A 72,089-nucleotide genomic window follows, 5' to 3' on the forward strand; every position below is an offset into this window, starting at 1 on the left:
ATATATATGGAAATAAACAGCCAAATATTTGTGACAAGCAAGAACATAATGTCACTGCTGCTCATTTCACTAACATCAATTTATAATTTGGCCATGATAAGTTGTTGACTTTGCTGGTGCTGTCAGAAGTGGGGAAAATTGGCAATAGCTGAAAGACATTTATTTGTCCCAGAGTCAAATGTTTGTGAAAAGCAAGATTACAAATGTCAAACAACTCAATCTGGAGAGAGAATGCTCTAATATGTAAACACATCAAATACTACAGAACATACTTCCATTACATTAATAAGAAAGTCCCAGAATCTTCTACAAATGTGAAGGTATATAAAAAATGTTTGAATATAACAGGATGCAAACCTACTTCTTAAGACTCTGTATAAGAATTAAATGGGTAGATCATGTAACTACTGAGGAGATACTGAATAGAATTGGGGAGGAGAGAAATTTGTGGCACAACCTGATTAGAAGGCAGGATTGGTTGATAGGACACATTCTGAGAATCGAGGGATCAGCATCTAAGTACTGGAGGGAAGTATGTGTGTGTGTGTGTGTGTGTGTGTGTGTGGCGGGGGGGGGGGGGGGGTAAAAATCATAGAGAGACAAAGAGATGAGTACAGTAAGCAGATTCAGAAGGATGTAGCTTGCATTAGTTATTCGGAGATGATGAGTCTTGCACAGGATAGAGTAGCATGGAGAGGTGTACCAAACCCGTCTTCAGACTGAAGAGCACAACAACAAACAACTCCATGTCTCTCCACTACACCATTATGACAGCACATAACTTTCAACAGCAGATGGCTTTCATCTTAGGATCTCATGAAGGGTTTTGCTGCTGATGTCACTAACTGGCATTGAACTATAACAAGTATTTCGCAGAGTGATGTGTTGTCATAAATCTTCAATGTGTTGTTGCCTTGAAATGGCATACTGACATAACACAAAAACAATTAAATCCACTGTGGTGTCTCTGAAGGTCTTCATTTGTCAATTGCTATCAAGTTCTGAGATTACATTAAGTTTTATGGAAGACACGTCATTTTGGTTGGTTGGTTTGTGGGGGTTGAAGGGACCAGACTACAAAGGCCATCGGTCCCCACGTCATTTTGACATCACTTCGAGTGACACTAGCTGCTCCCTAAGGCAACACATTAGATTATCACTGGTGAACCAGAGAGCTACTGTAATTTGGGGAGAAATTGGAGTTGGGCTTGCATATTTCTTTTCGAGTGCAGAAGGAAGTCTTTTCAGTCAAAGATTCATATCTTAATGGAGTGTCTCAATGTGCAGAATATTTAAAAAATAAACATTCTTTTGATGTGAGTCTGAGAGCTTCGAACCTAAGACCAGAAGACACTTTTGAATTATTGAATGGATACTGAAAAGAGGTTTATGCAGGAGAATGTGGAGGAGGCTTGCAAAGTGCTTAAGCTGGCCATATGACACTATTAATTCTTCTAATTAAAAGCTTGCATTTATGAGACTCTGATTACAATGTACACGTGAAAACTCCTATGAACCCAAGAGCAACAATTCAATTCAGTAAAATTCGACGGTCACAGCAGCTCACAAAAGTAAAAGCAAAGAATACATCAAGGCCACAAAGCAGAAGACAATTTTGAACCTTATCTTTCAAAATAACATCTGTTGTACTCACACTATTATCAGATGTACAGAATCCAGCTTGGAAACATACTAATGTTATCACTGTACAAGTAGCAGAGAAACTGCAACCTGTTCAAACACATCAGACACTAAACAGGGTCTTTGAAGGCACCTAAATGGACCATTTCGTGTCCAAGTCTATGTCAAAATAGGAGGGATTTGGAGCAATTGGAAGATGAATTCTCACTTCACATTCAGAACACATATTAACAAATGAGAATGTGAGTTTATACTTATTTACTACAAAAAACAAAACAAAATTATTTCATTACATGAGAAGACTTATACTGACAGGTTAACTACTACAAATGAGTGTCATTATTCACAGCCCATAAGAACAAATTACTGTTATTCTCTATACACATGACTAAAATGATGACAGAATAGTAGAAATAATGGAGAACAATAACTTTCCCCAGTTTTTAAATGCCAACAAAATCAAAAAGACTGTCTTTGGTACTATAAATTCCTCACAAAATGCAAGTAACATTGCCTCCCTAAAACTGCAGCAAGATAAGTTGGCTCATCATACATGAAGCTGATGATGTGATCCGCAAACAAGAATAAAATATCTACAGACTTGCCTGTGTTAAATTATTTTACTTGAACATGGAAAAAATTATGCTGACAAATTATGTTATGCATGTGGACCAACTGTATGTTACAGTACCTTTTCTGATTTTGCTTCAGTCATACCATATAGAGGTAGAAAGTGTAATCTATTGTCTCCAATAACATGGGCTGAATAGGGTTAGTGCAGTAATCTCCCACTGCACAGCACTGCGATCATTTTGCGTGCTGAGTTGTCTATGTTTATAAATGCTATATCGTGTGCTTTGTTGCTGATTTACAGATATTTTGAGTTATGTATGTGCAATTCTGCAATGGTACAGATTATTGGTGGAGCTTGACTATAAATTAAACTGAAATACGTGGTTGCCAAGCGAATATTTCGATCAAAATTAACAGTTGGCTCTGCCGTCTCCGAAACCGTAGTGACACCTTCCTATTTTGTGCTGGGTTGTAAATCAGATGCTTTTTCAAGCTCCTGAAAGGTATAGAAAATTTTAACAAATGGAAGAAAGTTATCCTACGAGAAGACAAGGAGCTAACAAGAAACTCATACATCTGAGACACTCACTCTGCTGAAAATTTGATATTAAGAACAGACAAATTCATTATTGATAGAAAGGAAGTAGAATTGCCCAGAATTAACTGTCACTTGAAACCAAATTCAGTTGCTCAAATTTTCCTGAATTTTCCTAAGTATTTGTCTACCCCATTAAAGCCAAGAAAATCTCCCATGAAGAGGAAAGCTGATTGCAAAATTGTGAATAAAGCACCCATCAAATGTTTACGAATTTGTTAAAGTGATATCATTTCTGGTTTCAGCAGCACCCAGTTGTTTGGTACGTCTACATCAGTTGATCTGCTTGATGAAGTAACTGTACTGAAACTACAAACAAAAAAAATTATAAACTAATTTGGCTAGGGGAAATAATAAACTCAAGTCAGACAAAGCTAGAGTAATCGTGCTGCAGACAGAAGTATGTAGACTAAAGAAATGTAAATGTAGTGAAAGCTTATCTAGTAAGTAAAAAAATACTTGCAGATACTATCTTACGGAAGTGCCAGAGGAAGGATATAAAAGGAGTGAGATAAAATAGTGAATTATTTTTTAGAGTTTTTATTATACATTGAATCTCCTAAGGGTTATAGGTACCGCTTCCTTCAGATGTGCATTTGAGGAGACTCTTAAAAGGTTGAAATGCACATACGGTGTTAACAACACAGCCATAGATGTTTTAAGGAGAATTTTAGAGAAGAGGCTTATAAAAAGAAAATCATGGGTAATTATCTTTGATGGGGTTCAAAGGGTCCTCTTTATTGCCAGACGCATTTGTAGACTTTGGCAGTATGATGCCTGGAGACCAAAATAAAGTCTTAGCTGATCATGCCCTTGTTTTCATGTTTTTAACTCTGTGTTAATGTTGGGTACAACCAGTTGTAGTCTATGCCAACAGAAATGCAACTCCTGGAGAACTGTTAGAAAAAGTTTTAATTCACGTTATAATACAACTGGAGCAGGTACATTGTAGAATTTATATGTGATGGCAGTCAATCTAACAAACAAGCAAAACATTTGCAAATATCAGGAAAGAAGGGGAATACTAAATGCTATCTTCAAAATCCTGTTGATGGAAATAGAAAAGTTTGAGCTTTTTCAGGTGCAGTACATATTTTGAAATACATATGTAACCACTTTCATGATAAATGTACTGTGCTGTTTGGTACTGACATCATGAGGTATGGATTTCATGAAGTGTTTATAAAGTTGACAGTTAAGTACAGTTTGCTGGTGTAAAGGCATGTAGTAAATGCTCCAAATTAAAAAACAACATAATGTGGTATGAGAAAAGATTCAGATCACCATAAAATTCTACAGCATATTTTTCATATTCTGGCTGATCCAGACAGTAATTTTGCTTCAAACAGAACACTGGAACTGCTCAGAGTAACAGTACAGATCACATTAGAAATATCTGAATATTTGTGGAATAAAAGATTCAAACACATATTGACTGCCAATTTCAATCAGGATCCCCTAGAGAGACATTTTGGTATTATTTGATCAGTGACCTGCGATGACCACCCTTCACCAGTAAACTTTGTACATTTACATATGCTCCAGTCAATACATGTGCCTGTCAAGAAAGTTTTATCGTAGGGAGGGAATTGTTAATGAGGGACAGAACCCACTCTTACATCCTATGTCAGTCAGGTATGAATCTTGGCAAAGAAGACTAAAAAGGAATATACTGACATAAAAAAATCTGTACTACGAGTATAGAAGAAAAACTGATTGTCATAAATGCCATTGAAAATCATTATAAGTGGAAAGCCAATAAGTCCTCCAACAGTGTTACTGATAATGCAAAATAAATAAATAAATAAATAAAATGTATTTACACAACACAGCAGGTTATGGTGTACTTCAGGCCTCAAAAATCACTAAATGTTGTGCCAAAGAATTCTTCAATAGAAAATTGTCCTTTTTCACTTTTCAGTAACTTGAAGGACTATGGTGCTCATCAAGGACAAAGTTATTTACGTTACCCTTCAGAAGCATTGTTAAATGTCTTCCTACAGGCAGAATAAACCTTAAGTACTAATCTTTCTTCTCCATCTGCTTTCTGGGGTGACTTGTTCTATGACTGTTTCGAAAGCATTGCAAAAATACAAATGAAGACTTCCGGCTTGGCTTGTAGTGCAGAACATGCCTTGGAGACTGTACACGAACTAATTTCTTACTACATGAAATGTCAGTTCTGTTTCAAAATGAAAGAACTCAGGAAGGAACTCGAGGGAAAAAAAATTAAATCAAGGAAACTTTCCGAAGTGTCCAGCAGTTTAAGGTGAGAAAATATGTAGAAAACACTTTTAATTTTTTATTTTAGTGTGTAGTAATTTTTATTTGTGGCCTAGTTTTGCTCTACCAATGAGAATTTTCTTCTTTTTCACTGTACGCACACTCTATTACGCCACATTTGGCCAAGCAGCATTTATTTAAGAGTACTCTTGTTGTGCCTTGTGAGCTATAGGTGCTGATACATTTTTGGTTGACTAGTGGCCAAGAAAATCTAAACCCTGACAGAAAGGCTGGAGAGTAATAGTTGAAAACACAACACTGGGAGAGGATTAAAGATCGACAATGTTCTGCAATATATATTACAGAAATGAAAATTTTTCATAAGAGATGACTTGTATTATTATAGCTCTAGATTATTCACAGCATTACTAAAAGCAAATTGCTAATGTGTTATATTTAGTAGTAGATTTCACAATCGTTATTTAGTTGATCAGCCGTGGTGATGTTGTAAGAATAAATATTAGTATTGCCGTATAACATCCAGTGATTCCTTTTTTTCCCCCTTCCTACTTTAATACACTGACAATCCAAAAATTATTTATTATGTGCAAAATCATGCAGTTAATGCATTGCCGTGTTCTCCTATTTCCATGTCTGAACAATTAAAAAAATCAATTATCATTATTGAGCCAGGGCTTAAATAGTCTGGTTTAAGTATGTTCCCACAGCACACATGAGAATGGTGACTCTATAACACGTAAAACAGAGGTACAAATGCATGGGAGAGTAGTGCTAAACAGGAGCTAGTGCCGCCAAGCGGCGAAAAGGATGTACTCTACTAGTGGTCACACTTTCTACCTTCTATAAACTATGCTTCAGTTATTCTACACAAGTTGCTACTAATGAAATCACTTTGTCCAATTGTGATGCTTCAAGAATAGCATACTTACACCCACAAGTATATACACACTTTTTAATAGGAGGTATGAAAACTTTGTTTCAAGCATGTGACATATTCTATGCTTAAAAAAATTGTATTCATGGAATCCTGCATTGATAACCTGTTTACAATACCTGAGAAGGAAAGTTTCTACGCACCATATAGCGGAGATGCTGAGTCACGATAGGCACAATAAAAAGATTCACAAAATCATAGCTTTCGGCCATTAAGGCCTTTGTCAGCAGTAGACACACATACACACAAGCACACACACACTCACGCAAACGCAACTAGCACACACGTCTGCAGTCTCAGTGAGCTGAAACTGCACTGCTATTGTTACATTCCATCCTGGATTTTCCACTGTTTCATTTTAACCTGTTTACAACATATTTAAATACTTCTTGGAATTATACATTCCCACAAAAAAGCTGTATTACCAAGCAAATGATACCAATTATATGAAATTATTATGCTGCTTTCAAAGAGCATGTTATTAAAGCCAAAAATCAACAACATTTTGCCCTCTCATTCTGTCAACACTTCTGAAAACAAGCATGACTAAGATTAAACAAAACATTCATACATATTTTAATGAATTACTTCTACATAATTAAAACAACAAAATGCTTCATCTATTTACTATATGCAATGTTACATAAACATTAATGTTTTAACAAGTTCATAATTTTTGTTTATTATGTACAAAACTGTATACACATAAAATATTTATAAGTCTCTGTGAATAATTAAATACAAAAATTGAGAAAGTAAAATACTTTGATATTTACAGTCTATGTACACCCAAAACACAATTCACTCAAAACAATCTATCCGCACTAGCGAAAATCAGAAATTCACAAGAACTTGTTGCACATTTCCTCTATAAATATTTATGTACAATATCACAAAATTAGAAACAATTTTATCTGCTGAATGGAATAAATAAGATGCAGTTACTACCCTGCCATAATGAGCAAGACTGTTTAATTACACTATTAAATTAGTTGCTCATGATGTTTCAAAATAAATCAAATTTATGATATACTCTTGATGCCTGTAAATTTGTCTCCTTTGAAAGATACTATGATGGAATAAATTAAAAAACAAACACAAGCACAAAGTATAAAAAAGGTCAATTCACACAATAACAGGATAATATTCTGAAGCACATAAACATGTGTCTGAACAGATACCTTGAAGAAAAGATTAACAATCAAAATCCATATATTACAGACATCACAGAAATTTTCATTGCAGGTACCACACTGTACCACTTCTCTTTATCATAGTGTTCACCTACCTACTGGGGAATTGTATTCAACTGCAGCAATTTTGCTGGACAGTAGCATCACACTTCAGAAGAATGACACAATGTACACAACACTTCAAAAGATGCAAGATGCATTATTGTCTTTCACTGTGGTTTACAGCATCTGAATTACCAGTTGTAGCCAACATACTACCTGTTGTCCATCCAGCTTGTGTAAAAATAGAACCTTGTACTATTCCAGAACTTAAGGTTGACACACTATTTAAATTGAGATGTGGAAGCGTACTGTTCAACTTTAAACTCACTGGTGACACAGGTTCACTCCCGATCTCAGTAGATTTACATATCTGAGGTGAAGGATACACTGGGACAGGGGGTGGACTCAAATACTGTGTATCTGGGGACTGAGATAATACATTGGACTGGATTGCATCAGATATCACAGGAGATTCACAAGGCACATGCCAGCTTGAAACACTGCTCACAGAAGAAGTTGCTTGACACACTGTTGAAGATGGCACAAAATTATCATCACGACTTGCACAAGGTACAGAAAGGATTTGTCCACGTGCATCACTGTATGTTGGAGGTGATCCTGAATAATTTAGTGCAGGTGTAGCAGTTTCAGGAAGTCTCAGAACAGGTGTTGGTATACTTCCAATCTGTCCTGGAACTATTGGTATTGTTTCTCCAGTTTTACCCTTCACATACAGTTTCCCTCCTTCGATCTTAAATATACACTGCCCAGAAGACCTATCCCGTGAAACACTGACTGGCACAATGGTTGGCGGATTCAAATCTTGCTGTATATTCACACCTGAACTACTGGAGGCAACTATCCCATTTAATAAGGAAGATGGCATTGGCTCACAGTTTACCACATTACTATGTAGTCCCAATGTATTCACTACTGACTTTGTTTGTACATCAGGATAAATTATGATATGCTTTTCTGCACTACTAACATTTGGCACTTCTTTGTGACAGGTTTGGTATGTTTCTGGAGTCACTTCGAGATTAGTGGAACAAGAATTTCTTATATCACCAAAGCCACTTTCCTCATCTGATAGACTGATTACTTCCACACCATTTCTTTGGTCCTGATTTAATGCACTCGGCGAGGTTTTATTTAAGGCACTCTTGATCTTGCTACTAAGATTACTGACACTCAGTGTAGTCTGTTCTAAATCTCCAAGCTTTCTTTCTTCAACACTGCTGGAAGCTTGGTCTATTGTCCTAAGATCTGGAGTGCTGCACTGTCTCTCTAATTTAACACTTATATTTTCTGAACCTGAACTACACAACTGCTGATCTTCACATGCACTAAAAGACTGAGTTTGGAACTTTCCACTTCCCATATTTTTGTTTGGATCAAAGTTTTTATTCTGCACACTTTCATCATTTTGTCCAGTTTCTGGCATCATCTGATCATCTGACAGGTAATCTGCAAAGAAATAGAAATGCTGTTAATTGTCTTTATATATTTTACATAAATTGTACCTTATAATTTCAAGGTACTAACCATCCAGATCACTGTCACTACTGGCAATGTCAATAACGGCATCATTTCTATCTGTTTTATCTGTTGAGCCTTCAGTATTGCTGATATGAAAGAAAAAGAGAACTTTAATAAATCTGAAGACAGAGAATTTGTATAAACTTGCTAACAATATGGCTCTTAAATCTGTACTTCACATATAAATAATCATTGAAATTTTCCAAAATAAAATAATTTAGATTAAGCCACTGAGTAAATATGCAGCAAGAAATGCTGTTGTCTTAATCAAGAACAGAAACTTTTCAGATCCCCTTCATTTTCCACATAAATGAAGACACTGAAGATTGTAAAAACATCTTAGTTTCATGACAAGAATTTTAAAACCTCATTGCAGTTGAAGAAGTATGATACCAGATGAAAACTGATCACCAATGACCTCAGAACTCAAACAGAAAAAAATGAATCAAAATGGGTACTTAAGCAGGGACTTTATATCTACAAAGTAAAAATAATATAGATTCAATCCATTTAAAGATTATATTTCACTTATTGTTATTTGATAAATGTAAATATGATTAAGTAAGCCATTTAGTGTAACTGAAGCAGAAGCAACATTATTCAAAGCAGTGGTTTTCCTGCCAATTTACTATGTTGATTTAGCAAGTGTAAGCACAAACAGTGTCAGCAATTCAGTGTTGCTTTATTGTTAAAACAGTCAACAGCTGCTTCTCTTTGTTAATGTATACTGTGATATATTCACAGGGTATCCAGCGACTGATAATTTTCACATTAAAGGTTCTTTACAGGTTTCTCAAGACAATTTTTTTTTCATGTTACCTTTTTCTTAAATCTGAGACTAAAACATCATTAAGTTATTTCTTTAGTAGTACAAATTACAAATAAAAAACTAAAATATTTTTAAAATATTAAATGCTGTAGATCGATTTAAAGGCGATAAAAATGAACAAATCATCTCTTTACATTTTCTATCTCTGCTGAAATCTTTGAGGCTTCATTCTTTTTGAATTCTTTGATTTCATCTTCTTTCATTTGTTCAATAATCATTCCTCCTTCTCTCTTTCACTTTCCTTCATCTTAATGTTTCATACTGCCTTCGTACAAACAATGTGCGTTGCAAAAACAGTATATAAGACTTGAAACTGTCAACTCCATTTGCATCCTGCATTGCGTCGTATAAGTATCTTTGAAAAATAAGACTTTTTCCTGTTTGATTTTCAACTATAATTTTGAAGTTTGATGAAAAGCCTACATTAAAAAAACGGGGGGTGGGGTGGGGGGGTGGATACACTAATTACTTAATACCGATAATTGTGTAAATGCTGCAAAATGAGACATGATTATAAATATCTAAAATTTCATTTGTCTCATCCTGTTTGAATAATTGTTTTACAATCACCTTGATTTAATTTAATTACTACTCAAGGTTATTACTGTCACTCCATTTGTCAAAATGGCCAACTTTTCATTAATACTCAAGGTTATTATTGCTACTACACTCATCAAAATGGCCACGTAAGCATTCACAAGCTACAGATCTATCAACAAAAGATTGCAGATTATCCCACAGCAAAATCGACGGCTAGCTTTAACTTCTTCACCTATGTCAGTCTGTCACCGTCGAGCAGTTGTTCAGCTACACAGACCTGTTCAATGCTTATCAGTACAAGTCATTACTCTTTGTCACTATGATATCCTGTTTTTGACTGCTGCCAACTACAGTGACCTAACGGTTGATACAATAAGTGTTACTACGGGCTTAACGTAATTTCAAATATTATACTTATTACTTCTGTGTGTTTCTACAACTGTGGCTGATCTGTACTTTAACCCACAATTCAAAGCAATGAATTCTACAATTCAAAGCAATGAATTCTCCTGTCTCTCCCCACCTCTGACACATCAGCTTCCTTGGATTCCCACCTCATGTGACAGCTCAACAAATATAAAATAGTTACGAATCACTGTGTAAACATTGGCTCACCAACAGGTAGTATGTGCATAATGTGTAGACCCCCTTTGAATATTTGAATGCTATTTGAAATATGAGAGACAGTTGAAACCGGTAATATATCAATATGTGTACGTACCGAAAAATTTTTAAAACGTCGAAGTATTTAAATAAAATTGAGGTTTTTTGTGGTTTTTTCCAATTTTGAAAATTCTTGGCCTTTTTTCAGGTTTTCAAGATTTCAAGGTTGCTGGACACACTGATTCACTAACCTTATTTCACTTTATGGTGGTCTCTATGGAATATGTGAATGGATCTTTGTTTAAATCAACTCCTTTTTAATCATTAACTGACATCCAAATGATTCTGACAGAGAAGTGTAGGAACATGCTTAAAAAAGCTCTGCATTAAAGATTGCACTCTTACATACTAGATTAATTCTATGGTATTGGTGAACAGGCTTAAAAAATTATAACAAAAAGTGATGCAGGACCAGAGACCATTAATGAGAGTCTTGGGAGGGATGTTCATGACTAGAGCTTCTTCTAAGTCTAATATTGAACTAAGCTCACAGGCCTTAATTAAAAAATTGAAGAAAGAACAGCCTGAATGGCTTTTATCCTAAGGACTTCAAAAACGTCTCTGAATGTGTTACAAAATATTTCAAAGAAACCAATTTATACACCAGTTTACAGCATCAGTGTGACACAAATCTGTCTGTTTGGTGCAATAATATTTCATATTATTTCTTGAGGTCATCTTATTGTTATCTTTCCTTTAATGATCTTTTCTGAACACAGGCTCATGGAACATTGTGTACATGTTTAAGTTTATTTGGTTCTACTTGTTTAACTAGCTCTGAGTAATGAAATCCATCTTCTCACAAACTGTTAGATGCTCTATCAAGATTATGAATATTCAGAAATTTATGCATTTTTATTTATTTGTTATTTACCATCTCTGAAAGAAGATTCCTGGTAACATCCATTATTCTAATGCTGAGGTGCAAATAAAATACTCCAGTAATACATACAAAAATAACAGATGACACTATAAATCGCAAGATAATCCCTTGCATTATCACTCTATAAATAGATTAACAGCCCCAATGTCAAAGAAGTAATAAATAATTCATTAATGAATCCAAAATATCAAAACACATAATTTAATAGATATGTAAAGAAATGGAAGAGAAACGATTTACTGGCAACAAATGGGTACTAAAGTATTAAACAACATTCTTTGATAAGTCACTTATGAGAATGTGACCTTTCATTAAACAATTTTGTCAGTGTCTTGCTAATGCCTTGACGGTTACTTACCGTGATAAAAACAATGGGACTTTGCAAATATTTTCTTTATTATCAGCATCTTCACTTTCAGTTAACTCCACAACAGGTGGGGTGTCATTCACCTCCCACACTTTTTTCAATTCACTGACTATATTTTCTACATCTTCTTTGTATGACATGCCTAGAAATAAAATAATACACCTAAAAATCTGCAGTCACAAAACACACATTTTATAAGCTACATAGCTAATGATATGAAGGAACACAATTAGTCACTGAGTACTGTGTGGAAGTAGTTATTTATGACAGTGGACATCTGGTTTCCATGTAGACTTGTACAAGATCTGTACAAAAAACTAACAAATATTTTTTTTTCATGGACATTTGTAGCATTCTAATAACGTCCTGCTACAATCATGCAGCTGAAGAGACAGAAAAATGTATGGGGAGGTAAAAGGATTTATTCAGTATGTTGAGGGAAACACAAATTTGATTGTGATGGGTAGGGGCCGTAAAATGTATCATCTATTTTTGGCAAAATTCACATCTACTTTTTGTGGTATTTGCATCTTTTTCTGTTGAAATTGTCGCACAAATTTAAAAGTGAAGACAACCAAAGCATTGGTTCTTCGTTTTTCTTCGGAAATGGCTTATGTTTTCTGCATGTGGCTGTATTTGAGATTTCAAAAATTACTGTTTTGTTGAAAAGCAGCAGCATTTTGCTGCCGGTGAACTGAATACGTCTCTGACTTAAGATGTTTCTGGGCATTATTTGTCTTTGCCTGCACAAATTTGATGATTACAAAATCTGCAGACTATTAATTTCGACCTTTCATAGGCACTCATAGCATATGACTTGCATCTGACAACACTACAGATAGGACTGACAAGGCAGTCAGCATAAAAGTAGAACCAAACCTATGGTAACATTATTTTAAGATTACGGGAAGAATTTTGGCACAGTTGAAAAATGTTACAGATTTTGTTTTCCTATCACTATAGCAGAGTGCAGACACTATAGCTATTGTGGCAAATGGCCGTGAGTGTAAACAATGTAGAATTTTAACCAACAGGGGGTGAGCAGTGGACTGGGGAAATGAGTCCTGCCTCCCTTTTGCAGGGCAGCAGCCTATAGCAGAACTGACACATTGTCACAAGAAAATTGATTAAATTTTCTATATTTATATGTTGAAAATAAATCTATTTCGAACTATCTCTGATAAAATAGTTCATCTGTATACAATTCTCAATGAAATGGTATTTATTATGCAATTTCAAGTTTCCACATTTTGAGGCAGAATCATATCTATATTCACATTTACTACAGTTTTTTTTTCTTTGTTCCCTTTGTCCCTGACAGTAGTGAAGACAGCAGTGGCAAAAAGACAAGAAGTAATAATGAAATTATAACACAACACACAACTGCTTGCCACACAGGCAAGGCAATAAGAATCGGACAGGCATGTTTAAGTATATTTAAAAGTAGACTAAGCTTTCGGACAAAGTCCTTCTTCAGAATCAGAAAAACACATTTACTCATAGACGTGCAACTCTCAGACACACAGTTACTGTCATCTCCAGGCACTGAGATCCAACTGTATTAGCACCCAGGGTAACACACTGGCCAGGGGGGCACGCGTGCATATTGTGTGTGCATGAATGTGTGCGTGTGTGTGTTTTTTTTCCTTCTCCCCCCTTCTGCTTCTGAAGAATGATTTTGTTTGACAGCTTAGTCACCCCTTTTCCTAAACCTCACCTGTCCTTTTTCTTCACCCCTCTTTCTTTCCCTTCAACCCTTCTGCTAGAAGAAGGAGCCACTGTCTCTGAAAGCTAGCAAACTTTATATGTGTGTTCTCCTACCATCACTTGACGAATAGATTTTTTTTTTATCTATCGCATTACTTAAATGCACCTGTCTGCCCTCAGTGCCTTCTTTGTGCAGTGAGTAGCAATGTATCATATTTTATTTTGTTGTTACTCCATCGAGGATAATGCACTGTTTGACAGCATCCAAAAATGTGATCCACAGAATTAAAGGAACTTCTGGAGAAAGGAGAAGCAGCTATATGAATATTAAGAAGCCCTAATGGAAGCTAGTAGTAAGTAAAGAGGAAAGACTGACAGGTGGAAGGAATATGTAGGCCTATACAGTGGAAATAAACTTGAAGACAGTATTACAGGGAGTGAATAGAAAGTAGATGAAAATGAGGTGAAATGTACGATACTGCAAGAAGCATCTGACAGATAACTGAAAGACTTAAGTCATGGAGGGAGATGAAGGAAGCAGTTGAAGTAGGCAGCGTTTTCTCAGAATTATTCAGACCTTTGGGACAATCACCCATGATAAAACTATTCAATCTGGTATACAAAATACTTGTGACATTTAAAATATTCTCCAGCTTCTGGAAGAATGTCATAAACATACCTCCAATGAAGGCAGTGAATTTGCTCAACCATCATTTGAAAATGTCATTGTTAAAACACCTAAAGAATTACTTAAAAAAGAATGGAAAGACTGTAAGAAGCTGACATATTGAAAAGTTTGGATCCCAGAGAAAAGTAAGAACACATGAGCATTAGTGACATGATGATTTATCTTAGATGACAGACTGAAGAAAGGCAAAGCCACATTTATGGTAACTGTAGATTTAGAGAAAGCATTTGACAATGTTGACTTGAATACTCTCTTTGAAACTCTAGCGGTAGCAAGGATAATGTACTGGGAAAGAAAGATTGTCAACAACTTGCACAGAAACCAGATTTAAGTTATAACAGTCAAAATACATTAAAGGAAAGCAGTAACTGAGAACAAAGTAAGATAGGATTGTAGCCTATCCCCCATCAGTGCATACAGCAAGCTGTAACAGAAATGAAGGAAGAATTTGAAAAAGAAATTTAAGTTCTGGGAGAAGAAACAAATATGTTAAGACCTCCTGCCAAATTAAAACTGTGTGTCTGATTGGGATTGGAACTTTTGAATGTCTGCTTGTCACAGTTAAATGCTCTACAATTCAGGCATGACTCATGATAAACCCTCACATATTCATCAGTACCTCCTACTTTCCAAACGTCACAGAAATTCTCCTGCAAGCCTTATGGAACTGGCAATCCTCGAAGAAAAGTTATTCCAGAGAACTGGCTTGGTCACAGCCTAAGGGATTGTTTCCAGAATAAAATACTGGAAAAGCTTTATCAGCAAGAGTGTGATTTCATCAGAGATGGCACAAGGCTTGGAAGATCAGTTGGTCAGAAGGGATAATGAGCTCTAAGAGATTATAAGATGAATATAATAAAAAACAAAAACAAGTGTACTGGAATAGAATCAAATTAAACCAGATGGTGCTGAGGGAATTAGATTAGGAAATGAAACACTGAAAGTAGTAGATGAATTTTATTATTTTGGGAACAAAATAACTGACAATGGCATAAATAGAGTAACAAGAAAAGCTTTTATGAAAAACAGAAGTATGTTAACATTTAACATAGATTTAAGTGTTAGTAAGTCTTTTCTGAAAGCATTTGTCTGGAATGTAGCATTAACATGAAATGTAGGAAATAAACAGCACAGACCACAAGAGAATAGAAAGTTTGGAAATGTGGCACTACACAAGAATGCTGAAGGTTGGATGGGCAGATCATGGAAGTAATGAGGAGGTACTGAATAAAATTGGGGAAAAAGATGGTTCAAATGGCTCTGAGCACTATGGGACTTAACATCTATGGTCATCAGTCCCCTAGAACGTAGAACTACTTAAACCTAACTAACCTAAGGACAGCACACAACACCCAGCCATCACGAGGCAGAGAAAATTCCTGACCCCGCAGGGAATCGAACCCGGGCATGGGTGGGGAAAAAGAAATTTGTGGCACAACCCGACCAAAAGAAGGGATCACTTGATAGGACGCATTATGAGGCATCAAGGAATAGTTAACTCGGTAATGGAAGAAAGTATGGGGTCAAAACTGTTGAGGAAGACCAAGGCATGACTACAATCAGATGGTTTAAATGAATGTGGAGTGCAGTAGCTATTCAGAGATGCAGCCGGGAAGTCTTTGTGCTGAAGGTCACAACACAGCAATACTCCCATATATGCTATAGCCTTCAGAACAAACACACCTGCTTTAATTTCTGAACTACTGTTCGTTGAGTAAAATGAACAATATGGTATTTGTCATGTTTTTTTACAACTTGTGATTTACAAGAGCAACAATGCAATGTGAAATTGGGTGAATTTTTAACCTAACACCACTGAGATGGTACTCTAGAGTGAAAGCAGTGTGTGAATAGTTTTCCCAGTTGATCATAAAACAATTGTGTAGCTGAGAACCGTAAGGGCCTAAAGCACACAATCATCAATTTTGAGATTATAACATTTATGCGTGCTACTGTGATCTGTCAGTCTTATGGTGAACCTGCTTTATCCACATCTGTAGACCCACACTGAATATATATGAACATTTACAAAAAGCTGTCTCGCCAATTTCTCAGGTATTCATTGCCATATGGGCCCAAAATGCAAAGCATGATTTTGTTGTTCTGCATTGCTCATCTGTATTCTAGGGTTGAGAACATAATTTGGTATCTACATCATGTGTTGTTGTGGTCTTCAGTCCAGTGACTGGTTGGATGCAGCTCTCCATGCTACTCTTATCCTGTGCAAGCCTCTTCATCTCCAAATAACTACTGCAGCCTACATCCTTCTGAATCTGCTTAGAGTATTCATCTCTTGGTCTCCCTCTATGATTTTTACCCTCCACACTTCCCTCCAATACTAAATTGGTGTCCTTTCAACCAATCCCTTCTTATAGTCAAGTTGTGACACAAATTCCTCTTCTCCCCAATTCTATTCAATACCTCCTCATTAGTTATGTGATCAACCCATCTAATCTTCAACATTCTTCTGTAGCACCATATTTCGAAAGCTCCTATTCTCTGTCTAAACTATTTATCGTCTATGTTTCACTTCCATACATGGCTACACTCCATACAAATACTTTCAGAAACGACTTCCTGACACTTACGAGGTGCATTCAAGTTCTAAGGCCTCCGATATTTTTTCTAATTAACTACTCACCCGAAATCGATGAAACTGGCGTTACTTCTCGACGTAATCGCCCTGCAGACGTACACATTTTTCACAACGCTGACGCAGCGGCGAAGGTCTCTTCAGGAGTCTGTTTTGACCACTGGAAAATCGCTGAGGCAATAGCAGCACGGCTGGTGAATTTGCGGCCACGGAGAGTGTCTTTCATTGTTGGAAAAAGCCAAAAGTCACTAGGAGCCAGGTCAGGTGAGTAGGGAGCATGAGGAATCACTTCAAAGTTGTTATCACGAAGAAACTGTTGTGTAACGTTAGCTCTATGTGTGGGTGCATTGTCTTGGTGAAACAGCACACGCGCAGCACTTCCCGGACGTTTTTGTTGCAGTGCCGGAAGGAATTTGTTCTTCAAAACATTTTCGTAGGATGCACCTGTTACCGTAGTGCCCTTTGGAATGCAATGGGTAAGGATTACGCCCTCGCTGTCCCAGAACATGGACACCATCATTTTTTCAGCACTGGCGGTTACCCGAAATTTTTTTGGTGGCAGTGAATCTGTGTGCTTCCATTGAGCTGACTGGCACTTTGTTTCTGGATTGAAAAATGGCATCCACGTCTCATCCATTGCCACAACCGACGAAAAGAAAGTCCCATTCATGCTGTCGTTGCGTGTCAACATTGCTTGGCAACATGCCACACGGGCAGCCATGTGGTCGTCCGTCAGCATTCGTGGCACCCACCTGGATGACATTTTTTGCATTTTCAGGTCGTCGTGCAGGATTGTGTGCACAGAACCCACAGAAATGCCAACTCTGGAGGCGATCTGTTTAACAGTCATTCGGCGATCCCCCAAAACAATTCTCTCCACTTTCTCGATCATGTCGTCAGACCGGCTTGTGCGAGCCCGAGGTTGTTTCAGTTTGTTGTCACACGATGGAAATGGAAATGAGCGTTTGGCGTCATTGGCCGGGAGGCCCCTCGCGGGGCAGGTCCGGCCGCCTTGGCGCAGGTCTTATTACATTCGGCGCCACATTGGGCGACCTGCACGCCGGATGGGGATGAAATGATGATGAACACAACACAACACCCAGTCCCTGAGCGGAGAAAATCTCCGACCCAGCCGGGAATCGAACCCGGGCCCGGAGGACGGCAATCCGTCACGCTGACCACTCAGCTACTGGGGCGGACTTGTCACACGATGTTCTGCCTTCATTAAACTGTCGCACCCACGAACGCACTTTCGACACATCCATAACTCCATCACCACGTCTTCTTCAACTGTCGATGAATTTCAATTGTTTTCACACTACGCAAATTCAGAAAACGAATGATTGCACGCAGTTCAAGTAAGGAAAACATCGCCATTTTAAGTATTTAAAACAGTTCTCATTCTCGCTGCTGGCGGAAAAATTCCATCTGCCGTACGTTGCTGCCATCTCTGGGACGTATTGACAATGAACGCGGCCTAATTTTAAAACAATGTGCATGTTTCTATCTCTTTCCAGTCCGGAGAAAAAAAATCGGAGGCCTTAGAACTTGAATGCACCTCGTAAATCTATACTCGATGTTAACAAATTTCTCTTCTTCAGAAACACTTTCCTTGCCATTGCCAGTCTACATTTTATATCCTCTCTACTTCGACCATCATCAGGTATTTTGCTCCCCAAATAGCAAAACTCATTTACTACTTTAAGTGTCTCATTTTCTAATCTAATTCCCTCAGCATCACCTGATTTAATTCAGCTACCTTCCATTATCCTCGTGTTGCTTTTGTTGAAGTTCATCTTATAGCCTCCTTTCAAGACACTGTCCATTCAGTTCATCTGCTCTTCCAGGTCCTTTGCTGTCTCTCACGGAATTACAATGTCGTCGGCAAACCTCAATGTCTTTATTTTTTCTCCATGGAGTTTAATTACTACTCCAAATTTTTCTTTTGTTTCCTTTACTGCTTGCTCAGTATACAGATTGAATAACACCAGGGATAGGCTACAACCCTGTCTCACTCCCTTCCCAACCACTGCTTTCCTTTCATGCCCCTCGGCTCTTATAACGGTTTCTTTCGCTCCCTGTATTTTACACCTGTCACCTTCAGAATTTCCAGTCAACATCATCAAAAGCTTTCTCTATGTCTACAAATGCAAGAAAAGTAGTTTTGCCTTTCCTTAATGTATGTTCTAAAATAAGTTGTAAGGTCAGTATTGCCTCGCGTGTTCCAACACTTCCACAGAATCCAAACTGATCTTCCCCAAGATCGGACTCTACCAGTTTCTCCAATTGTTTGTAAAGAATTTGTGTTAGTATTTTGCAACCACGACTTATTAAACTGATAGCTTTGTAATTTCCCAGCTGTCAAGACCTGCTGTCTTTGGGATTGGAATTATTGTATTCCTCTTGAAGTTTGAGGGTATATCACCTGTCTCATACATATTGCTCACCAGATGGTAGAGTTTTGTCACGGATGGCTCTCCCAAGGCTATGAATAGTTCTAATGGGACTTAGGTCTTTCAGTGCTCTATCAAATTCTTCAAGCAGCATCATATCTTTCATTTCATCTTCATCTACATCCTCTTCCATTTCCATTCCCTCAAGTATATCACCTTTGTAAAGACACTCTATACACTCCCTCCACCTTTCTGCTTTCCCTTCTTTGCTTAGGATTGGTTTTCCATCTGAGCTCTTCGTATTCATACAGGTCGTTCTCTTTTTTCCGATGGTCTCTTAAATTTTCCTGTAGGCAGTATCTATCTTACCTCTGGTGATATAAGCTTCCACATCCTTATATCTGTCCTCTAACCATTCCTGCTTAGCCATTTTGCTCTTCCTGTCAATCACATTTTTGAGATGTTTGTATTCCTTTTCACCTGCTTCATTTACTGCTATTTTATATTTTCTCCTTTCATCAATTAAATTCAATATCTCTTCTGTTAGCCAAGGATTTCTACTAGCGCTCTTCTTTTTATCTTCTTGATCCTCTGCTGCTTTCACTATTTCATCTCCCAAAGCTCCCCATTTTTCTTCTACTGTATTTCTTTGCCCTGTTCTTGTCAATCATTCCCTAATGCTCTCTCTGAAACTCTCTACAACCTATGGTCCTTTCAGTTTATCCAGGTCCCATCTCCTTAAATTTCTACCTTTGCAGTTTCTTCAGTTTTAGTCTACAGTTCATAACCAATAGATTGTGGTCAGAGTCCACATCTGCCCCTGGAAATGTCTTACAATTTAAAACCTGTTTCCTAAATCTGTGTCTTACCATTATATAATCAATCTGATACCTTCTATTATCTCCAGGCTTCTTCCATGAATACAACCTTCTTTCATGAATCTTAAACCAAGTGTTAGCTATGATTAAGTTATGCTCTGTGCAAAATTCTACCAGGCGACTTCCTCTTTCTTTCCTTACCCCCAGTCCATATTCACCTACTACTTTCCCATCTCTTCCTATTCCTACTATTGAATTCCAGTCCCCATTGACTTTTAAATTTTTGTCTCCCGGAACTATCTGAATAATTTCTTTTATCGCATCATACATTTCTTCAATCTCTTCATCATCTGCGGAGCTAGTCAGCATATAAACTTGTACTACAGTTGTAGGTGTGGGCTTCATGTCTATTTTGGCTACAATGATGAGTTCACTATGCTGGTCATAGCAGCTTATCTGTGTTTCAATTTTTTAAATTCATTATTAAACTTACTCCTGCATTACTATTACTTCACTTTGTATTTATAGCCCTGTATTCACCTGACCAAAAGTCTTGTTCCTCCTGCCACCGAATGTCACTAATTGCAATTATATCTACCTTTGACCTATCCATTTCTCTTTTTAAATTTTCTAATCTACCTGCCTGATTAAGGGATCTGACATTCCTAGCTCCCATCAGTAGAATGCCAGTTTTGTTTCTCCGGATAATGATGTCCTCCTGAGTAGTCTCCGCCCAAAGATCTGAATGGGGGACTATTTTACCTCCGGAATATTTTACCCATGAGGACACCATCGCCATTTAACCATACAGTAAAGGTGCATGTCCTCAGAAAAATTATGGCTGTTGTTTCCCCTTGTTTTCAGCCGTTCGCAATACCAGCTCAGCAAAACCATAATGGTTGATGTTACAAGGCCAGATCAGTCAATCATTCAGACTGTTGTCTGTTGTCCCTGCAACTACTGAAGAGACTGTTGCCCCTCTTCAGGACCCACACATTTGTCTGGCCTTTCAACAGATCCCCCCCCCCCCCCCCCCCCATTGTGGCTGCACGGCTATCTGTATCGCTGAGGCATGCAATGCTCCCCACAAATGGCAAGGTCCATAGTTCATGGGGGGCTACATCATGTATGTAGCAGTAATCAATACACACTATAAAAGTAAGTGTACACTGTGCATGCTGCTAAAACTCAGAAGCGAGTCCCGTACAATTAAGGAAGTTATTATGATGTGATAGCCCTCTATCCCCCATCCATGAAGAAGGTTCCCTTTTTTACCTGAAGGATGTGCTTTTGAAAATATAAGAGCTGGGAAGTTTCGCACACGAGAAAATTCTCGAACATTCGAGAGTACTCAAGAGCATTCCACAACATTCCAGAGTGTTCCATAATGATCCAGGGTGTTCTGGAATGTTTGGAAATAGCCTGGAATATTTGGGAAGATTCCAGAATGTTTGGGACAACCCGGAACATCCCGTATCATTGTGGAGCATTCCAGAATACTCTCGAATGTTGTGGAATGTTCTGGAACGTCATGGACGATTCAAAGCCTTTATGGTATGTTAAGGAATTCGCCATTGGTAATGACCAGTTGTGGATTCGAATATCAGTTCCTTATAAGTGAAAAGGGAGGAACCAAAAAAGTAGCGCAGTGAGTGTCAGCAGCCAAAGTAATACAGTGACTGGAAATAAATTGAAAGTAAAGTGTGTAAAGTGTACTTAAAGTATGTGTTAATAAAAATTTGATTTGATTTATCTCCAGATAATGCCTATAAGTAAAATAGGAGGTCTTGCCAATTCTGATGCAGAACGTCAAAAACAAAAAGAACAGCGAAAAACAGACAGAGAGCATGAAGCACATTTAAGTTCCTAACAAACAACAATGAGCACCTTGAGAAGTGGAGGAACCGTAGAACAACGGAATAAACAGATTGAAGACTCAAGAATTGCAACACAATCTTATAAGATAGCAAACTCAAGCCAGCCAAGAAAATATCACCCTATGTGAAGTGCGGACAAGGACAATTAAACAGTACAACCTAATAATTGAAGCATTCCACCATGATCTGATGAAAGAATATAACAAACACAAACACATCATAATCAGAAAATAGATAAAGTCCGCCAATTATGCAACACAAAAAAATTCATTGAGAAACACCAGGATTCCATTTTCCCAACACAGCATGAGACTTTAAACTAAGACTTTCACTAAACTAGACCCTTTGAGAACCAGAAAGGAATTTGTGTATCAGTACATAACCACACAGAAAACATAGAATGTACAGTGACAAACATTCTGAATGCTATAGTTTTAACTAACTCAGGGTGTATATGTGGACAAGGAAAAATAATTCCTGGATTTTTCCCAGGTAAAAATACACTTTATCCCGGGTGAAAACACACTTTTTCCGTGTTACGTGACATATACTTTCCATCAGAACTGTAAAACTTATCAATCCTTTGAATGGTTATGGTTTTATACACTGGTGTAGAATTTCCCGTCACTTTAGAAAACAAAACTCATGGGAAAAAACACGTTTTGGAAAGATCTTTGATGTGCAATAACATGTACACTGCATATTTTCGTATTACGATAGTTTAAATTCAAATTCCACTAAACACCGCATGTTATTTTCCCCAGCATCGAAAACGAGATTGTGATGCGCTTTTGTAAGCCAGTCATAGCTCATGTCACGCGGTCTCGCCAGTCGATGACAGCAGATATTCAGAGCACAGGACACGTGATGTAGTCAGCCATTAGCAACATCACTGTTAAGTACCATGAACACACAAACAGGAAAAGTTAATGGTTTAAATTAATACACATAGTGTTGCTACGAGAAAAGCAAAGCTTTCACATATAATGTGAATTGCTTGTGTTACTCTTTATGATACATCACACAAATGTGCCAGTAAAATTTTGAATAACAACATAAATGTCTGATCTTTTGGGTTTGAAATTCTTCTAAATGGCTCATCATCAAAGAGTTTATTTTTAAATGAGCGTAAAACGCTCTGTGGTTTAAGAAATTTGTCGAACATTCTCACACATAGTTAATCTTGCGTTGTTGTTGTTGTGGTCTTCAGTCCTGAGACTGGTTTGATGCAGCTCTCCATGCTACTCTATCCTGTGCAAGCCTCATCATCTCCCAGTGCCTACTGCAGCCTACATCCTTCTGAATCTGCTTAGTATATTCATCTCTTGGTCTCCCACTATGATTTTTACCCTCCACGCTGCCCTCCAGTACTAAATTGGTGATCCCCTGATGCCTCAGAACATATCCTACCAACCGATCCCTTCTTCTAGCCAAGTTGTGCCACAAACTCCTCTTCTCCCCAAATCTATTCAATACCTCCTCATTAGTTATGTGATCTACCCATCTAATCTTCAGCATTCTTCTGTAGCACCACATTTCGAAACTAACACTTTTCAAACCACCATTCACAATATTTTCCCGCGATCTGTTAGAAACAGGTTTGTTCCAGCAGTTGCTAGAGAGCACCAGATATCAGGCGTCACTGCACTTGCACATCTACGATGATATAGGAAGGCTGTATGTCCGTACGTGTAAAACATTGAAAGATCTTACATTATGTCATAAAGGAAACAAGACATCAGAGGATAATCCAAGAGCATTGGAATTTCGTGAACAATACTAAAATGCATAATTCAGCTTAAAGTGCACATCTGTATGTCCAGATTCCCAATGAAGTAGGGCTTGACCTGATATTAAGCTTTTCAGTGAGGTTTTCGGAATGTAAATTTTCTTGGAGTACCAGTACTGTATTATCTCGTGTTTGGTTCTTGATTGTGGCATAATGCCATACGTGCTACAGGATGAAAACATGCACTTGAAACAACAAACAGTTGAAACTAGCTAATAGTGTGGAATCACTTTGTTTCAAATAAACTGACCACCTCAGTGGAAAAGATTAATAAAAGCTAAATTTCTGTAGCAAACTCACCAAAAGAACTTCAGTATTCTGCAAGGTGATTAGTGCAAATAACACATTTTAGCCTTCTGTAATTATGTGAATATATTTTAATTCACTTGTTAGCTCCCGGCCACAGAAATCCGTTCTGATTTTATTTGATGTGAGAGCAGTAAATGAAGAGGAAACAGCAAAATCACTAAACATGGGTCACATGGAGACTACCCACCTCCCCACTACATCTCAGATTGCTCTGCACATCAGCCCCGGATTGACAACATTTCCGAACTGGGGCAATACTAGGTAGTGCCCCCCCCCCCCCCCCCCCCCAAGAGCTTATGAGATAGGACTTTTCAAAAATATGTTCATTTTGTAGCACACATCTTTCTGAAAAGTTTGATACATAAAACATATATGTTCAAGGAAATGTAAGACATGTTATTTGGTCTTAGGTGGGCCAAAGTGCAGCGCCATGCCTCTTCACACGGTATTCTTCTATTGTAGATCACTGTATTTCGTTCTGTGGAATTCAAACATGTATAGTTTGTAATGAATGCCATCAAACTATATTCAGGACAGGTTTGACATCCTAACCCTCTTTAAAAAAAACTTGCAATTCATACTGGATGGGATTATTTGTAACCAGAAGGACAAGAACTCTTCAGAAAATTTGCACTCTTTATTGCCTATTAGCTAATAACCTGCTGTTTTGTGTGACATAAAATTAAATATGGGATACATAAAACCAGTAAAGACAAGAGATGAGCAAAACAGTAGACATTTCTTCAATCCTTAGGTCCTAGCAATTTTCTCTCTCTAATCTTGCTACAGCTTTACATGGCGTGCTTTCCTTTCTGTGAAAGAATCTATTACATCATCAAAGTTTGTCAAATGTTTGCTACGTGAAAAATTGAAATTTCGTTGTCTAATACTGGAAAAGCTATTAATGCAAATAGTACCCAAGACTGGTGCGGTTTCTCAATCTGATTATGTCTATTTTGTCACTGTCTGCTCGATAAAACGAAATAAGCCTTTCTAATATTGCACCCATTGTAACATACATCAAATAAACGAGACTGTTTTGGCACAAATGGTAATCTTTATAACACAACAGAATATAATTCAGGAAGTAGGAATATCAAATGTCCTCTGTCCCTAGATCGAGGCCTGCTGTGCATGGGTAAATCTGGCAGGTTGGGAGCACCAGTAAGATTCCGGGTAGCGTCTGGTTGCTTGCTGCTACTGCTTATACAACTAACAGCCACACTTCTGTATCCAGAAGTGAGAGAAGGTACTACTCATATGCGACTCAACTGTGCGTGCGCAAGAGCCCACTCGCAACTGCTCAAACAAATCTAATGTATAAAAGTTTTGACCTCACGCTCATCGGAGACAATTTGTTGTTATGAAGCACTGCATAGTCTTACTAAGGCCTTCGACACATTTTGCTGTTGGCAGATGCTTATATGAGAACTGTGTTCTGTTGCTGTTTACGGCGCATTCCCTTTGCAACCTAAGTTTTACTTTAGTTTTTTCTCTCGTTCGTGTTTCATTGCTGCAGTATTATTCTGCAGTAGCAAAATACAGTAATATCCTTTGTTAGAGTACCGGTTCTTACAAGTCAAAACTACAAAAATTTAACTGAAAACTAAAATAATGAAAAATTCCCAGAATTCTAAAAAATTCCATGATTTTCCCAGTTTTCTCCCAGATGAAAAAATTCCTGGGTTTTCCCAGATCTCCAAGATGTCCCGTGTTGTATACACCCTGTAAGTTGATTGTAAAATAAGTTAGAGTGAACTTATCTACACTGAAACAACGCATCATTAACGAAAAGCAAAAAATTAAAAACAGAAACCTCTGTAATAAGTTGAATATCTTATACTTTTTGTAATCATGGATACCACTCAAGTATGCACAAAGAAGAAGATAAAAAGAGTTAAGTAAGTGTTGGTAAGTTACATCAGGAATTTACATGTAAGAAAGCAACATGGTTGCAAAGAAAAGAAATGCTTGCAATAAGAATCAAAGCTTGAAGAAAACAGAATCTACAACATTGCCAAAAATGTACCAGCATGAGAGTCACTTTAATTTAAGGCCACAAAATGTTTTGGTTATTTTTTCCTGAACTCTCCTTTTCCCGCATATGTAGATGTGGATAAACATGAATAAATTTTTTGCAACTTTACCTACTACTTCTATGTGCAAGATAAATGAAAGCCAAGCACTCACCTATAGCTGACTGGTGTGTGACACATATAAACACGCAACAGAAAATTATTATTTATACTAGCTTTTAAACTTTTTCTCTCTCTATAGTGGAAGTACACACATTTACATGCACAATGACACAAACACCCAAATGTACACACCTGTGGCCACAGTGAGACTGTTGATTATCTGCTAGGGGCACATGGAGGTGGGAAGGTGGTAGGGAAGGTCATGTGATGCAAAGAAGGGTAGTGGGATAGTGTAAGGCAGATCTTTCCACAGATGACTCAGCACCTGCATGAAAAGGCAAAAGGAGATCAGAAGGTAGGGCATATAAGAGAAGGAGAGAGGTAAAAGAGAGGGGAGGAAAGAAAAGGAAGGTAGATATGAGGAGGGAGGGAAGAGAGAGAGATAGAGGGACAGAAAAGGGGGTAGAGGGGGAGGTTTAAGGGAGGGAGGGAGGGGAAGAGGAAGAGGGGGGGGAGAGGGAAACAGAGAGAGAGAGAAAGCCCACATGGGAAGAGGGTAAAAAGAGTGATGGTGAAGTCACTGTTTAAGCCATTTGTGTTATGATCTGCTGCATTTTTGGCAACTGGATGGTGGAGTTTTAGGTTTGCATTTTCCCTTCTGTCTTCTGTCAATACCATTCCTTCCCCCTCCAGATCATGTACTGCCTCCTCCCGACACACTTCCTACTCTCTCCCCAAGTGGGCATTCTCTCTCCCTCACTCACCCCTTTTCCGTATCTCTCCCTTTCTCTCTTCTCTCCCTGCCTCTTTCCTCATCTCTATCTTTGTCTCCTCCCTGTCCCTACTTCTTATATGTTCCACCTAACTCCTTTCATCTTGTTGTGCAGCCACTGAGTCATCTGTGGATAGACACTATCCCACTACCCTCTCCTCGCCTTGTGTATCCTTCTCTACCCCCTCCCAACCTCCATCTGTCCAGGCAGCTGCTATCAATAATCAGTTTTAATTGAATTTACAATAACTTTTCCAATTAAACAATCATGATTCACATGTCAAACTAAAAATATAAGTTCATTTATGTCAGATCACCTAAGCTAGATGAACGATTACTTACGCATCACATCCTTGTACATACGCTTCAATAAAGACTGTTTCTTGTTCTTCAACTGATTCTTTTCAAATGAAAGTTTCACAAAATCTGCCTCAAGTTGTCTAATTTCTTCTCTGGCCTAGTAAAACAGAAATAGTAAAATTAATGTAAAGTCACTACTTGTATATTTTTCCTTCCTTTAAATTACTGGGATACTTCTGTCATATCTATTATTAAAGTTATATAATAAATATTTATATAGTGCAGGCCTAAAACAATTTCATGACTGAAATAAGTTTTGAACTTTCTCCTTCGGAGATATGTATAACTTGCTCTAAAATGCAACAAATCTGACAACACTTCATTAAACTACTACTCTGTGTCAGAAAAAGTTATTATCAACAATTAAGTACAAAATTAGATATAACAAAGTTACATATTTTCTTTTCACAATTCTTGTTAATTTGAAAAAAGTTTTTCAGCGTTTATTTCTGTGCAGCATGTATATTCAGTCTCAGGAATAACTGTAAACTGCCACAATAATTTATTGATGCACAAATATGATGCAGCTTCATAGCTGTAAATGAACTACTTTTGAAGATATCACTTAAAGTCACATTATGGATGAAGACAAGACAAAATGTAATTTTACTAGTAACATGAAAAAGGTATTTCCAGAATGAGATTTTCACTCTGCAGCGGAGTGTGCGCTGATATGAAACTTCCTGGGAGTCTCGGTCGGGCACACAGTTTTAATCTGCCAGGAAGTTTCATGAAGAAGGTAACTTTATTTAAGACAACATGTTAACAAAAAATAAATGGAATTCTTTAAGCCTTCAGGATACATGCCACATTATGAAAAATGAAGTTACACAAAAGTGACAAATACATTCTGTATTATTATTACCATGAAGGACAATGCAATAATGTTCGGACAGCATTCTTTTTTCTCTCTCTCTTTTTTTTTCTTTTTTGTTTTTAAGAGAAAAATAAATAAATAAAAGGACTTACTTTCCTGAGAAGCTGCAACTTTGACATATGGCCAGAATCACTTTGATCAAGAAGCACACGACCAATAACATTGAAACCTTCCATAACATCTCGCCGACGAAGCTTCTCTTTCAGTTTGTGCAGAAGTGAATTCTTCAGCCCATATGCTGCAGCATTATTGTACTTCATTTCATACAAATCAAAGACGCCTACGACTGTCATCACCTGCAATAAATAAAATTCAAAGTTATATGGAAAAAAAAGTCATGTAATTACAATGAACATATATAATGCTGCCCTCAGCAACAATTCAGGTGTTCCAATGTTCCACTTACTACAAGGCATGTCTGGAAAGGGAGTATCATTTTAGAAGAAACTTATAAAAACATTTTTTTAAACCAAAATTTATTTTTATAAGAAAGAGCATTTCTTAAACCATGTTTCTACAAAGATGCCTACAGTGTTCAGACATCTGTCATAGTGGGAAACCAACTTTTCTATGCCTTCTTTATAAAAAGATGCCACACGTGGATAAAGCCAGGAATGAACTGCATTTTTTGCGTCGCCTGGATGCCAGAGTACCTTCCTCCAAATTCATGCTACAAGTTCAGAAACAATTGGTAGTCAGAAGGTGCAACAGGGGCTGTACAATGAGAGATCGCACTGCTCCCAACCAAATTGTTGAGTAAGGTTTCGAGTGACAACAGCAGAATGGGAACGTACATTTTCATGACCCAACACAATATCTTGACTGAGCTTTCCATGCCTTTTGTTTTGAACAAGCACGCCGAAGTTTTCTCAACATTTCATAGTATCGTACTGCACTGACTGTTTCACCTCTGGGAAACATCTAAACAAGCAGAATGCCCTGTCTATCCCAGAACCCAGTGCACACATGATTTTTTTGTGTTGAAAATGTTGTTTTGATTCTGGAGTGACATAACAAACTCAAACTGTATTTAAGAACTTATCTACCTTATCATTGTATAGAGTAAGAGATGTCAAACACTGCCAAGTTGCTTCGTTTTGCAGACATCTGTAAGCATTTTCGGAACCCACCAGGAATAGTATTTGGAAAAATTTAAGTGATTTGTTATGGTCTCAAGCAAAATAATTTTTGAAATTTGTGAAAACTCATCACAAAGCATTCTTATTGTTAACCATCTGTTTTCTCGAATTTCTTCATTCACTTTCTCAACCAAACCACCACTGACAACCGAGGACTGTCCACTGTGTGCTTGGTCACGAACATTGGTTCATCCGTCATTAAACTGTCTCGTCCACTTTCTCACTATTCCATCAGTCATTATATTTTCACCATAAATCCCTACAAGTTGACATCGAATTTCAGCTGGCTTAACATTCTTTGCATTTAAATACCGTATAACAGTGCGCACTTCACAGTTGACAGGCTCAGATAAACAGTGGGCACTTCACAGTCGACAGGTTCAGATAATGTCTTACACATTTTGAACAATCACTAACAAATATGAACACAATCCAGCTGTAAGGGCATCAGTGAAAAAACAATGGACCAGAGAGACATGTGTGAATGTGCAGCTTTGCGACACTAGTGCTGTGGTGGTGATAGAACAAAATGGTACTTACTCTCCAAACATGCCTTCTATTTAATGCTGGCATTAGCATTAGAGAAATGGAGTTCACGTGACTATGAATCATGGGTGAAAGGTGACACATGAGTCATGTAGATTTTATGTTTCTATGCACAGGGCAGCATTGGGAGAGATTGCTCATAGCAACTTTTCTGAACTGACACAGTTAGCATAAAATCACAATTAGACTGAATGAAGAAAGACAAATATTTTACATTCATATCTCTCTCTCTCTCTCTCTCTCTCTCTCACACACACACACACACACACACACACACACACACACACACACACACACAGAGCATAAAAAATATTCATAGCAATACGAAATATCTAAGAATGAGAAACGACTAAGGGACTTTGCAGGGCCACTTAATCATCCACGAGTTCAACAGGTGAGAGATACAAGTACCAATCGGTTATTGTGTGGAAACACGAGCAGCTAGAAGGTGAATGGTAATGGTAACAGGTACAGAATGACCTGAATCATGGACAAATATTGTCCCACCACCCTCAGTATTCTCACAATCTGTATTATCCTTCATGATGATGATGATGATATGGCCTTTAAACGTACAGTTGCAGAAGGTCTGAAATATGCCTGTTGTATGCCTAATCATAAGGGGTTATTCTGTGCTGAAAACTTGGCTTCCTCCATAAGTGTTCTTAAACTCTTCTCATTCTGTTGCAGTACAGCAGCAACTAAATGGAAGGGACTTTTTTTTCCCCACGTGTCTTGTTTTTAGTTATGCCTGTTGGTCAGTGAGTGGAGAGGTAAGAGACTTGCCACTTCTCCAGCACACATTTCCAGTTCCCTTTCTGACTAATCATTGTTGGGTTAATACTAACGTCTTCCTATCTGAGAGTCTCAGGCTATCTCAAGCTAGGTGTCTTTGAATTTTGCTTGTTCTTTGGTGTGGATTCTGCCTTTTGCAATAGTGATGTAGGCTGTCTCGAAAGGATTGAACTACTTTGGGCATATAGCTTTGTGATAAGGGTTGTCTCTATAATTTTTGGCAACCTCTGCTGGAAATGGGTTAGGGCTAGCCACAGGCTTCGGAACAAGGGCATTGTTGTATATAAATCTACACATATACAAGTCTAAGCCAATATCTATTGTCTTTGTCTGTATAGTAGCCATGACCTTTACTACAGCTTTTCTTGAAGTGGTAGCAAAAGAAATTGAGAAAACAGTAGCCTGCATTTCTTTATATTCTTTACTTTCTTGGAATATGAAAGTTTCTTGGTCACTTCAATTTTCTCTCTTTTGGAAAATACCTGCTCCAAGCAATGTGATTCCATAAGCAATTTTCACAAAAGTCTTTCACTGAACACAATGGCCCTGCTTCTTGGACATCTTTAACATTTATAACATACAGTCTTTTGTGCTCTGCAAGGATAAACAAACTGAATGTTAGGATGAACGTGGCAGACTTCTAAAGCTAACCACTCACTCTCTTCTTCATATTTCTAACTTCTATTTCATCTTCCATTTCCCATACTTTTTGCAGTTCAGCACTGTCCATATCGATGATGACTTGGCAACATATGATACCCTTACTGAATTTGACAGTGCCGTGCTTCACTACTTGATATGTCATAAAAACTAAAATTCTTTGACGCACAACTGTCGCTTGGCAAGACAGCAGTTTCGACCAATAGTGTTCTGCTGCAAAGTCATTCAACAGATTTTACAGTTCCATCAATGATGAAGAGAGGGGGGTTCTTTCTCAATTTACACCTGTTTTCTCTTTGCCACACAAATGTTCTGACACTGATGTGCCCTTTTCCAATTATCAAAGTTTGATTTTGGTAATGCAGTTCTGGGGAGGTGAGGGGCAGTTATGTAAAAGCCCTCTTAGTTTTATAGGTATAAGTAATTTCTAATGGCTGCCCATAGCACTGCAACATTTGTTCTGTGTTTGAGATGCAGTTAAGCCTAGATACTTACATGCTAAAACACACAACATTGCCTGAAACTGTGTTTCTGGGGAAAGTATTACATGGAACTGAAAAATAAAGCATGGGGAAACAAATAAATAAGAAATCGGAAATTTTTGAACTGTAATGCTATACAAGAATGCTAAAATGCAATGAGGGCCAGTAAAATAACAACGAGAGATGTTAAAAGTAATATATGTACAAAGACCAGAGGAAGGAACACTTCTCCATACACATATACACTCCACCGAACACTACACAGTGCAGGGCACTGAGTGGTTCATACCAATGTTTGCCATGTTCTGACCTATTCATTTGACACATAAAGCAAGGGGAAAATTACTGTGTAAGTGGCTCCATGTGTACCTTCTTATTACCAAGAAAAATGGTACAGAAGCTGAAGCACTTTATTTGCATGAGGAAGGAGTGGGGTTCTAATCCGTGTCCACATTTAAATTTTAAGATGTTTCCCTAAATCAATTAGGGCAAATGATGGAATGGTTCTTTCCCCATCTTTGTTCTTTCTGAGATAATTCTCCGTCTCTAATGATCTCATTGTCTACTAGACGTTAAGCCCTAATAAACTTAACTTTTATTTCTTTTATTCCTTATCTTATTCTTATGGTCGCTACAAGGTATTTTTGATTGAAGTAATACTGTCTTCCTCTGATAAAGGTTTTCTAAATTAATCTGTAAGTGATATATATGATTGAAGTTAATACTGTCTTCCTTTGAAAAGGTTTACTAAATTAATCCAAACACATTTTCAAGGGAACAATGTCGCCTTTCTTCCACAGTTTCCCATATAAATTCCCTGAGAATTTTTGTTATAATTTATCATGGACTATAACAACCTGTTAAACTCTAGCAGCTGTATCTCAATTCCTTGTATGTCTGTTGTCATGTCCACTGTAAACGGACTTTAAAAATTGGATGGTGCTATGCAATAGGTTACACTACAATTTTGCATGTTTTTCTTACAATCCACCAGATAAATTTAAGTACGCCATTCGCATTTCCTGATGTCAATTTCAAGTGTTCTTTCCATTTCCATTTAGTGTTATCTTCAGTTACTTAGACAATGTGACAAGCTTCAGAAGTTTACCACTATTCTTATAATGATGTGCTACATGTGCTACCCTTTCTTTGCTGTGAGAATTACCTTGCATTTATACACATTTAATGAGAACCACTATTCAGTAGACCAAGAGGAAATAACATCTACATAGCTTTGTATTTTATCATAAACATACAGGCACAACACTGACCTTTAAAGAACAGCATTGTCAGTAATGGTGACCCAATCACATAAATTATTTATGTGAACAATCTTTCTGTTACACTTTCTTTGGGTGCATCTGATAATAATTGTGTTTCTGTCAAAGGTTTGCAGTATAGTATACCTTGTTCTACCATGTGAAATTCTTTGGAGCAACTGTATAACTGTGAACTGCTTTTGTATGACAGTATATTGGTCATCAGTTGACACTATGGTGCAGTGTTACTAGACATGTTTAAGAAATTGAAGAATATTATGTATTCTTAGATTATATAATACAGATGTTCACCTACATCTACTATTTGAGGAAGAGAAAAAAGTGAAAAAGCTAACTGTCTTTAATTTATTTTCCTGTTTTCCACCATGGATGTTATATAAAACTGGAATTATTTTTAAAAGCTATATATTTTCAAATTGTTTTCAAAACAACCTTATTCCCTTCAAAGCACTCTCCATTACAACTAATACATTTGTCCCACTGATGCTTCCACTATTCGAATCATTTTTTGTATGCATCCATTGTTCTAATCATTTTTTTGTAGTTGTCCTTAGAAATGGCTAACAGTTCCTCCCTCATTTTTTATTGACTTCTTAAATGTTGTCAAATCAGTGTCCTCTAATGCCCCCTTTTCATGTGTGAAAATAAGGAAAGTCACACCGAGCCAGGACAGGCGAATAAGGTGCATGGGGCAGTGGAACAATGCCATTTTTAGCCAAAAACTGTCTACCAGGGATGGCTGTGTTTGCAGGCGCATTGTAGTGGTGGAAGAACCAGTCTCCTGTGCATCACAAATCACATCTTTTTTTGATGAAGATAACCCACTAATCTCTAACAGTTGACCAATTGCCTGTTGACAGTCTGTGAACACAAGTTCTCGAATTTTTTCAATATTTTCGTCAATTTGGGCAGTTGATGGACATCCAGAATGAGGTTTGTCATCAGTGAACATGTCGCCATTTTAAATCAAGCACACTACTGGTAGACTTAAGTTTTTCCCATAGTGTTATCTTGGTATACTGTATTCAACATTAGAACAGTTTCAGCAGCACTTTTACCACGCAGGAAGCAAAATTTCACAGCTGCACGTTGTTCACTTAAACTTGCCATCATAAAAAAACGAAACAAGAACAAAACAGCACTGCAGATGAACAGAACAAGCCAGGTCAACAACATAGGTGGCACCGAACTGACAATGAGTTGCGCTATACACGCCTAGTGGCAGAAACTTGTGCTACACAAGCTCCACCCATGGCAATGTTATCCCCCCCCCCCTCCCCCCTTGTAATGTTCCAAATTTGAGTATGTCCTACAACATGTAATAGGATATGTGCCAAGACACCCAGTAATAGCTAACTAAGTGCTAGAGACCATAAGGAGCACTCGAGAGGAAGAACTGTACAGCCGACTGCGGTGGCCGAGCAGTTCTAGGCGCTCCAGTCCAGAGCCGCGCTGCTGCTACAGTCGCAGGTTCGAATCCTGCCTCGGGCATGGATGTGTGTGATGTCCTTAGGTTAGTTAGGTTTAAGTAGTTCTAAGTTCTAGGGGACTGATGACCACAGCAGTTAAGTCCCATAGTGCTCAGAGCCATTTGAAGAACTGTACAGGCAGACAGAGATAAGTATTAAAGACATTGTCTGCAGTAGGTGTGCAAAAGTGGAAAGACTGCCACAGCAGGAAGATATGACGGAAAAGCATAGAAGCAAAAGATGCAGATAGATATTAATGGGACAAAAAAAGTATTCATGTTTGCTACATCTAAAGTTTTGCTTTCAGACATTTTATTTTACATGTCATAAAATGTATCTATGGACCAAACAATTTTAAGGATTTACTATTTTTCATAAATTACTCCCAGTATCTACCTTACTCAATGGTTCTAAAGACTCAAGACTTCAGTCTCAGGTTAAATGTGGATAAACTATTACAACAATAAACACGTATTACTCTTTATTCCAATTAACAGCTCTCATTGTCCACTGTTGGCTCATTTTTTGTCACATAAATTTGATTATTGTGTATGTTTCTATAGTTATTTGTTGTGATTATACAGTGTAAATTACCTGTGACTTATTGAATAGCTACTGCCAGGAACATGGTAACCTTAACTTTTCTGGAATACTGGGTTTTCACTGTTTGCACATATGTACGTTGAGCACTTTGTTCTTTTGTTGTAATTTCGCCACACCCAGGTGCACAAACATTGTAACAATGGAAGACGAAAGTCATGTGTTGCTAAGTCAGTGTACGTGCAAAGATATAAATAAAAGACAGAAGCACAATATTAAGCATAATAAATGGAAGAGGAACAATAAGAATTACAAATGGAATTCGGGTTGGCCCACAATAAAAAATCTGTGTCTGGGAAAATCTTGTCTGAACAGGTGGGTGCAAAAAGTTGTAAGGGAGACACAGGAGGCCACTTTGTGCAAATACTGCACATTTTAGTAATTCTGACAAGAAATGCAGAACAAATTCAGGTATGTTGAAAAACTTTGTGCATGGTATACGAGGTACAGCCAAAAAGTTACAGGATTTTTTTAATTTAACAGGCTTCATACATCCAATTCCCATTTTTTTTTTTTATTGTTGGCACACATATTCCTGACATATGTTTGCATTTTCAGCTGTTTCTGGATATTTAGTTTCTTGTTGTCACTTGAAAAGGCTATGCATGTTTTTGAGTATTCGGCGAAATTTTACTTTCGAAAAAGATGGGTCGAAGAATTTGCAACAAATTCTGCATGGAAAATGTAATAAAGTGCAGCACCACATCTGAAATATTGACTGCAGTTTTTGGCAAATCTATTACACATAAGACAAGAGATTACAAATGGGACAAACATTTCAAAGAGGGTCGAAGATGACAACAAATGCCCTGGACACCCTAGGATATCAATTACTGACAAAAATGTGGAAGAAGCAAAGAAAATGGTTCTGGAAAATCACCCAATTGCCACCAGAGAGGTTGCTGATGATGTCAGCATGTCCTTTGGCTCAGGCCACGCAATTTTTTGGATGTTTCGGACATGAAATGTGTAGCAGCAAAGTTTGGTCCAAAATTGTTAAATTTCGACCAAAACTATGTCGCACAGACATCATTCAGAAATTGCTGAATGAAGCCGACAATGATCCAAAACTTCTAAAGAAATTATAACAGGTGATAAAACGTGGGTATATAGGTAGGACATCAACACCAAGGCCCAATTGTCCTAATGGAAACTGCCTGAAGAGCCAAGACAAACAAAAATTCAGGTCTGATCATATGTGAAGGATCTTCTCACTGTTTTCTTTGATTAGAATGGGATAGTGGTCGTGGATATGTTCATAAGGTCAATAAGGAATACTATCTGGAAGTTATATCTTGTTTGTGTGAAGAAATCTGAAGAAAACAGCCAGAATTGTGTCAAAACCAATTGTGGAAACTGCATCATGATAAAGCTTCCATTCATACCTCAATGCTTGTTCATTGTTTTTTTGGTAAAAGACAAAACTGTTTTCTTCTTCTGTCATTTTATTCACTGGACATGACTTCCTGTGACTTCCTGAGGCTTAAGAGAACTGTGAAAGGATTTTGTTTTGCCACTTGTGATTAGCTAAAAACAGAATCACTGAAGGAGCTGAACACCATAATGAAAACTGTGTTCCAAAAGTGTTTCCACGATTCGAAAAAGCACTGGCACAAATGTACTATATTCGAGGGGAAGTACTGCAAAGAGGACAAAGTTGATGTCGATGAAAAAATAGACTCCTTAAGGAAAACAAAAATTATTGCTACTTTTTTCATCACACCTCGTACATAATCACTGCTAGACACCTGCAAATGCTCCAAGAGAAGATAAACCATGGCATACCCTTTCAAGACAGAAAGGGTTAGCACAATAATTGTCTGAACAAACTGCAGGATGAGCTGAAGAATTTAATAATAAACTACAAAACAAGAAAGCCACTACTCAGGACATAAAAGTGAAAAGCTCTGCCTGAGTTATGATTTGAATGTAAATAAACTTCACCATCTCTTTAAAGAATAAAATACTACAATACAATACAGTGAAAGAGCATACAGAGATATTTTCAAGGCATGATATAATTTATGCTTCGGAATACCACATTTGGACTCAGATGAGTATTTTTACACCTTCAATTAATTAACAGTCAAATTGAAACAGAATGAAAGAAAATTCATGAAGTGAGCAAACTGCACCATTTCCAGCTGGAAGCAGCATATTTAATCCTGCAGAATGGTACAGAGAAGCCTAAAACAAATAAAACCTGTGTTGCAACAGTGTAGGGAAAGATAAGAGTGCTATTTACCATAAAGGTAACACATTAAGTGGCAGACAAGCACAATTAAAAGACAGTTACACATAAACTTTACACCACAGCATACGTCAGAAAAGGAAAAAGAAAGAGAAACAAACACACACCATTCACTCACAGAAGAAGCACACCTCACATGCACATGACAGCCAACGCCTGCAGCTCAGACCAGCCTGTAAGTATCACGTGGAATGGACTCGGCAATCTGGATGGGGTGGGTTGGGGAAGGGATAGCAGTGTACAGGTAGGGTGAAACAGGATTGCTGCCTGGCAGTGTGAGCAGACTGCCAACAGGTGCAGTGTCAAGAAGTTGAGAGACAGGGAGGTGGGGAAAAAAGTGCGGAAAAGGAGAGGAATAGGGAAAGATGGATGGGTGCGCTGCAGAGGACAGCAAACAAAGAGGATGGGAGGTGAGAAATGGTCTATTAATTGTGCCTGTCTGCAATTGAACATGCCATCTTCATGGTGAGTAGCAATCTATCTTTTCCTACACTGTTGATATTCCAACCTGGAGTTTCCTTGGTCTGATTTTGCTGAACTGCATTTCTTGCATCCCACAACCCTCTGATGTTTTCCTTTGTTACTATTCTCTATAGGATTACTCTTCTCAGTGTCCATCCTTTCTCTTCTTTCCTGTGTTTATTCACCATCTTCCAAACCGCATCAACTTCTCAGCCACACAGCATCAATTATCGTCCACACACAACGCATGCTTCGTGACCACACTGATTATTTTTGCAGCATCTGATGTCCCAAATTCTGTCCTTCGATAACTACAAACATATTTCTTCCTATTGATCCCACTTCATTCCCCATCCTGACATACTTTATTATTTTATTTTCCATACCTGCCCATGCTAAACAAACTTGTGATCAGCAATCTAAAGCATCCCCCGTCTCTCTCTCTTCCCTTATCACAACACACACATACCCCCATACCCTCTATTCCTTTCCTCCCATGTTTCCATATGTTTTAACATATTTGTGTGTATTTTTACATAACTGCATGCAGTTTCAAGCATTTTTATGTACATTTATGTATCTGTGTGTGTTTTTGCATGTCCTTATGTATGCTTACACGTCTTTTCTCTTATCCAGCTCTTCTCACAAGCATCAACACCTTATTTTGTCTGTTTCCACATCATTCTCATTTCCTTTATACTATCCTTGACACAATGGACCTTTGCTCCAACTTCCTACACCAGTTTAGAAAGTGTCCTTTCCCTGTCTAAAGCCCAGTCCCACATACTATTTCTTAAATGCTGTCTAAACCAAGAAATCCCCTCAATAGCCTAACCATAAAAATTCCTTTCTCTGGATCCCACCTCTCCTTTCACAATGACCTTCACCTTCTCAGATTCTGTCAGTCCCTGGCCCTCACAAACTTGGTACTGCAAAAGTACATCTCTGTGGCACAGGCATCCCAGAACTACCTCTGCTCCCTCCACAAGATACTGCTTATGTGAAAACTCTGCTTCATACATCACATCTCTGAAATTGAATCCCTTACTCTCTGCAACACCTGGAGGAGCATTCTCGACACCACCTCTGTAAGTTATCCACCCTGCTGACACCCTACTGCAGCCTCGGGGCACCACTATCCAACCGTATCCTACCCACAGTGTTCCTCCTTGTCCACCTCTCATACCACTTATACCCTGCCTAGCTGACCTCCTCAATTCTCCACATCCACCAAAACTCCATCAAATCCAGAGCCGATGCACTCCCGTAACACTGTTGTTAACCCTTCCATCAAAATCCTCAGCTCCACAGAAGTTTAAGTCCTATCCAAAGGCTCCACACCCAAATTTAAATATGCTGGACTTGTTGAAGACCTACTCTCCTTCTCACGATCCCTGCCATGGAAAAACTTCTTTGCTGCCAATCATTCCTTTCAAAGCCAACCTAATTCCAACACTGAACCCTCCCTCTTCCAGTTCACACCACCATCTAACCATGATCCCCCCCACCTAACTACTTGCTGGTCACCTTCCAGGAATTCCTTACCTTCAACTTGGTCTCACCATCCTTCCCCATGCCTCTTCCTCAGAACACTGATCTTTCAGCAGAAGAAATAATAGTCATACACAACCTCAAAACAAATCCTGACCTAATTATCCTATCTGCATCATTGTTGTTATGAATCGTAGTGACTACTGGTAGAAGGCCTCTGCCAGCTGTCTGACTACTCCACCTATAAACTCTGCCAGAGTGATCCCATCCCAAAAATCCAACAAAACTCCAATCCCTGGTTAAAGCCATAGGCCCTTCCCAGAAACTCTTCCCCGAATCCATTTCCCTCCTCACCCCAATGACACCCTGCACACCCACATTCTACATGCTTCCCAAAACCCACAAACTCAACAATCCTGGATGCCCCATTGTGGTTGGTTACTGTGCCCCCACTAAAGAATTTTGGCCCTCATTGACCAACACCTTCAACCAATTGCCCATAATCTAACCTCACACTTCCTTCACCAACTATCCACCATCCCCACCCTTTTACCTTCTGGAACTCTACTCATCACTCTTGATGCCATCTTCATATACAGCACCCTCTCACACCCTTTGTCTTCGTGCTATTGAACACTATCTTTCCCATTATCCTTCAGATTCCAGACCCACTTCCTCATTCCTCATACACCTTACTAACTTTATCCTAACCAGCAACTACTTCTCTTTTGAAAGGAAGATATACAAACAAATCTCCAGCAGAGGCATGGCCACCCACATGGCAACCTATTTATGGAAAATCTAGAGGAGACCTACTACTTGCAACCTTGGTAATCTGCAAACTTAGCAAAACTTTTCAGAGGTAAATACAGCAGTACAGTTCTACTTGTGATAATTAGCTTGAGTAGCCTACTCAGACAGCATAGAGAGCCCCCGGCCGTATCTACAGAAAAGAAAGCTAGTCTGTTAGACATATGGAGATATATATTCCTGAACAACATCAAGCCTTTTATGAGAATCTAAAGATAAAGTGAAGTGGTGTGATGCTTAAGCATTGCAGAACATTCATTTGCAACAGTATTTCTAGTGTTCAGTGAATTCTGTTAAACAGAATGCAAATTGCAAGTATGGTTTCTCAATCATTATCTTTATACAGAATGAAACCAAGACATACTATTAAATACTTTCAATAGCGTGTCAGTGTCGTAAACAGCAAAAATGTGCTACTTTCTTTATAGAGTTACATTTTTTCACATATGTCACACAACTATATTTTGATTATTACGTCAAACAGTCACAATTATTGTCCATTAATAGCTAGCAAACTCATTTATACTGGTTACCAATTGCAGAATAAGCATTCACAAACATTTTGCTTGTGTATTTGTTTTTCTTCTCTCCTACAAAAAATCTGCATTTTGAGTGTTAAAATGTTTTTGCAGGCAGGTATTCAATTAGGCTCGTTGGATTTTCTAGGACTTATCTGAAACACTCCAGTGGTGATATAATCTAAGATTAAAGTGTTACTGCCTTCCACTTCCATTAAAAGTTCAGTTTTACCGGTAAACATTCTGAAATCTTCTTTACTCTGCTTCAGAACTGGCTAAGCAATAAACTTAAATTTTATATCCTTTAACACCGCTACCCTAGTGGGGAAGTACCCTTGAAATATCATTTGTCTGCTTCCTTCCCCAGGGTTGCTCAATATGAAACTGCTTATGTTAATTGGTAAGTGTGTATTTTATAAAAGTATGAATTACTTTACAGGTGTTACTTTTGTCCCAGAATAAACATCATTTCACTTGAATCAGAGGTATTTGCATTTTAAAGTTTCACAGTGTGTCAGAAAATTTTGTTACTTGTGATAGGTCTGTGAAATTTTTCATCTCTTCACCCTTAATTTGATTTTATGTGCTCTTTTCCAATTTATCTTAACCATTAATTGTGTCAAAACAGATAGTACAGGTTGTACAATGTGTAATTAAGTATAAGTTACAGTATTTGTGATTTTGTAGTAAGCACTAAGATCAGAATGGTGACTCATTAAGCACCTGTCTAAAGTGCGTGTATAACACTAAAAAGCCTACCTAATTCTTCCCATATTTTAAAAACCAAAGTAACATAAATACGTACATGATTGCCATTGAGGATTTTTGTGTCAAAAACTTTCTTGGCGGCTGGATCAAAACATTCAAGAGGAACACATTTCCATTTTACTCTTAATTGCTTAGGTACATACAAAATCCTAGACTGCAGGAACCTATGAGAAAAGGACAAAACATATTAAATAATTGAAACAAAAGATGCTTTCACACACAAGAAAAAATTCAGTGCTTCACTAAACAAGAGAACACAAGTATTTCAAATGAACATAAAACCAGATGATTAAATTAATAATAATAATAATAATGAAGTGAATAATGTTTGCCACAGATTGTGCCAAAGAACTGCATTTCAGAAGTTTTTCCCTCTGTAGTGCAACACACACGGATAGGAAACTTCTTAGCACATTAAAATCGTGTGCTGGTCTGAGACTAAACTTGGGACCTCTGCCTTTCACAGGCTAATGCTCTACAACTGAACTACCCAAGCATGAATCATGACCCCCACCTCACAGCTTTACTTCTGCTAGTAACCTCATCTCCTACCTTCCAAACTTCACAAAACTTCTTCTGAGAAATTTGCGCAACTAGCTCTCCTGGAAGACAGTATATTGAAGAGACACAGCTCATCTGCTGCAAAGTGAAGAATTCTTTGTGGAAACATCACCATGGCTGTTGCTAAGTCGTGCCTCTGCAATGTACTTTCTTCCGTGAGACCTAGTCCCGTAAGTTTCACAGGAGAACTTCTGTGAAGTCTGGAATGTCAGAAGTAAAGCTGTGAGGACAGGTCATGAGTCATGCTTTGGGTAGCTCAGTTGGTATAGCACCTGCCCATGGAAGGCAAAGGTACAGAGATCAAGTCTTGATCTGGCACACAGTTTTGATCTGCCACAAAGTTCAGTATAAATCACCATAGCATACAATTTACATGAAATACTTGAGAAGTAATTTAAGTTACAAGAATAAGCAAATGCAGCAGTAGTGAGCAACTTGAATGGCACACAAAAATATATTTGTGAGCATAAAGAGACGGGCAGAATGGGAAGGGTGGTGATACGAGTGGGGAGAGGCAGAAAGAAAAAAAAATATTGAGCTTGTACGAAATAATACAAAATAGCTCATTTTTGAAGACTGCTTTCTAATTTACTTGTTACATACTTTTCACCTCTAATATAACATATTAGGAAGAATTCTGGGACACTGATATGGATGTGATCACTGTTATTATGTCAGACCTCACAGACACCCAACAAGGAAAAAAACTGCTTAGTTGGAGCAGTCTACTAGGGTTATCTACAGTATTGCATCTTTTATGTTGCAAGCACATACTTTACATGAGAACTGCATATGCAATGCCTGTTACTAACGAAGATAAGACACTAGACATGATTTTACCTCTCATAAAACGATCACTGTCCAAAAGAAGCTGTTGAACTTAATAGTTGTCTACAGCACAGTGTTTAGCTAAACAGTATGCTAGGAATAGCATAAATAATATGTTCACGATATGGTAGCAATCGATAAAACCTCTCATCAGCTGGATTTCGGTTGTGGAAAGAGCACAAAATCTATGTTACTGACCAATGAATACATGCACTGTGGTGCACCAAGTCTATTCCCAATTGTTGTCTGTAGCAATATACACTGTCGTCACATTAATGTGGCCACCTGCCAAAAGCCCGAATAACTACCTTTTGCAGTGTGGAATTGAGTCAGTGAGATTCTGGAAGGTACTGACAGGGATGTGGAGCAATGCCAACTCCACTGCAGTGGCCAGCTGTGGTAGGTTTTTTAGTGAAATCCATGGCACGATGAGCCAGATTGAGGTGGTCCCAAAGATTCTCGATTGGATTGAAATCTGAACAGTTTGGTGGCCAGGGAGTAAGGTAAATTCATTATGGTGCTCTGTGACCTGCGTGACACTTAGCATTGTCCTGCTGGCAGATACCATTCTGAAAAGGGGAAAAAAATGCAAGTAGGGATGGACACGGTCTCCAAGGGCAGATGCATATTTGTGACGATCCACTGTGCCTTCCAGTATGATGAGATACTCAGGGAATTCCACGAAAACATTCCCCAGACCATAGCATTCTCTCTTCCAGCTTGGACCCTTGCAACGATTGTTGCAGAGTGTTTTCTTTCAGACATTTCATGCTGATGGAACATAAAACACGATTCCTCAGAAAATGCCATCTGTTCCACTCAGTGGATGTCCAGTTGCAGTATTGGTGTGCAAATTCCAGCTTTCATTGCTGATGAACAGCAGTCAGCATGGGTGCATGAAGCAGGCACCTGCTGCAGAGGCCTTTACACAACAACATTTGCTGAACTGTCACAGAGGAGACACTGTTGGTAGCCTCTCGGTTCATCTGGGCAGCTAGCTGCTCAACAATTGCATGTCTATTCACCAGAATACACCCCCACAACTCTTGTTTACCCCTGTCATCTATGGCCAGTGATGCACCACAGTTGCCTTGGTGCCAATTTTAGATAGCACCATTTCCCCATGCAAGGTGTACTTTAACCAGGTGGCACTCAAACAGTTTACAGACTTAGCTGTTTTGAAAATGCTTCTGCCCTTGGCCTGAAAGCCAATGATTGTGCCATTCTGGATGTCAGATAAATTGCTGATTTCCACAGTGTGACAAAGACTGCACTGTTTTCTGCATCCCCTGGATGCACTTCACACACCCTCCACCGCTAGTGCTGCCACCTACCATGTGTGAGTGGCTATTGCACACTGATGTGAAACACATGCCGTGGTCACATTGCTGTGACTAGACGTGTATATCATCAGCCTGAATTTCACATTTCCTTTAGTTTTGTGTGTACATTGAACACTTCCTGCTATAGATAACAATACGGAAGTAGACTTGCTGCGCCATGTTGCATGTGTCCATTCATTTGCAGTCCATGCTCTGTGCCTTTCCCCACTGAATCCCAGTTTGTGAGAGGTACATATCAATGTTTTGACTGTTTTCCATAGAACTACTACTCTATAGAATGTCGTGTTCCATATTTTTGTGGCATTTGTGGCCACACGTTGTTCATCACTGTAGAATTTATCATTTGGAAATATGTGATGAATCTAGGAATATACTACAACCACCTACATACCACTCTGATAGGGATCACAAAGACAAGATCAGGCTAATTACAGCACACACAGAGGTGTTTAAGCAAACACTTTTCCTGCGCTCGATACATTAATGGAATGGGAAAAAGCCTTAATAATCGATACACTTGAACATATGATCTGCCACGCATTTCACAGTGGTTTGCAGACTATAGATGTAGATGTAAGAGGAGCTGAACTGTTTTAGCCAAACAAACAATAGTTGGAAATTTGGACTGGCACATTGCTGTCTTTTGGAGTTCTGTTTCCATATAACTTCATAAAAGAGACAGAATTCTTTTAATAGAACTTAGGCCATCACTTTTGTAGTCTATGGAAATATTCGAAGTGTGCAATGTCGAAGTACAGTTGCAAAGTGTACTGACAATGCAACATGTTCATTTTATTCTTAAGAACTATAAATTATATCCGGAAGACATAATTTTACCTTTATTGCACCAAAATCTCAATCTCAAGAAAAAAGTGACATACTTTGTAAAATCTCTTTGATGAAATAAAAGCCAACCAAAATTCCACCAAAGTATTATTTCTGTGCACAGCCATTTAAAAACATATGAAGTTTCCTGTCACTTTCTGGAACATTTGTTTTTGTACTAGGCATTTTTTCCTAAAAGTCGTCAGCCATATTTTCTATGGTGTTTTGGCAGATATTTGCAATTTCATTTTTGCAATGTGTATCGGGAATCAGTTCAAACAAACACTGGTCATAACCTCTTTATGTGATGCTGCTGGAAATCAGAATGGTCATCTTCACCCCAGGAACACTTCTCGTCAGTCAAAAACACAACTATCAAATGCCTAGACTTCAACTTCTCTTGTGTCACCTGGCAAAAACTGAATCAAGATATATGTGGGACACGAGAACAGCTACCACTCTGCAGTTGGAGATGGCAAGACTCTCCAAACTGTGACTGTGGCACAGCCAATGGCCACATAGTGTTCAAAGACTGTCCCTTCCATTCTTTTGCCAGATTCCTGGAAGAACTACATCAACCAGCTTCTAAAGCAAAAGAGTAGTTGTAAAATCATTAATTTTTTTCTTTCAGTTTATGTAACTAGTTGTTTACTATTTCTTTCTTTGGAATTGTTAATGTGCTTGTGGGTGTCCATAAAATGCTAGATAAATAAATAATTAGATATTTCAAACCATTTACAGAGGCACCCATATTGACATGTGGAGCTTCTGATACAAAGGACAGTTACCATGAAGCTTAGGCTTTTTGATTGTAAAGTGTTTATATGACTCTTCTCTTCATATCCTTCCCTCCCTTTTTTTAGACAAATCAATAGATACTCTTGAAGGTAAAGCATTGCTAGTACTAACTGGAGACATTATGTCAATACAACATTAATATATGACAACAATGTGTACAAATACTTCGTGCTAAACATTGCAAATAGTACTCTCAAAACAATAAAACATTGAACCATCTTTGGTAACCATGACATTCACGTCACAGTTCCTGTACCTCTAACCAGAGGGCAGATACTTGTCTTTTTCTCATAAAGGATATGAGTCAGTGACTTGTATATCAAAATAAATGTAATACTTTGTGATAAAAGGGGCAGACTCTGCATAGATTGAATTTCTGTTTTTTCATACAATAGCATCTATTTACTTATGTATGTCAAATTAAACAATGTAACTCCATTTTGCTAATTTAGTGTCTTATCCCCTTTCAAAATAATCAGTTTACCTACTCATAGAAGTGAAACATTATTTAAAACAGCTGAAGAGCACTGGTGTGTTTAATAAAGGAGATGGATCCTTTCCAATTGTTATGTTCTTCTTCTCCCAAAATTATTATTATCATTGTCATTATTTTCAAATCTTGTGACATTTTTAATACTGCCATTTACAAGACACGCACAGTACCTAAAATCTTTGAATAATGACTCAGGACTTATTTAACTTAACTTTATTGTCTATTTCCTTCTTTTAGTTATTTAGAATCCATTAGTATGATTACTTTGCCGAAAACTGTGCTAATACAGAGAATCAGTAATTTCAGGTATTGTTGTCATTGTTCATATGTAAACACACACACAAACACTAACTTACTGATAAAATAGATGAAAAAGCTACATAAATAACGAAAGGATTCATACAATCAGTGACAAAAATATGTTACATCAGTGATGTAAATATGTTACCAACACTTTCATTCATTTAGTTTCAGTTTTAATTATTGTAAACTTATAAAAGAGATATGTTGGAAGTCATTTTAAATCGGTCTGTGAAAGGCTACTAAATGTATGAGATCTATGCCCACCAACGCACGGAAATATACTGCAGATGAGTTAGTACACGTTACAAGTCATAAAATGTCTCGAGTTTCTAAATTTATTTTTCATATTCAGATTGTTCTATAATTTACCACTTGCTCTAAATGACTGATTTGACAGTGAATGTGTAATTATTACGGACAATATCCAACTCCAATTATGCTTACTGCAACATTAGCACTGGTCTGTGAACTCTGTTATTTCCAAATGATAATTACTGTGCACATCACGTTCATACCTATTTGAATATTGGATCTGAAAAACAGTGTTTTAAGTGTATAATTCTGTGACTTTGTTAAATATTTGTTTACTGCACATGAAATTTTGTGAATACTTATGTTAGTGGTAGGTTACTGCATTTGAACAATCATATTATAGCATGTCAACCGAATGTACTATGTGGCTATTCATTTACCCATGCATCATTTCAATAGCTAAGACTTGATATGGTCATAAACAGTAATTCATTCAACATCAAAGTGCAATTAGTGTTTGAATTGTAATTTTGGTGTAGACTAAAGCATTGACAATAGCCTAGTTTCGAAAACTACTTTTTCAGCCAGCACAGCAACCATGGGCACACCTGCACTAATAACGGATAAGCTGCATCTGCTGCACCAAAAAAGACCGATATTTTTTAAATAAATAAGAATGGTCACTGTGTCATTTTAATTTTCAAAGTATAGTGCTTGGTAAAAGACTAAACAATAAGTGGGGCCTACGTGCTTCATTGCTGGATCATATGAAACATTAGTTCAGTTGAACAGGATCAAAACATAAAGGACAAAACAGCATATGATCCCAAGTATCATCTGCCAGATGGGCTATAATATGATACATGACACTGATCACACTTACTTTGAATATTAGTATTTCACATAGAAAATATTTTAAACTGGTCATTGTTGTAAAACTTTGTTTGAAATCATTAACTTAGTTGTGTCATAATGCGTTTGTTTATCATTACTTCACTGCTCATTGTCTAGTTTCATTACGTAAAAGAATTGTAAACTGTGAAATAATACATGTAGATGCAAAAACACATGTTTCATTGTTTTTCTCTTTCTTTACTGTTCTGTAATGCATGCAACTTTAGATCTAAACCAGCCAGCTGTTCTTTACTATGTTGATAAATACCCTTGTTTCATCACAAGGAAAACTACTACTTACTTATCGAGCCATGTGTCGACAGCATCCATGTTGGGAAACATGAGTTCTTGATCCTTGATGAAAAAGTGACGGAAAGTGATCTCACCAGTGTGTAGACGCACAGCAGGAATGTAACCTAGACTAGGCATCATTGGATACAACACACAGGGCACTTTACGAGTTCGATGTATGACATTTGTGCGAGATGACTTCTGCAACGAAGAAAGAATGGTGCCTCCCACACTTTGCGCTGGTCCTGGATTAGGAGGCATGACAAGTCGGTGCAGCGATATCCGATGTTGCTCAGTTGCTGTGAATGGGCCAAACAACAATTTCTGCGGGGCTTCAAACGTGGCATAAACTCCAAATTTTGGACACGAAAGATCATTAACCAGGACGTATCCTTCACGTCGTTCTAGCAGAGGCTTACAAAGTGCCACTTTATCCCGCATGGACTTGTAAACCATGTCTAGCATTTCTTCATATTCGACACCACACCTTTTGGATGCCACATACACCATATCATACTTCTTCACAAGAGGCACAGAAAACCAGTGAAATTTGTCAGCTCCTCGAGGCAAAGTGTACAAACCCTGAGTGACACAATACGTTTCTTCATTCACATTTACATCTGCCAGTTCAAATCGCATTTCTGCATCAGTTGATTCTCCTGCCGCCAGCAATTCCAACATCTTTGCTTTGAAGCGAGCTGGCGATATCTTAGAACGAAGTTCAGCAAACGGCCCCCCATCGGGAATTCTGTCATTGGGCACAGAAACTCCAGAACCTGCCCATGCCTCAGGAGACAAATGCTCAGTCTCAGATGGCTGCAAATCTTCTTCAAGTTCTGGGTCTGCCTGAATTCTGGCTTGTTCTCCCTGTGTACCTTTAACACGGTTTGTTATCGTACCAGCAATTTGCCAGCATGAACCATCACACCTCAAGATTGCATATTTGGAATTCTCAATACGACCTGGGATAACAAGATTTTGCACAACAGCTGGGAAACCTTGCAGCTTACGCATTTTTTTAAGATTGATAAACTGAGGTGATGGCTGTCTATTAGTTGATGTGATGATAAGTTTCATTCCAGTATCAACACGCAACCACACAAAAACGTTGTTCATCTCGAAAAGTTGCTTGAGGAAGTTCCAGTTTACCACTTGTATATGACCTTTAGGGAATGTATTCAAGTCTGGAAAACTATTACCCTCACTGATAATTGATGCCCTAGATTCATTGCTGCTGCCTTGGAGAAGACTTATTAGCTTCGAACCTAGCTGCTGTTTCTTCCTAGACTCACTTTTAGAAGGAGACTGTTGTGATGGAGATTGTCGTGGTGGAGACAATTGTGATGGAGATTGTTGCAATGGAGACTGCTGTGCTGGAGACAGTTGAGTTGGAGACTGTTGAGTTAGAGACTGTTGTGTGTCCACTGCATTTGGGAACTGTTCTTTGATCACACTTCCTTGCTGTTGATAAGTAGTAGCACACTCTGCATCCTCACTGGGCTTCTGTCCACAGAATTCTTCTAAGGTGAGGGTAGTGACAGCTGCAATCTGAATTCCAGCTTCTGAACCCTTCTCAGATTTCACAGTGACCTTTCCTACATTGTTCTGGCACTGATTTGGTTCCCGTCGATTTAGACGTATCACACTGCTACGAACACGTCTAGAAAGGTAGGTGTGAGAAATGCCTGCTGTCCTTGCTGAATCACGCTGTAGATTATGCACGTGAACTGTGTTGAGAGGAGTTGTGCGCTTCACAGCCACATTGCGTGATTTTGTCTGCTGCTCTGATGCTTGCATGGCCAACTGTCGACGTTGCTCTGCAGACAAAGGAGGGGAACATAGTCTTTTAATAGCAGTGTTTAATTTAATAAGCTCACACAATGGACTGGGAGGGATTCTCCTCTTGATACAATCACAACCATATTCATCATGCTCCATACAGTATGGTCTTTTCTTTATACCTTTCACCTTGTTTATGGACACAAAAGACTGTTCTATTCCATACCTGTAAAATAAATTAGACATTACAATACTGTAAGATAGACAAATACAAAACTTAATTTCAATAACAATAGGCATTCAGCAAAATAATCACTAAGCATACTAGGAATGTTAGATCCTAAAACAGTATCTGTTTATCGTAAATCATGATGAAACTTTATCAAAACTAGACATAGTTGTCTCACTGGGAATTCCGCGATCGTTCAATAAGTAAAATATGGAGTTTCAGTCTTCGATCGCTATCCTTTATTTTCAATTACCGGTTTCGGGCTAGCTGCCCATCTTCAGATCATATGTTGTAGTTACAGAGTAACTTGTCCGTACAGAACACATGACAGTGAACAGTGTGTTCTGTACGGACAAGTTACTCTGTAACTACAACATATGATCTGAAGATGGGCAGCTAGCCCGAAACCGGTAATTGAAAATAAAGAATAGCGATCGAAGACTGAAACTCCATATTTTACATGATGAAACTGTTTAATTAAGGTAGGTCTCCCCTATGATATTAAAGACTACATACAATACATGTTCAAAATCCTAAAGAACTATACTATAGCTTAAAAAATGACACAGTGAATGTTGCAGCCACATTAAAAAATGACAGTGTATCACAGTTTATGTATTATGTGAAAACGGAACACGACTGTAAGAAAAACAACACACACACGCACACACACACCACGCATAAAATAAAAAATATGCACGGAGCGTGTGTGATCAGAGGCCAAGATGCGCACGTATGCACTGTTTACAATCAAGCCTCCTTAATATGCTACTGTTGTTTCACACACCACCAGTCAGCCAGTGTCTGCTCAAGTTCGGTGCAGTGTGTATGCATTTCAGGTCGTGTTACATACGTATTATTGTTCCTGCCATTTTTTGCCAATATGAGTCATGCCTCTTTAAAACAGAAGAGGATATTTGTTTCTTTGGTGATAGATGTTTCAGCACTAGTAAGATTGGACAGTGACGAGACTATAAAAGAGGCAGAGGCAGAGTTGAGCATAAATGAAGTAACAGTAGGTGACTAGCAGTGAAGCAGAACCAAACTAGAACAATGTATTCAACCACAGTGTCTTGTTTTTCTCCTAAATGACATCAAAATTCACAGATCATAAAACCATGAAAACATCAGATTATGAAAAGACTAATGAAGGTCTTTTGTTGTGATTTACTCAACAGCAAGCTAAAGGAAGTCCAATAAGTGATCCAATGATTCAGAAGAAGATGCTTTTATTTTGAACAGAATTAGAAGCAGGAGAAGAAAGTTCTTCCACTAGCTCTAGCTGGCTGGATGGAAGAGTAGGTATGGGGTGCACCAGCTTGAATTCTGTGATGAAAAGTTATCCGCTGACAGTGGAGCTGTCAAAGTGATACATGAAAAAACAAAAAAACTATAGTAAACGAAGAAAATCTGCCACTGGATCAAGTTTATAATTGTAATGAGACAGGACTCAATTATAGAATGCTTCCAACAAAAATGCTAGCAGCTAGAAATGGAGCTTATGCTATGGTTTATAAGAAATCAAAAGATAGATAACAATTCTAGCTTGCAGCAATGCCTCTTGAGATCAAAAATTGCTGAAATTGCCACTTTTGATCAATTGCTAAGTCTGCCAAACCAAGAGCATTCACAAACATACAGTTGCCAGCCTTATCAGTTTTATATAAAAATAAAAAAAGGGCCTGGATGGATATCTCAATTTTTTAGAGTTGGCTTTTTGACACATTTGTACCACCCTCCCCTCCCAAAAAAGGTACTTTAATGAGCAAAAAATTACCACTCAAGGAGTTCTTACTCTATACAATGCAGGAATTCCATCCAAAGCTATAGACATTTACCCTTTTTTTACCTCCAAATACTACTAATCTTGTCCAAGAACGAACCAAGGAACACTGGCACGTTTGAGGGAGGGGGGAGGGGGGGAGGGGATGTGTTGCTACCACTTCTGCACTCGACGGTAAATGCGCCCCCAACAATAGAAGTTGCCCTGCAAAAATTAAAATGAAGGATGTTGTAAACAGGGTTGCAGAATCTTGGCACTACTTAAAATCAGAAATACTAAAAAAGTGTTTGGAAATTCTCTCAGAAGAACATAATAAAAAAAGAAAGAAAAGAAAAAGAAAGCAATAATGACACTCTCCCAGAAGAAAACAAAAATGAACTGTTGTTACATATTGTTTGTCATCTTTCTGGGTCTGAAAATGGAGACAATGAAGTGCAGACGTGGTAGAACCAAGACAATCAGTATGTAGTGATGGAACGACACCATTAAAATTAGCACTGCACTAAATGGAGCAATAGATCGTGGCAACACCAGCTGACATTATGCTTCTTTGAAGACAATGAGACTACACTACTAAGAACAGATTTTCTTTACAAAAACAGACTATTGATTCTTTTTTATGACAGTAAAATATGCACAGTACCATCAGTTGTACAGTACTTCAAGTAATATGTATGTGCTGAAAATACGAGGGCCGTTCAGAAAGTAACCTCCGGTTGATTTAAAAAAAATACACCAAGTTAAATAAAAATATTTTAATATATACATCTTACAACTACATCTTTGCACTATTTTTCTACATAGTCTCCATAGCGATTGAGGCACTTATCGTATCTCTTCACAAGCTTTGAAATTCCTTCTGCATAAAAATCACCCGCTTGTGCCTGGAGCCAGCCTGTGACCGCATCTTTGAGCTCTTCGTCGTCATCAAACCGCTGTGACCTGAGCTATTTCTTCAAATGCATGAAGAGGTGATAATCACTTGGCGCCAGGTCTGGGCTGTAAGGTGGATGGTTGATAAACGTCCCACTTGAAGGACTCAAGAAGGGCCGTTGTTCTGCGAGCAGAGTGAGGACGGGCGTTATCGTGCAAAAAAACGATACCGGAAGTCAGCATACCACGGCGTTTGTTCTGTATAGCCCGTCGTAACTTTTTTATTGTTTCACAGTGCACGTCTTGATTAATGGTCGTACCAGGTTCCATGAATTCAACCAACAACACCCCTTTGGCATCCCAAAACACCGTTGCCATCAGTTTTCTGGCAGAAAAATCTTGCGAGGCTTTTCTTGGTTTGGTAGGCGAATTTGAATGAGCCCACATCTTTGATTGGTCTTTTGTCTCAGGGTTCACGTACTTAATCCAGGTTTCGTCACCGGTCACGATTCTGTTTAACAATGGTTCTCCTTCGTCCTCATAATGTGACAGAAAGTCTAATGCAGAGGCCATTCTTTGAGTTTTGTGGTGGTCAGTAAGAATTTTGGGCACCCATTGTGCACAGAACTTACGGTAACCCTATCTTGCTGTCACTATCTCGTACAAGAGAGTCTTAGAAATCTGTGGAAAACCAGTAGACAACTCCGACATTGAGAAACGTCGATTTTCACGAACTTTTGCATCAACTGTCTGAACGAGTTCGTCAGTCACCAATGATGGTCTACCACTCCTCTCTTCATCATGAACGTTTTCTCGTCCACTTTTAAATAAACGTACCCATTCACGAACAACTCCTTCACTCATAACTCTTGGTCCGTACACGGCACAAAGCTCACGATGAATAGCTGCTGCAGAATATCCTTTGGCTGTAAAAAACCTTATGACAGCACGCACTTCACATTTGGCGGGGTTTTCTATTGCAGCACACATTTCAAACTGCCACAAAAACTAAACTAGCGCAGGTACGACGTTCACTCGACCACGGCTTGATGCCGACTGACCTGTTGAGTGCGTGAACGCACAGATGGCGTCGCTACTCCCCCCACAACCCGCACTGTGACCGATCGGAGGTTACTTTCTGAACCGCCCTCGTACAATGTTTGAGTTTTTACTAGAATATTATCTCTATAACAAACTCTAAGTAATGTGTTAACTGATGAAACAACTGTGTTACTGTAATAATACTGTGAACATGAAGTTCTGAATCTATTTTTACATAAAGTTTCTAAAATTGTCCCGCATTATATAATTCGAGTTTTCCCAAATTCAAGCTCTTCTTGGTCCCAATTACCTTCAGTTACCAAGGTTTCACTGTAAATCCCAATGTCAGCTGATGGAACAGGAAGCAGCTGCAGTAACAGTGCAATACACAAACCTATTCTCATTTCCCAGACATTCACTCCTAATCCCGCATTCTATGACCATGGACTGCTTAGGATTTGTACCACATACTACTGTTGAAATTGAATTTAACAGCAACAAGGTGCAATTTCATTCCATTCAATATTTCCTTGATGTTACCAGATGTTTTCCTAGACAGATTTTAGTTTGCTGTTGTAGTGCTCATAGGCAAAAGAAAATTGACTGCAATAATTTTTAACTTCCTAACAATGATTCCAAATTCACCTAGGACTGAAACGATAAATACACTAGAAATTTTTAAAATATTGCATCCTAACAAGGTATACAATCTGCATTGCTCAGGCTGTATCAAACTCTGGCTAAGTTAATTCAGAAGAAAAATTATGACATACATTTTTCATAATTCTACAAACAGAAAAAGAAATTTCTCTCTTCCATATTTTTTTGGGACTGATGATCTAGCAGTTTGGTCCCCCCCCCCCCCCCCCCCCTTTCTAAACCAACCCACCTTCCATATTTTACCTCTTTCCTGTTTCACAAAAATTCACCATACTTGTCCAAATCTCAAACTGTTAATCTAAAACCCTTGGCATGTTATTCAGCATAAAATCAGAAGACAGCAATACTCTATGGGTAATTAGAACATATTTACTTTACAGCATGGTTATGGAAAATCAACAAAGGAAACACCACACAAAAATGAAACGGGCAACCATCCAACAAAAGGTGAACAATGAGTACCATTTAGACACACTAACAGCCCAGAAAATAGAACTAGTCTTGGGAGATTTTGCTTTTCTCCAACCTGAGCATAAATATTATATAAGAAACCCCCCCCCCTCCAATACAAGCTTATACAGGTTGTTGTGTCTTTGTAAGCTACAGCTGATGGTAGAGCAAAAGCATGTAGGTTAGTGAGATTTTAAGTGTGCCTGCACCACCAATCATTTATCTGCAGGTGATTTGTTGTCTGCTCTCACAGTTTGTCTGATTTTATTTGTTTTCTACATTGTCCTATCTCCCACATGATAAGTCATTTCATTGTATAGGTTGCCAAAAAATGAATGATGAAGTGCTCTTTCTTAAATTGATAACTGGAATTATGATAATGTAAAATATTTTTCCATATATAGGTATCATACATGCAACTGTATAAAATAAATTATTATCAGTTGTTACTGAGCATGTGTTATTTAAGTATAATACTTCATGGTAATAATTGAAAATATGACTTACCTTTCTTTTAATGCATTGTGAAGCTTCTCAATCACGCCAGACTCCGAATCTGCAGCTGCATCAGGAGCAATTGTTTCAGCATTTGCTGACTTCTTAATCACTGACACTTCTGCAGCTCTGCCTTGTACTGCAGGTTCCAATGTGGTGTTTGCGGTGGAGGATGGAACAGCAGTGGAGTCACAAGCTATTACTTTGATCTCAACATCATTTTGAGGTTCCTGGACAGCTGGCTGTGCAGTTCTCTCTCCCTCACTCACAACTTTAGTTATTTCTAAATCTTTGATGCAGATGTTGTTCAATATCTGTGACCTAATGGGTACAGTACCATTTTTTGTTTTGGTACCAGGCTCTGAATTGTTGGTGATCACCGATTTCTTGGGTGTCCATAGCTGGGGAGGAGGAGGACGACTTGGGGTAGCCACTTTTTCTAATTCTAAAATAGGTGCATTTGAATTCACAAGCTTTGGGTTGCATGGAGCTAATATCCCTCCTTCCTCAACAATGCGAGCCTCAATATCGGTTGGCAGCTGAATAATCACTGGCGAATTTGGCAATGGTGCTTTGGCAGAAGTATTCACTTTTTCTGACGGAATTCTATGCGAACGAAGTTTGCCACTCACTGTTCTTTCAATTTTTATCTTGTCTATGGGATATTTCTCTTGAGAGGGCTTTTCTTCTCTCGACCCAACTACTTTAATTTCTGAAGAATCAGATTTGTACCGTGATTTAGTTCTCTCATCTTCATTTTTTGCAAGTGCTTTAATCTGAGGAACGGTAAGATGAGAAATCAATACAGAGTCCCTATATCTCCCTGGAAGTTTCCTGTCCCTCTTCTTTCTGATATTACCATCTCCACCAACAACAATAACACCTTCATCCCCCTTTATTACTGTCTGGTGAAATTCTCTCTCTTTCTTTGCCAGGTTTCGCCCTACTTCGTTCTGCAGCCTAAGTAACATGTCGGGTGACAAAAGTCTATTGTTTGTGACTTCCTCTTTGTTGAAAGATGTTGCCGAAATGCACTTACAATCAAACATACACGATACTTCTCCACAGTGGCCTCTGGGTAGAGATTTGCAGGTTTTCAGACTTTTGCAAACACAACCAAGTCTGCAAAAATCTTCTTCACATATAGTTTCCTGACCAGCATTCATCTCAATAACATTAACACCTAGTCGCTCCATCTCACGGACCAAATGCACAGTCTTCTTTTTCTTGCTTGCCAGGTTACTTTCAACTTTCTTTTCACAGTTTCGCACAAGTCGAACAGTACGATGAAAACCAGTACAGGTATCACTGTTAGAGGTGTCTGGGTCATTATGCACTCGATCTCCCTTTTCTTTATTAGCCACATAAGTCAATATATTTCTGACAACTTCACAAACCTCCTGACTTACACTGCTATCACTCTTTACATTGCTGATCTGCAGTGCACTACCAATGAAGTTCAGCTGTGTCTCTTTACATAATGGCTTGTTTGCTGTTTTTCCTTCTTTTTCTTTTTTCTGAAATTCCTCTATAATTATGCAGTCAGGATCTGGAGATGTGGAGCGATTATTATTCATTGGGAAACGTGTTTTTTCTTTCAACAGTGTTAGTTTCCTTGGCGATGTTTCAACGGCAGCTTTAGAAATCTTGGTTGCAATTCTGTGTGGTACTAGCTGTTTTAGTTTCTGTTCAGGTTCAGAACAACTATCCTTCATTTGGTGTCCTAGGCGATGATCTGTCTCCTTCAGTGTCTCTTCAAATATAAACTGAGTTTTTCTTGCTGGTAAAATAATACGCTGTTTTGGTAAATTAACACCATCCCATTTGGCAGGGAGTAGTACAGAAACTGCAAAATTAGCCCAGTTTGCATCAATTTGGTACGTGTCTGATCGAATTTTATTTAACTGTTGTATAACAGGTTCTGGTAATTTTTTACCAATTCCAGCAATGAATGAAAATGAAATATCACAAGTTTCACCAATGTTATTAAGTAATCCAGTTACAGTGTTTTTGTTGCAGTTACTTGGTGGTTTTGAAATACATACTTTTTCTGTTTTAACTACATTTTTCAAATTACTACTAGGTTTACTACTGACACCTGTCTCTTTCAGAGAGGATAAGCTATCAGTATGTGAATCCCTTTCAGACTCACTCGTTGTCATTCGGTTGTCCTTCTTATTACGTTTAATGCTTCTGAGATAAGGCACCTTTTTAGTCTTCCTGTGCGGCTGTCGCCTACGAGATTCACCTTCAGAATCACTATCCACAGAATCTTCATTATAATTTGGAACTTCAGTTGGCCTCAAGCGTCTCAGTCTTCTACGTGGTGGTTCAGCTTCCATTTCATCCAGATCACTTATATCAGCATCATCTATTCCTCTTTCTGTCCTATCTGCCGACCTGTAGAAACTGTGTCCATCAAAAGTACTTCGAGAATCTGAATCGCCAGCATCTAATTTTAGTTTACTCTCACTTATCAACTTTCTATCTGCTTTTCTTAATTTCTCTCCAGTAAATTTCCTTTTGTCAGGAACTGGCACATTCTTCAAGTTCTTAGACTCCAACTGTTCTGGTACATTATGTCTCTGTTCCACAGCATTTTCTTTGCTTTTGCAAGAGATGGCTTCTTCTGCTGCAAGACTTGGCACTTCAAAACTGATTTTTAATTCAGACTGGGTGGTAAGAAAGTTGTCCAAGACATCACTGATAAATGCAGATTTCTCACAATCCTGCGAAATTTCCATGGATGCACCATCAAATGGTCTAAAAACATCATTCTCAGCTGCAGAGTATTGACTGTTGGTTTTTTCTGCAAGATAACAATTGCTTTGTCTTCCACTCTGTAATTCCAGAGATAACTCACTCACTGTATCATTTCCATGCATATTAATTTCTGTAACACTTCTGTCAACAGGTGATTCCTCGAAGTCTAGAGATGTTCCAGAAATACTAAATGTGGGAGTACACATTCTCTTCTGCATGTGTTCATCACATTCAGGTTCATCTAGATTCTTTGGCTGGTCCTTCTGTGACTCTTTCACATCTCCTGTTACAGATTTTACACTACTGCTCCCGTATTTATCCTCCCAGTCAAATGCACTACTGCAACTGCTACTTCGACTAGCATGTGGAGGGTTGTTATTGACAAGAAACTGTTTTGTTCTCCATCCCTTAATCTTGGTAATATCTTTCGTTTTTGTTGGCACAATGGCCTGACTAGCTCCTTGTGATTCATTGTCAGTGTAGCCCTCATACATTACATCCAGGCCTGTGTCGCTCTGAAAGTGGTTTTCATCATTTAAAGTTATGCCTTTAAAATCTAGTTCTATTTTTGTGAATTCCACCATGTCATGCTCAGTTTCAAATGACAGGAACTCGTATCCATCTATTGTGTCACGTTCTTCTTTCCCTGTACTAACACACTTTGGAGTTTTAAAAAAATTTTCATCATCATACTCTTCCTCACTCCAAAGGCATTCTAAATCTGAAGAGTGTAGATCAGGGACTTCACTGCTGAAATCTGAATGGAGAGCTTCTTCTAGCACAGGGGGTTCTCCATTACTATGGGCATCATTACTTAATGTGTCCTCAGCTATGGTCTGTTTCGATTCATCGTTGAAGCAATGTGCTTTTCCATGTTGCTCCTTTTCTGTGGTATCACATGAAGCCTTCATGGCATCATCTTGTGGTTCCTGCAGTTCTGGTTCATTAGGAGCACAAAGTTCTTTTGAGTTCAGTTGTGGCATTTCCATTGCGTCCTCTGTATCACGAGACACTGGTGAACATTCTTCAGCAACTGAAGAAAGCTTGTCTTCTGCAGGCAGACTGTCACCAGAAATTGTCTCTTTCAGAGACTCGTGCCGCTGTTGTACATTTTCATCCAAGTCCTCATTGTTAGTTTGTCTGTTCCCAACTAATGCGCTAGAATTATCTGGTGCTGAACTGCATCGAAGTAGATACTTATTTGGCAGGTACTTTCTCTTTAGTTTTTGTGAAAATTTTAGATTCTTGAATGCAACATTTTGTACACGTCGTCTCTTTATTGGAATAGGCACGTCACACTGTTGCTTCCTTCGTTTTGTTCGTGTTACTATTACCTCTGGCAGCAGTTCAGGTGGGCTGACATCATCTGTTATTTTGGCTTCATGCCTATCTTTCAAGTAATGTACAAGTTCTGGTGGACTGCTACACATTGTTGTGTCACATTTCACAGTAATTACTATTGTTCAACCAATTCATATAATTAAGTATTCTATCTATAAGTCTACCTTCAATGGGACCTTTCTTCCATGGCATCTAATTACATAATACCATTTCGTACCGCTGAGCTGAAATCATAAGAGAAAAATTTACAATATTTCAATTATTACAGTTAGGAGTGTCATTTGATCTATTTAATATTACAAATGTAATGAAAGTAAGTGATATTAAGCAGCAGTTAGAGGATGTATTTGGTATTTAAACAAGAGATTTGAATGGTTGGCTAATTAAAATGGATCCACAAGAATACTGGCAAGCATTTAGAACCGGCTAATTGCACACTACAAACCATGCTCTAAAGTCGCAAACTAATCTAATCTGCATTTGATTCATAGTCAAGGAATTGTTTTCTGTGCACACAATTCAGAAACCATTTTCAAATTACAGATACGACTAGTAACTAAATGCAACAACTGAATTCACTGTAGAAATTATGTTCAGTGCTAAGGGATGTCAAACAGCATCAATGAGTACAGCTCCCAAACTGTGCTGCACATTAGGAAAAATAATGATAATTACACAACGGAAAGTTACATTCACATCAGCAAGAAAATTGATCTGGTAATTCAAAGCATCAAATCCTGTCACAAAAATAAAATCACCCAATAACCTTCTACGAAGAATTAAGACATCAATAAAATCCTCTATGTGTATACAATATAAACTATTATAATAATCAAAACAGAAGTTAAAAAAAGAAACAATGTTATCAAAAGGAGAGATTGCTACTCAACATATGGGGGAGGTACTGAGTTGCACACAGACACATCAAAAAGACTGAACTACCCACTTAAACTTTCAGATAGCAGTCTTTTCATTGTGCCGGTCTGCGACCCAGTCTCTCCTATATATGACGAGCAGCAATATATCCTTTCTGTAATACTGTTGTTATTCCATCTTGGACTTTCCATTCTTTAAAGTAAGAAAACTACTTTCAGTGAAGTTTTTCATATAGTGTCATGGCACTATAACTTTAAAAGTTGTCTGTACACATGAATGAATCACGAATCCCTGTTTTAAATTATGTGAAAATTAATAAATGGCAAGCTGTACAACTGTTTCTTTTATAGAAATATCCGACTTTTATAGAAATATCTGATAGTACTATTGCAATCAATGACTACTTCTAATGTTACTCAAAAATTGGCAACAATAAAAAAATTTAATTGTTACATGGACAATTCAGGACAATATTCAACATTATTTACAAGCAAGCTTTCTTATTGTTGTAATGAATAACATATTTAATATTAGAATCCATTCCTAACAAAGGGACACCAAAAAATGGCAATGACTCGCAGTGCCACAAACAACAATAAGCAACATGAAAGACAGCTGCAGTAAAAGTTGCCCATCTCAAAAAGCTGTATATTTTAGAGCCTTCCTTTTTATTCTTTCTTTTCGATGAGAAAAGTTTATGTGGTGAGTACTTCAATCTTCGGTGCAGTCTTACTGGACCATCTGGTCTGGGAGACATAACACTGTCAAATACAATTCTTGTAAAAGAAATCTGCAAGGGGTAAGTTGCCCATCTCAAAAAGCTGTATATTTTAGAGCCTTCCTTTTTATCCTTTCTTTTCGATGAGAAAAGTTTATGTGGTGAGTACTTCAATCTTCGGTGCAGTCTTACTGGACCATCTGGTCTGGGAGACATAACACTGTCAAATACAATTCTTGTAAAAGAAATCTGCAAGGGTTTGAACACTTCATGTGCATACCAGACACATATTAGTCACCCCTTAAAACAGCACACTGGTCGCTACTGAGCATTGTAGATGGTTTAGAATTGGTACTGGCAGTCGCATGATCTTCAATCATTGACAAGTCACAGCAGTGAAATGGTGCCTAAGTGTCAGTCAGGTGTATACGGGTCAGTGCAGATATGATGGGTCAATGTGGAAGCTTGACAGAATGGCAGAAAGGAACTATCAACCTGAATTAGTGGGCCAGAGCCATGGTACAAAAACACCACAGAACCAACTCTGGTCTGAACTACGCACTATGGGTTAAATGCCAGCAGTGCAGTCCATACCTCGTATCTTTTGTAAAAAGGCAAAAATTGCAACTCAACAGACCTCACTACAGGTGTCCAGGCAGGTACTGTCCAGTCTCTGTTCGTTTGGCCAATTGAAGTCAAACAGCCTTATGTGCTGCTGTGAAGAAATTGCTTTTGTGAGGTACCCAACTCCAAATGTCCATTGCTTGCAGCCCCTTCACAATGTTCACTCAGAAATTGGTTGAGATGTATCTGCATTCACTGACAGCAGCTATTGTTGTCAAGTTTGAAACTAATCGTCACTGAGATGGTGTAACACATGCTCACGATCACACCACGAATGACGTCATCAACTTGTTGGTATATCAATAAGATGTGTCCAGCACGTCTACAAGGAACAGTGTAGTACTTGCAGCATGCAGAGTAACAACAGCGGTTGTTAAACAGGTACTATTTCATAGGGACGGGACACCAGTGTTACACCATCTCAATGACGATTAGTTTCAAACTTGACAACAATAGCTGCTGTCAGTGAATGCAGATACATCTCAACCAATTTCTGAGTGAACATTGTGAAGGGGCTGCAAGCAATGGACATTTGGAGTTGGGTACCTCACAAAAGCAATTTCTTCACAGCAGCACATAAGGCTGTTTGACTTCAATTGGCCAAACGAACAGAGACTGGACAGTACCTGCCTGAACACCTGTAGTGAGGTCTGTTGAGTTGCAATTTTTGCCTTTTTACAAAAGATACGAGGTATGGACTGCACTGCTGGCATTTAACCCATAGTGCGTAGTTCAGACCAGAGTTGGTTCTGTGGTGTTTTTGTACCATGGCTCTGGCCCACTAATTCAGGTTACCATGAACATGTATCAGGGTACTTGTTTCTTACAACATTCTGAGTGGTCAATAGCTGCCATTCTTTCAAATCTTCATAAAAAGTGAGCTGTGAACACCCCCAAGACGAAAAAAGCATGTTCACAGGTCTGCACACACGTTTCTGGAGTGACAACATTTATGCACCATATCCTACCTCAACTGGTGCACAAAAAATGTGTGGAACTACTGGGGTGAAATGTAGCTATCAACATCCCCCCCAATCTGGTAGCTCTACAGAAAGCAATCATCAACGAACAGCTTCAGCTGCATAGGACATACCTGAATACACTTTTGGAGTGTCTTTTTTGCTGAACTGAGACCATTACTAAGGCTAGAGATGGTGTTATACAGTACTGGCATGACATCTCCTCATAGTGACTAATTTGTCTAGTGTGCTGCTTTATTGTTTGATTATCAAACAAAATTTATGTAACTTCCTGGCAGATTAAAACTGTGTGCCCGACCGAGACTCGAACTCGGGACCTTTGCCTTTCGCGGGCAAGTGCTCTACCAACTGAGCTACCGAAGCACGACTCACGCCCGGTACTCACAGCTTTACTTCTGCCAGTACCTCGTCTCCTACCTTCCAAACTTTACAGAAGCTCTCCTGCGAACCTTGTAGAACTAGCACTCCTGAAAGAAAGGATATTGCGGAGACATGGCTTAGCCACAGCCATTCTGGAAAATTTATGTAATTTGCTACTTTGGGTGTCATGTTTTTTATTTGTTACTGTTGTGTACATAGTTACGCGTAGTCAGCGCGTACACAACTTTCCCACTAGAGCGCGCCCCGCTAAGCACAACAGCGCAAGCGCAGCGCTCTTCCGTCTCCGCAATATGAGATGGCGCTGCCTTACAGAGACGGATCAAATTCTGCTTCTGCTGATCCGCGTATTAATATGTAACGCAGCCAAGGAGATCACTGCTAACGTAGAACCTTTTCTCCTCACGGATCACACTCGCGCAGTGATACATGAACGCGCGAGGTATTATAACGAGTGTACAGACCTCCGATTAGTCAGTCGCAGTCTGTACGAGTCTGCATTTATCTGCACCTGTCAGTACCAGTCTACATTAGTCTGTACCAGTCTATAGTCAAGTTTCAGTCTGCGCCTAATAAGATCACCATATTCCTGTACATAGCCATGAAGATAAATCAATAGACACTTTGTCAAGTATCAGAGGTATGTGAGAATAAGATTAACGTATCAAGACCAAAGGAACTTCAGATTGTCAATTGTAAACAGCAATCCAGAATCAAGTTACGTAATGTCTATGCTTTTTATTATTTTAATAAATGTGTGTGAAAATTAATCAAGTTCTGTTTAAAGTTCGTCACCGTCAATCTGCTACTCTAAGCGTGCAAGTGGCATTTCTATCATCTGACCTAACAGCAGAAGATAAACACGCCGCAATAAGACCACGAGACATATTGCTGACACTCGCCTACTTTGTTAGAGCGACAAATCAAATAATCTGATGGTGTGTGTACCGAAGGTCTTACAGTACACACACCACAGTTACCTCTACAATTACCAAGCAGTCTTCTTCATTTTCTACTTCAACATCTTCAAATCCTCATATGCCTACAAGTGTGTTAATGCCAATGTGGGTATAACTGCTTCCACGATGAATTTTTTACTTTGCAGTGGAGTGTGAGCCTTTGAAAGTTCTTAACAGACTCAGTGTGCTGGATCATGACTCAAACTAGGACAATCCTCTTACTGAATTATCAACACGAGACTCATAGCAAATACTCGCAGCTTCAATTATGCCAGTATTTCTCTCTTATTTCCCCAAAACTTACGCCTATACAGGTACTCCACAAGTCACTATATAACATATGGGACAAGGGAACAATAACTGTCAGTACTTTTTTGTATCAGCCCACATTTCTCTAATTTTAACATTCCAACCATTACACAATTTATATGCTGAAGGAAGTAAGACATATCCTGGGCACCTGAATGAGAGTTTTGTACATAACCTCTTTAATGTGTAAATAACATCCTCCCCCCCTCCAACTCAATGAATCAGTCTGGCACCTGCCTGCACCACTACTAGATTTGTGTGTTCATTCCTGCTTAACTCACTCTTAATAGATACTTGAATGTTGTGTAACTAACTGCTGGTCACTTATCAAAAAATGTGAGATAATTTCATGTCCCTATGCAAAATACTATACATTCATTTGGGTTTAGATGAGATACAAATCTTTGCACCTGACCACCTGCACGTCTCTCTGAAATTTGTAACATGTTTCTAACAATGTCATTACTCTGTACAAAAGTGAGTCAACAGCAAATAGCCCCATAAGGTTATAGGTGTTATATGCCATGTTATTTACACTGACAAGCATAAACATTGAGATTGCAGACTACTGCAGGACTGAATGCCACCTGGTGGCATTGCAGGCATGGGTCCTAGTAAGGAAAATATATGAGCAATGCAAGAGATGAACTGGCAATCATTCTAATGGCAATACAGGTCGCAAATGGGGAAATCCACTGACGATTTTGACAAATGACAGGGTTATGTCCATGAGCCTTGAAAACAGCAGAGCTGGTCAGCTGTTCACATGGTATTGTCATGACCATCTACGGAGAGTAGTTAAAGTATGATGAAACACGAGTAAGTGACAAGGTGTTGGACATCTTGTCTCACCACAGAATGTGGAGGCTTTCCCGCTCTGTAAAACAGGACCGGTCTGAATCTGTGGCAGATTTGATGACAGAGTATAATGCTGGTGCAGGCACAAGTATTTCAGAGCACACCCTCCAGTACTCACTGTTTAACACGGGGCTCCACAGCTGGTGACACCTACGAGTTTCCATGTTAACCCAACGACATCATCAATTGTAACAGCGGCAAGCATGGCAAGACTGGATTGGACATCAATGGAAATGTGTTGTCTGGTCAGATAAGTCACATTTCTCATTACACCAGGCTTATGATCATGTTCAGATACACCATCCTCCAGGTGAACAGCTGTTCAAAACATGCACCACAACATGAACACAGGCCAGCGGTGGCAGTATTACACTATAGGGTCATTTACATGAGCTTCATGGGGCTTGCAGTAGTAATCAAAAGCACCATTGTAGACCACACCAAAGTGTGGTCTCAAGAACATTACTATGGACCACCTGCATCCCTTCATACTTGATGTCTTGCTGGCAGTGACTGCAACTCTGAGAAGAATAAGTGATGTCTCACAAGGCTAGAATTGTACTACAGTGGTTTGCAATAACTGTCCATCTCTCAAGGCCAAAACTGTACTACAGTAGTTTGAGGGGCATGATGGTGAAATGACAGTGATGTCTAGGCCACAAAAATCATCTGATTTGAACCCACTGAATACATATGGAATGCTAGCAGGTGCCAGATTCCCGCCCATAAACCACTAGTCCATTATCTGTGGGAACTGCATGATGTGCGTAGATGTCAGGTACCATAAAGGCAAGTAAACATGTAAAGGATCTGTTGAACCCATGACATGCAGAACTGCTGCTGTACTGTGTTTCTAAGGTCAACCAGCTCATTCTCAAGCAAGTTGTCACAATGATTTGGCTCATCGGTGTTTATTCTGTATACTATGAAAAGCAAGAACCCTATCAGACGATCTTGAGATGGGCCAGATGTTACAGCGAAGCTCTCCATTAAGACCTCACTTGTACTTTAATAAAGTTTTGATAACTTCTCATCAGCTATACAACTTCTTACTTAGCTTATGATGATATTTTATACTGGTCAGGTGATGTGCTACATTTGCTGCCTACTTTTGCTTTTGTTACATACACAAATGACTAATGCAGTCAGACTGCATACACTTCATTCTCCATTTCTTTGCTCTTTTAATTCTGACACACACACAAGAAAGACACCAAAGTATTTTCGATATTTTCATTGGATCTTTGCATGTTGTGATGATGTTTCCAGTCTGTCAGAATTGATCGTAAACATTTTGTACCATCCAGTATTTTTAAATTATTGTGTTCAAATCCCCTAACATGTACTGAAGCTTTATTCATTTTACTTTTAGTTACAATTAATGTTCAGGATTTATTTAGTCTCATCAGAGTTTTTGTTTCCCATGTAAATTGTATCCAGACTCTCATTAAGAACCGTTGTTGCTCTTGCTTTCTATCCCATTAAGTGTTGTATCTTAGCAGGGAGTGTAATGAACAAGCAGTCCCACAGACACTCTTGGATGCAACGAAGAATGTATTCAAACCACTCCCAATTCAACAGTACTATTTGGTTTAGACTATTTCTCAAGATGTATGGAAGCAAACAGAATCTTGCTTGTTATATTGACCAAAGAGTAAATAATTAAGAGAAGATTAAGAGGAGATTATGCTGGTTGCAATACTGATACAAAGATACCTGTGAAGCACCTATTTGATAAGAGATGAAAGACCATACAAGAAACATGATGAGTCTGTAATGAAGACAATGCTTATAAACTTCACAATTTCAGACTCAGCTTAATAAAGCAGGCAGTGATAAAGTTTCATTTTACTCTGTACATTTTCTTATATTTCACTGCTTATCAAGTGCTGTTACTATAAAAAACTGCCAATTTTGTATGTTCAAACAAATTATAACATCTCTTTATTTTAGATTAATCATAGATCAGCTGGAAACATTTACATAAGAACATTACCAAACTCACTGAATGTCCTCTCCTTAATACTCTAAATAGAGATCCACTGCGCAATACAGCTTAACAGTTCGAAACATGCAAAGGATGAGAGGGAGCAATAAGGGTTTCCAGTTGCATGTTCCCTATTTAAGAAACAAAGCGGACAAAGGAAAGCTGTAGAAAACTGGCACAAGTTGTTCTGATTGAAATATGTTACCACATGTTCTGAGTCAAGGGACATCACATGACTATAAATAGGAAATGGTGTAGAAACTTAAAAAATTAAAAATTCTTTGAAACAGATCACTTGAAATTAGTTATAACAGAACATAAAGAAGTTCTACATAAAAAAAGAAATATGATGACACTGATGGAGACATTATAATGGGATGGGGGGAAGAGCAAGCTTCAGAAGGAATACTCATACCAATGCAAGTATCAGTGCCCACAGAGGCTTTCAAAGTGACGTACATCAATAAAATCTTCTCAGTTTACAATCCGCATCACTTCAAATAAAACACTAAAGCTTTGGATAGCTGTCTGCGCCATCATCATCAGGAGTTTCATCAGGAGTTAAAATCAACGATTGCTGCAGCTGGCACGGTGTTCTTCAGATACAGGGTTGTTAGGGAGCTGCCTGCCTGCCCTGAGGGACCATTGCGGGCTTTTCAGACAATTTCTGTTTATGTTGAACACCACGCCACCCCCTGCAGTCAGTGATTTTAACTCCTGATGTCGTTGGTGGAGACAACTATCAAAAGTTCCAAGTGTTTTATTCAAAGTGACGCCGCTTGGAAACCAGGAAGATTTTACTGAATGAAAGTATGGAAAGGTGCAATATTTGCACCTCCTACTGTAGTTGTCAGTCTGTTGGATGAACCTTGAACACAAAGATCTATTTAAAGTTAAATCTGGCAATGGCTGTCTGGAAACAACTTGTTTAAACAGATACAGAAAGGAAAGAAAGAAAGGATAAACACACACAGAAAACAAAGCAAGAATAGAACACAATCTGTCATCTTGTTTCTCAAACAGACCCAGACACTTTGTACAGTATTTTAGACTGGTCACTGGTCATAGTATTGGCTAACAAGTCACAGGAAGTCACATACTATCTTGGCATCAAAAGGTGGTAAGTCTAGACAAGGCAGAAAATAAGAAAGATCTGGATGGATGTACGGGAAAGTCAAATAAACTATAAAAAATGAGTAATAAATCTAGTGGTGCATAGAATGACAATTTTTCATGCTGGTTAGGACCTGCACCAGGAAAACCACACTAATCAGAGCAGACAGCTACCCCTGGAGTTACAATTTCACAAGGAAATGAAGTTTACATTTTCAGTTGTTCTCTTAACCCTAATACGAGAGGTAACAAGAATGGCAGTGTGTGTGTGAATGTCATGTTGTAAGATCAATATGCAAGAAGTTTCTGCCAGGTGAAGCTGATGTTCTATGTGACTGTGGAAAGGTGCAATGTTAGGGCCTCCTGCTGCAGTCAGTCTGCTGGATGAATCTCGAACACAGAAAAAACTTGTTAAAGTTAGGAACAAGCAGAATATAAGTTTGAAATTTCTCCAAAAAATTGATTTCAAATGAATTCAAAAGCCAATAACTTTGGCCATCAAACAGTAAAAGTGATCTGTCACTAACAATAAAAATAAAAGAATCCATATGAAGAATAGCAGCAAATGAAAGCATGTTACCTTGCAGAATTGTGTTCAATTTCAGATACCAAGCCTTTATAAATTTATTGTTATTCTGTCTACTTTCTATATCAAATGTTTAATCTCTGATATTTTCGTTATCAGCATCTGCTTACCTGAAAATTATGGAAAAAAACTATGTATATGAACTATGTAGTGCAAACAGAATCATATAAAACTGATTACAAGGGAAGAAAATCTTAGAGATGTGAGGCTCAACATAAAAATAATGTGCAAATAAACACCAGTATTCTTAAGTTCTCTAAAGCTAATCACTAAGATACTTGAATAAAATTTCAACAAATGTCCATCTGAAATTATTTTAAGGGCTACTTAGTGGATGTGTTCTGGCTCCATATAAGTGAAATTACAGTGCCCAGATCATGGAAACAAATGAGAACACGGGGCTATGAGCTTTTGAAATGACACAGAAAATTGGCCTGAGATACTACGGCTAAAATATATCACGAGAAAATCCTCGGCAAAGGAAACCACAGGAATTTTAATATGAAATGACATGGCAATTAAAATTCCAAACCGTGCAAGCTATTAATCTAAAAGAAAAAATTAACAGGCTAGGAGCAGTGAAATTTTTAAGAGGAAAAATGGGGGCACCATGAGTGAGAAGGATTATTTTGAGTTAAAATCATAATTTTTTACCAAAATTTGCAGCTTTCAGGGGAAATAGGGAGCATGGCAATACGAAAACTGAATTCAAATGCAAACAAATAGGATCAGGTTATGTTTCGACAAATGCCTATCTGATTGACCGATCATGATCTGGCTTAACAGCACTCAACATAATTTTTCTGGACTCCATAGTCCAGCCCAGAATGTAGTGCATTTATACACCACATACATAAACATTGCAACCCAAATGGCTTAAATTAGAGAAAAGGTGTTTTATACCAGAGATTTAATTAGTTAAAATTCCTCATGCTTCATACTCTTTAGAAATTTTACATAGTGACAAGATGTATGTAGCACGAGCAGTGAGTTTTTGTATGTATTTACTAGGGCACTCCTTAGGAGAAGAATGCTGCCATAATTAGCACTCCTGTTGTTGCTACTACTTGACTAGTACTCTTATTATTTTTAAGTAGTCATAATGTTACTCATATCAGTGAGCTCCACGATTGCCTGTGAACACTAGCAACAGCAGAAAAACAACATCTTTGTATGGAAAAGAGAGATGTATGAAGCCATTCAAATAAAATTTCAGAGCTAGATGAACAATGTGAGCAATGTAAGCACATGGCAGCACAGCAGTCTTTTCATTTATTTATTTTAAAATGAATTTGACATAGCACAGACAGTTCATCAGTTTTCCTCTGCAGTTGATTATTCACAAAAGAGGCACACCTTATGTGCAACAATGAGACAGTGTTTTATAGTAGTAAGAGTACAAGTTGACAAAGAAGTAAACAATGACATCCACATACCATAATATAACTTTTAGTTTAGCTGAAAAATCTCCCAAAAATATAAAAATACAAAATTAGTAATAAATTACTTTATGGTAACAGATGTTGCGAGTGAAGTCACAATAGGGCAAGAAAATAACATTAATTACAGCATATGGAGGCCAATAACAGCTGAATAAAATTCCAACAGTGGCAGAACTGCGGAATTGTTGCAGTGCACATCTGAAAGCTTGATGTGTCATTACTTATTTGACAGATGATAGTACAATTCAAAATTAAGGAAAACCAAAGAAATAATGAAAGAACACCCTTTCACTATATTGTTGTATTTTAGTTTTCCCTGGTTTCTGCTTTATTTGTTTAATGCGGACACACTCCTAAAAGCTTTCAATTATGTGGAGCTGCAGAATTAATAAACTTTGATGTTTCTTATCTTCTCTAATTTCAATGCCCGTCTTAGTCTTCATCTATTCACTGTACATCTTGTTAAGCATCACCAAATGGATGTGAACTTTTTTTCATCCACAGTGGATGTAGGGAGTCCTGTGATCGAAGCGGATTTGTGCAACTTTATACCTATACACAAGCTGTGAATATGGATTATCACATATAATTTACATGGCACATTTAACTCTTAAGTGATGTGCATTTTTCTGGTCTTTCATATTTTCTGCAACAACCAAAACTTACAAAAATGATCTTAAGTCAATATAATTACTGAATTGCACAACAAACGTAACTGCAATATCATGTCCCTTCCTTGTTGTTCATTCCATAACAATGGAAGAGATGGGGTCATAACTTGCCAAAGCTGTGGTACTGCAGTCTATTAATTGCAATCATTTTAATAGCCACAACACTTAATCCTCAGGCATAATGTAGGAATTAATGGATTACATATCTGCACGTGTATCATGTCACTACCATGTAGTACCTCCCCATCAATGGGTATGGCTACACTTTAACCAATACAGCCTACATATCGACGCGTAATACACTGACTCCCATGCTATATGAGGATGGCCATGAGGCAGCATGTATCCATCTGTGGCTATGGCTGCAACTGAGTTGAGGTGTAGTTGTATCCACTACTGATGCTGTCTCATGGTAGCAAGATATACTTGTCGATGTGTAATTCAATGATTCCAGATTATCACTATAGTCGACATATTCATCACAAGAGAACACCAACTGTATTGATATTTAAAACAATTCTAATACATTGCCTATTTTTCAGTCACAGTTGCACGTTCTTTTAATACATGAATGTTTCGATCCCTCTGGATCATCTTTAGATTTCTGTAGTTGCGTCAGCAGTCTATCATGTCTACGACGCAACCACCTTGAAGCGTGGTTCTGACACAGACGTGACAGGTTGCCAATACGACGACATAGATCTGCAAATGATCTATGAAGCCTTGTAACCTCTGAAACAATTGAAACTAGTGGTAAGTAAATAAATACAGCTATTTGGACATAGGGAATAAATAGTATGTATTTCCCATAGTAAAATTATTTTTTCATGACACCCGCTGGGTTGCACCGGACTAAACATTTCAATCAGCTACCAGTGATGGAAAACAGCCTTTAAAGTGTATTTGATTTTTCATTATTTTAATGCTTTGCTTATCTTTACTGGTATTTGG

The 72,089-nt window shown here is 38.2% G+C and overlaps 1 protein-coding gene across 1 annotated transcript; it reads right to left on the reverse strand.

Annotated features, from left to right (window-relative positions):
- Nucleotides 1-6,587: 6,587 nt before the first annotated feature.
- LOC126095465 (uncharacterized) lies at nucleotides 6,588-59,726 on the reverse strand. The gene is made up of 8 exons (XM_049910256.1): nucleotides 55,546-59,726; nucleotides 48,234-50,228; nucleotides 41,673-41,799; nucleotides 28,457-28,660; nucleotides 27,470-27,584; nucleotides 12,035-12,185; nucleotides 8,768-8,847; nucleotides 6,588-8,689 (listed from the first exon to the last, which is right to left on the reverse strand). The coding sequence occupies exons 1-8, from the start codon at nucleotides 59,724-59,726 to the stop codon at nucleotides 7,380-7,382; spliced, it is 8,163 nt and encodes a 2,720-aa protein (XP_049766213.1). The 3' UTR covers nucleotides 6,588-7,379.
- Between the last annotated feature and the right edge of the window lie 12,363 nt (nucleotides 59,727-72,089).

This window comes from Schistocerca cancellata, chromosome 8, assembly GCF_023864275.1.
Source record: "Schistocerca cancellata isolate TAMUIC-IGC-003103 chromosome 8, iqSchCanc2.1, whole genome shotgun sequence".
Lineage (NCBI taxonomy): Eukaryota > Metazoa > Arthropoda > Insecta > Orthoptera > Acrididae > Schistocerca > Schistocerca cancellata.

What these genes read in the sequence shown, in the direction of transcription:
- LOC126095465 (XM_049910256.1), bottom strand. Translation starts at nt 59,726, where the DNA reads ATGTGTAGCAGTCCACCAGAACTTGTACATTACTTGAAAGATAGGCAT. An exon ending in CACAATGCATTAAAAGAAAG is followed by an intron (nt 50,229 to 55,545) that starts GTAAGTCATATT and finishes TTTATTTTACAG; the next exon opens with GTATGGAATAGAACAGTCTT. An exon ending in TAGTGACAGTGATCTGGATG is followed by an intron (nt 8,690 to 8,767) that starts GTTAGTACCTTG and finishes ATTTCTTTGCAG; the next exon opens with ATTACCTGTCAGATGATCAG.